Source organism: Dryobates pubescens, chromosome 18 (genome assembly GCF_014839835.1).
Source record: "Dryobates pubescens isolate bDryPub1 chromosome 18, bDryPub1.pri, whole genome shotgun sequence".
In the NCBI taxonomy this organism is placed as follows: domain Eukaryota; kingdom Metazoa; phylum Chordata; class Aves; order Piciformes; family Picidae; genus Dryobates; species Dryobates pubescens.
In genome coordinates, this window is record NC_071629.1 from 14,879,363 (window position 1) to 14,951,181 (window position 71,819).

The 71,819-nt window shown below is 43.7% G+C and overlaps 2 protein-coding genes across 2 annotated transcripts; one reads left to right on the plus strand and one right to left on the minus strand.

The window, feature by feature from the left end:
* Nucleotides 1-785: 785 nt before the first annotated feature.
* On the minus strand, nt 786-34,947 carry LOC104300134 (ubiquitin carboxyl-terminal hydrolase 12). The gene is made up of 9 exons (XM_054169496.1): nt 34,807-34,947; nt 22,665-22,745; nt 15,343-15,556; nt 13,721-13,947; nt 12,393-12,469; nt 11,423-11,506; nt 10,589-10,786; nt 8,737-8,815; nt 786-2,843 (listed from the first exon to the last, which is right to left on the minus strand). The coding sequence occupies exons 1-9, from the start codon at nt 34,852-34,854 to the stop codon at nt 2,742-2,744; spliced, it is 1,110 nt and encodes a 369-aa protein (XP_054025471.1). The 5' UTR covers nt 34,855-34,947; the 3' UTR covers nt 786-2,741.
* A 6,782-nt stretch (nt 34,948-41,729) lies between these two features.
* On the plus strand, nt 41,730-51,561 carry LOC104300133 (ras-like protein family member 11A-like). Its single transcript, XM_009900382.2, has 4 exons — nt 41,730-42,331; nt 43,783-43,839; nt 46,312-46,394; nt 50,701-51,561. Exons 1-4 carry the CDS (start codon nt 42,187-42,189, stop codon nt 51,166-51,168), a joined length of 753 nt encoding a protein of 250 aa, XP_009898684.1. The 5' UTR covers nt 41,730-42,186; the 3' UTR covers nt 51,169-51,561.
* The last annotated feature ends 20,258 nt before the right edge of the window (nt 51,562-71,819 follow it).

The following is a 71,819-nucleotide window of genomic DNA, read 5'->3' on the forward strand; positions in this document are numbered from 1 at the left end:
ACACAGGAGGTTCCACCTAAACATAAGGGAAAAAATTCTTCACTTTGAGGGTAGCAGAGCACTGGAACAGGTTGCACAGAGAGGCTGTGGAGTCTCCATCTCAGGAGGCATTCCAAACCCACTCGGATGTGTTCATGGGTGATTTACTCCAGGTGATGCTGCTCTAGCAGGACTAGATCACAGAATGGTTTAGGTTGGAAGGGACCTTAAAGTTCATCTAATTCCAATCCCCCCTGGCCTTCTCCAGACTCACTCCAACAGCTCAATGTCCTGCTTGTAAACTAGATGTGGTACTCCAGGTGGGGGCCTCACCAAAACAGATTAGATGAGCTTCAGAGGCTACTTCTAACCCCTACCATTCTCTGATTCTATGAAGTGGGGTCAGAATGCCTTCACCAGCCATCATGGAGGGAGAAGCTAAGGAGAATGAGTCACTAGCAGTGCCTTTTAAATTCTGCCTCGGGCTGAAATTCAAGGAGAAGCACTTGGGCCCTGCGCATTTGATCATACATGACCTTTATTGGAGACAGGTGGGGTCATTTATTATACAGAAGCAACATCACACCATTCTCTTCCAATTTAATTCCTTTTAGTCTCCTTATAAATCTGTAGCAAAAGTGCACTTTGAACAGGTTTTTAATCTATAGTATATATCTTTCAATATTCTCTCTCAGTCAGGTATTTCATCTGTAAAAACGTTATCACCAGATATACAAAATACAGGTCTAGTGGACTACATCAATTCTGTACTTACTGTTTAGATTATTCTTAACTCAGTGCTCTTTTTTTTGTTCCTTTTTTTTTTTTTTTCCTCCCAAGATTTAAGTGATGTCAGTCTTCTGATAACGTCACCAGGAGAAGACTCACAGCTTGTTTGTGACCAGGGGGAGAAGACTCTTAAGCCAGGAAGGATTTCCACACGATAGGAAGGAGATGACAAGAGCGCTCGCTGTTATTGAATGTGTCTCTGGAAATGACAGTACTCTGTATAATAAAAAATAATTTAAAAAGCCAAAGTTCATGTTTTATCTCCTGGAAGAGAAGATGGAACCTGCAACCCAGGTGGAACACAGTGGTAATGATTAATTTGTGTTTTGAAGACAGGAGTTAATCGATAACATTACGTTTGTGGTCAAGACAAGAAGAGACAAGATACATACAGCCACCACAAGGAACTGTTTGTGAAATGCTGTTTTCCTGAGGACAATATTTTGGTAAAATATTGGATATCCTGCACAAGCCACAGAATTGCATAAGTTCAATGTCCTGGAGAACAACAATCACTGGTCGATTACCATGAACGGCTGCACTGGGAACAACCACAGAGGGGACAGCTCTTGTGTCACCTAGCAAAATGAGGACAGGGGAATACTCAACTCCACTTGTAGTTTAGAGCCAGCTGTGACAAGCTTTGGCACGGCAACAGGACTTCTCAAAACAAAGCTACAAGATTTTCTGAGATTTCTTCCTTCGTCTTTTCCTTCTGGTTATCCTTGAGATTCTCTTATACACACATGTAACAGAGGATTACTGAATTTCAGCCTTCAAAAGAGTACCAATCTCCCCTGTTAAGCAAGGCCTATAGAGGTAAAATAATCAGAAGCATTTTTAGGGGTGGGATGTGTTATGATTCCCAAATGGATACAACAAGATGAGGAGGAACATTTAGCAAGGCAATGTCAGGGTTGGTTGGTTTTCCTTCTTACATGGTTATCACCTTGAAGACTAAGAACAACTGGGTTAGTTACATAAATAATGCTTCCCTTAGCTAACCCTTCCCAGTTAGTGCTGTTTCTGTGGATTAGCATAGATTCAAAATGCTCATTGCATTGAATGAAATGTTGAACAGATCCTGCTTCAGAATGAGGGCACTTTTGGTTTACACAAAGAGCTCCAAGAAATGCTCTAACTTCACACTCTCTACAGCAACTGGTTACCAGACAAGATTCTTCACAAAGGTAACTGCTTTCCTGCTCCCCTTCAAGCTGCAGCAAATGTGGCTTTGAGGCAAAAGAAAAAAACAAACAACCCTTCTGCTTCAAAAGAAAAATAATATGGATTAAGTTCTTTACCTTCTGAGGAAGAGACAGAACAGAAGTAAAAGCATCAAAAGAAGCAGAGCTGGTAGTGTTATCTAAACCATAACGGGCAAATTTACAATGCTGCAGAGAGGTTTTTTGTCTGTTGTGTTTTTTTCTTTTAATAAAAATTATAGACTTGACATTTCCAATATGTCTTAGCTTTGTACTGCTTCTCAAGTCTGAGTCACCAAAAATATCCAGCAACCAGCTGCTGTTCATATCCTAAAATATGCCTTCAGCTGACACTGAATATTGAAATCATTCTGCTAAAATACAGAAAAACGACGATGGTAGAAACCAAGGTATAGCCTCAGGCCAACAACAAATGGTAAAAATTCTACAATGCTACTTTTAAACCTTTTCTTCAGTCCATGAACAAATAAGCAGCCAGGTTTCAAGTAGAGGTAACACAGATTTTGGAAGATAGCACGTATAAAAAAAAGCCCAGAAAGAAAACTGGAACAAAAGCTCTTCCTGTTTCGGCAGTCAGCACTAATCCTCCACAAAATGGCAGGGAGAAGGCTCGATTCACCCTGCTGGCTCTGTCCTGGTCCTACAGCAACAACGAGGAGCTGCTTCTGCTGTCACAAATATGTTCCATTTGGACATTTCTTGATCCCTTTTTTTACATCTTTTATTTGTATACATGTATCTTTTGTCTCAGTCTCTTGACTGGTAGAAGAGGATATATCCAGATTCTGAGTTTTTGGAAATGTCTGATGTTAACCCATAAAATTCTTCAATGGCCTGGGCATCGATTTTCTGGAAATTAAGGAGAGTTATAATTATTAGTTATAATTAGCCTCAGTCAAAACCACCACCCTAAGAATCCTTTTGCCAGACAAAGCACTATTTGCAGTTCTTGAGGGTGATGCTGGGAAGCCACCCAGGATATTTCAGTATCATTGAATCCAAGCAAATACAACCAAACAATTTCCCCCACTAATTCATGACTGGAATTAAAAAAAAAGAAGGAAAAAAAAAGAGTCAGTCAGGATGAAATAATTAACCTCCGAGAAGTGGGGCAGAAAAGATCCATCTGTATCTGTAAAAAAGTCCAGGACATGTTCCTCCTCAGTTTAGGAAGGATGTTGACTTGCTGGAGCATGTCCAGAGAAGGGCAACAAAGTCGGTGAGGGGCTTGGAACACAAGCCCTATGAGGAGAGGCTGAGGGAGCTGGGGTTGCTTAGCTTGGAGAAGAGGAGACTCAGGGGTGACCTTATTGCTCTCTACAACTACCTTAAGGGAGGCTGTAGACAGGCTGAGGTTGGTCTCTTCTCCCAGGCAAGCAGCACCAGAACAAGAGGACACAGTCTCAGGCTGTGCCAGGGGAGGTTTAGGCTGGCAGTTAGGAGGAAGTTTCACACAGAGAGAGTGATTGCACATTGAAATGGGCTGCCTGAGGAGGTGGTGGAGTCACCACCACTGGAGGTGTTCAGGAGGAGACTTGATAGGGTGCTTGGTTGCATGGTTTAGTTGATTAGGTGGTGTTGGATGATAGGTTGGACGCGATGATCTTGAGGGTCTCTTCCAACCTGGTCTATTCTATATTTGTTTCTTCCTTCAGAACTAGTGCTGCTTTTCCTGACTGTGGCTTTGGAAGATAAATGACAATAAAGCAGCCATTGAGCTGCAGAGAAGTTTTGTGTATGGTTGGGAGGACGTAAGGACCATCTTGAGCAGATTTAACATTCAGCTAAATGTTAATTAGTAGATGTAACATTCAGATATTATGGTTCTCGTCATCTTCATACAGAGATGTGTCCTGCAAATGCTACTGGTAATTATACCATAAACATCTGTGGATCTCATCTGATCGTGATCTTCTGGTCTTACAGAGCTTCCCTTCCTTAGGAGCTGCCAATACAAACCTTACTGGAATACCATCACAAGGTTTGTGTTTGCGGAGATATAAATTCTTTAGCGTAGTAAGAGAATTAAATGCTCTGCTTAGAGTTAAAGATGGGAACCTGCAGAAAAGCAGGTCTCACTTTATACTCCAACTAGCAAAGCCTGTAGGATATTCTAAAGGGCTTTTAAAGATGCAAGTCCTACTTACTGGCAGGAGATTCTGCTCCTGAGAATGACTGGCTTCACACTACGACATCTGAGCCCGCAGTCAGACTCAGAGTACAAACCACTGAAATGAAGTACTCCCAATGACAGGAACTGCTCAGCACTTCACTGTGGTTTGTATTTTAAAGTCCTTTTAGGATTCTGGATTCACAGAGATGAGAGGCTGAAGCAGCCTGAATTTGTCATGGAAGACCAAAGGGAGCCTAGCCTAACGCTTCACTTTATTCCCCATGGAATAAAGCCAAGGAAGCAAAGAAACTTTCAGAATCCAGGAGGATCTGGGCTGGGCACTGGCTTTGAATGTGAGAGGGAGTAGCACAGGCTGTCTTGTGCTTACATCCTAAAAGAAAGGAACCATGCTGACTCCATCAAGAGCCTCCTCAGCTGAAGAATCTGTTAAATCACTGCTGCCTGAGCAGACTTCAGCAAATACAAGCCCTGGCTTCTCTACGGGGCACTGCCAAACCACCTGCAAGTTTAGGCCATCCTTTTCCCAGCCTTTCTGAAGCACAAGGACAGTCACAGGCAGAAAGTTTCCAGAAGACACATCACAGAATGGTAGAGGTTGGAAGGGACCTCTGGGGATCAAGTCCAAGCCCCTTGCCAAGGCAGGTTTGCCTAGAGAAGGTCACACAGGAACACGTCCAGAGAGGATTTGAATGTCTCCAGTGGTGAAGACTCCATCACCTCTCTGGTCAGCCTGCTCTAGGGCTCCAGCAGCCTTAAAGAAGTTCCTCCTCATGTTTAGATGGAACTTCTTATGTTCAAGTTTGTGCCCATGACCCCTTGTCCTGTCACTGAACACCACTGAAAAAAAGCCTGGTCCCATTCTCCTGACACCCAACCTTTAACTATTGATCAGCACTGATGAGACTTCCCCTCAGTCTTCTCTTTTTCAGACTAAAAAGCCTCAATTCTCAGTTTTTCCTCATAAGAGAGATGTTCCAGTCCCCTCATCATCTTTGTTGCCTTCTTCTCTAACCTCTCCAGCAAGTCCCTGGCCTTCTTGAACTGGGGAGCCCCAAACTGGACACGATACTCCAGATGTGGCCTCACTAGGCAGAGTAGAGGAGGAGGAGAATCTCCCTCAACCTGCTGGCTACACTCTTCCTGATGCACTCCAGGATGCCACTGGCCTTCTTGGCCACAAGGACACGTTGCTGGCTCATGATCATCCCAGGACTCCCAGGTCCTTTTCCCCAGAGCTGCAGAAATTTTCCCTTCAATAGTTCTGTTAAACACTTTCTATTTAAAAAACCAACAAAAATGGAGGGGAAAAAAAAAGACCAATAAATCAAACATATTTTGTTTTTCTCTTTTCTCCATTCAAGGACTTCAGAGAAGCTGAAATGCTGTACTGAGGGCTTTTGTGTTTTCACACAATTTATTAACAGAAAGTCTACCACAAACTGCTAGATCCACATTTTAACAGAGAAATAGCAAAAGAACATTCCTCAGCCCTTGGAATATATTTAGCAGACAAACATGATTTATTTTAAGTGCCAACCAACTTGCCATGCAATCAAGTCTATTTCCACTCCTCATTTTGAATGCAGCTCCAGCATTTGATAAGGATTAATTCATCCTACAGATATTTTTAGTTTTATCGTGGCAAAACTGACTTCCTTCTTTAATTTCAGTATCCATAAAACCTAAAATGGAATTGGAACAGGGTTCTATAGACACCCTCCTTCCCATCCTTAGGTGACCACATATATTGTGGACAGTGAAGTTTTATTCAGTTGAGGCTTTAGAGCCACCAGTTGATGGGTTCACAACTGCTTTTAGGATTCTGCAGGATCACCTAGAGTAAATCACACAGGAATGACAGAATCATTCTGGCTGGAAGAGACCTTTAAGATCACCAAGTCCAGCCATCAATCCAGCACTACCAGGTCACTACTAAACCATGTCCCTCAGCACTACATCTCTGCAGCTTTTCAGTCCCTTTAGGACTGGTGATTCTACCACTGCCTGTTCCAGGGCTTGACAACCCTTTTGGGGAAGAAAGTGTTCTTCATGTCCAACCTAAACCTCCCGTGGTGCAGCTTGAGGCCATTTCTTCTTGTCCTATCACTTGTTAATTGAGAGAAGAGACTAAGCCCCACCTGGCTCCAATCTCCTTTCATGGAGTTGTAGAGAGCCAAAAGACCTCTCCTCAACCTTTTTGTCAGGCTGAAAAACTTCAGAACACCTCCATTCAGGTTCTGGATCTCTGCAGAGATGGAGACTTCACAACCTCTCCGGGCAGCCTGTCCCAGTGCTCTGACAGCCTGTGTGGAGTTGAACTTCCTGGGTTGCAGTTTGTGCACAGTGCCCCTTGTCAGATCACTGAACACCACTGATAAGTCTGGCCCCATCCCCCTGACACTCACCCTTTAGATATTTATAACCATTAATGAGATCTCTCCTCAGACTCCTCTTCACCTGTCATTAAAGTTGACTTTTCCTCTTAACTGAGCTTAAATATCTTTGTCTCACTCCCAGACGACTATTCTGGTTCCCCAAACCAAATCCCTTTCTTCACACCATTCACAGCATTCAAATGAATGCTGCAAATCTCTGAGCAAACACTGAAGTGAAGACTTACAAGCACTCTCCTCTTCTCAATGTGGAGAACTCCCTGGGAGGACACTTTTCGCCTCTGTTTCAGATAAACACTGTCACAGTGATGTATCACTTAGCTGCTCTAATGACAACATGTCAAATTAGCCAGAGATCATTTCCTCAGGTTTCTCAATTAATTCTGCTTGGCACAGTATCCCACTTGGACTGATTTGCCTCCTGGATTTGATGCAGTTGCTTTCCACATATGCTGTAGTATGTTTGATTATCATCTATCTTCATTTTAATTGCAAGTTGGTCTTCCAAGCATATCCAAACAGATAAATAAATATGACTTCACCACTTCTGACATTTAGTGGCTAATAAGGATAAACTACTTCCTACTGACAGTTCAGAGCTATTAATTCATATCACTTGCCAGAAGTGCAACAAAGCTTTTTAACTCTGTTTTGAGAGAGAAAAGCTTTCTCCTGCATTCTCTTTCAGCTGAAGTAGCTGTATACAGGACTCATCTTCTGAAGTCTGCAGACTGATGCCTGTTTTGTGATGTAGCCAGCTCACACCTACAATGTTAACTCTAAAGCTTAAAAAAATACAAAAAAAATCAAACTTACAGGTTCTTAAGAGTCTCCAGTGAGTAGAAAGCCCTAAACCCAGAAACTTGTGCAGAATTCCTGTTTTGGAGTGTTTGGGATATTTTAACACTATTTTTGAGGAAAACCTCTGTGATGTCATACACAGCAATGTATTTCCTGTCCTGTTACCTTATAGCCAACCACCAGCAGTTTGACAACAGCCCTTGGTCAAGTTTAGAGTAGGTATTTAAACCTCTTTAGGCAGCAGCTGAGGCTTTACTTCACCTTTTCAGTGAATAGCTGCAGCACTAGTTAAAAACTAACTCTCAAGAGCTGATGAGTAAGCAGGGAGAAAGAACAGATGAGTAAACCTGCAGGTACTTCTTCCAGCACAAGGGGAGGAAGAGCAGTCTCCACTATCTTGTTCTTGATCATGGAATTGACAGAAATTCAGGTGAGTTCTAGAAGGCTGAGGAAAAAGAAAGGGTGGTACTGCCTCGACAGAGAGAGATGATCCCAGGTCTCTCAGCCTCTCCTTGTCAGAGATGCTCCAGCCCCCTCAGCATCTTTGTAGTCTGTCCTGGACTGTCTACAGTAGCTCCCTGTCTCTCTTGAACTGCAAAGCACTCCAAAATTTCCAAAATTAGCTGACATAATTACATACTTTGTCCATGAGAGAAACAGAGGAAGATAATCCTCAAAATACAATAATTAGAGAAAGACAACTGTCTATAGTCATACAATTCATCCAAACAGCCAGGAAGTCATTCCTGATGCTCAAAGCTAAGAAAGATTTTAAAACTATTTGGAGAATGTACAACATTTACACTCTGACTTGATGATATCAGAGGTTTTTTCCAACCTTAATGATTCTATGACATCTTTATTTCAACACAGGCAAGGATTCTGCTGTACCCACCATCAGGTATTAACCTTGACCATGAGACCTCAGAGGCAAACAGTACATTTACATCTCTTAAAAAAAGCAGTTCTACTGTTGTATCTGCTCTACTCTTTGATATTTGCTTAGTAATTACAGTTTTTCTACACTTCAATGTGTTGGGGAAAACTGCCTGGAAAAAATGGTTAGAAGTTCTTGAATGGAGCAACAAAATGTAACTAGCACAAATCAAGTCAGCAATAAAAAGGACACCAAAATGTGTGCTGATATGAGAGCATTTCAGGTCTTGAATAAGACAGATGTGGTATTTCAGGCTGAACAGGTGCACAGCACCTCATGTCTGAGGTGTCAATACAGCCCTCATGTTCATTTGCCCCTCTCCATACTCAAAGACATACAAAAATGCTGAAGTTCACTTTTGAAACATCCAGAATTATTCTGTGCACAGGTTTTGCCGAAATACTTTCATGTGCAAAAGCTAATCTCAGACATAAAACCAGCTGAGGAAGTGATTTCACCACCTAACAGCATACCTACCTCTACAATGTCATCATCAAACAGCAACCAAAAGCCATGGCTCTTCACAATGGTGATATAATGTCCACGATTTGGACCACTGCCAAAAAAATAATGGGTGAAGACACATTATTCTTGTGCCCAAAGGCAGGATCACTGCTCTTCCATATGATTCTTGCTGCTACTGAGATTTCCTGGTCCTTATTGTTGTTTAATACTACTCAGAATTTGATTTTGTCAAATTGTTTGAATTCAAATGTCTCTCAGTTTCTTGCCAAATACAATATATTCAAACTACAGAACTTTGCACATACTTCATGGTCATTCATATATTAAAAAAACCAAATAAAAAGGCAGTTGGCAGTTATTGCCATCACTGGTTTGGTGTTTTCACCGTGGCTGAGAATTCTAACCACCGCTCAAAAATGTTACTGTCTGAACGATGTTATTTCCACAAGAGATATTTTTCCAGTTCTCAGCTTGGTTTAGCCCACGGCTGATTGCAGACAGGCTGTGACCACTGTTCCCACCTTCCCAGTGGCTGTTTCCCAGTCTCATTCAATCACCTATATCCTGAGGGCTTACCTTGAAAGGACCTAGATCAAGGAGAGGTGGATCTGAGGAGGAAAGGCAGGCAGACTGCCCTGAAAAGGTAGTGGTTTGATGGAAAACTACAAGATATCAATCTGCTAACTTCAAATACTGAGACAGTGCAGGGACACAGTGGAAAAAAAAAAACAAACAACACAAAACCCCAACAAAATATTCAAACTAAGGAGGTGGAATTTGGTTTTACTCTGATCTACACGAGGCTTTAAAACAACCTATATTCACATCAGCTTTAGGTAAAAGAAAGTACTTCCCTTGTCCCTCCAGAATTGTTGATATACTTAAATACATTACCTGTCACAGAATGAAATATCTTTACTTAAAGCAACCAAGTGAAAAGTAAAACTACAAGGGCAAAATATTTAAGACAAGTCCCAAGAACTCAAATATTTACACAATATTATTTATCTTAAGTCTTTGTTTATTGTTTACTAGGAACTTAAAAGTTCCTAGTAAAAACTGAAGCCAGAAGAGTCGCAGGGTTGCTAAAAGCTCCACAGAGAGAAGAAAAAGCAAACCCATTTATTACATCTAAATTAATAATCACCATTGAGAAACAGTGTAGTCACAGGTACAGCAAATTAAGAATCTACAAAAAATGTACAAGGTGAGATCTTAAAATGACAAAAATAAGTAAAATTAGCACAAGTGTATCACCAGAAATAATTTAGAGTTACAGGTAGTTTATTTATGCTGAATGTATGTAATATTGGTGTGATTACATTGTCTTGCTCCTTATAGAGATGCTTCCAAACATTTGTGTGCTCTAATAACTTAGTGCTTTAAAAGTCACACCTCCAGAAGGCAGCTATAAATATCTTTTGCCTTCCATGATTGCTTTTGTTCAAGAAGTGCTTCAAAATTTTTCCTTCTTGCTTTTAAAAGCAGAATTAAAGCCACTGCAACCACAAAAAGATTTACTAAACAGATTAAAGCCATTTTGAAAGGTCAGCAGTACAGGGTTTATTCCACATGGTGGCACCAGCTTCTAAAAAACCTTCAATGCTTTAGCAAGTAGCAACATGAAAAGCGTCAATTAATTCTATTTTAGTGTTTCACAAGATCTGCTTTTATTTCATTTAGTTTTCCCGGAAAGCAGGATTGGGAGTGGAGGGGTTTCTTGTTGGTTTGGGGCTTTTCAGAGCTTCCTCCTCTTACTTTGCTATGGCTCAAAGAAACATTTGTCTGATGTGCCAACAGATTTGGAAGCTGATAAAAGAGCAAACCTTAGACTGTGTCATCAGAAAGCACAAATTCAACATACCTGCCACAGTGAACAACTACAGCAACAAGGTCGTACATTCTGTCAGGATTTGTAGCATCTCCTGAAGTGTTGAAGAGCCTGAGCTCCAAGGGAAAGACTACACGGTAGGAGAGTTTGGTGTATCGATGCAACTGGTCCATGTATTTGAACCTTTTTAAGTGCAGAGCTAAAATCATGGGCAACTTTTTCACTCTCATTCTGAATTAAAAACAAAACAAAACCAGAACAAACAACAAACATATTAAACAAAGAACAGATCATCTAAACCGGTGTTTTCCTCAAGAAGAGTTTCATTATGAAGGAGCAGACTTTTCAGAAGGTTGCTTTTCTCATCTACATCCCAGTGAGAATAGGCAATATTTATTCTGAAAGATTAACTACACAACAGACAGCTGCATGCAGGACAACAGCCTCTGCTGAAAACATTAATTTTTCATCACCTCAATGGGAATAAAGAGATGGAATAAATCGGTCTTGCTGCTCTGGCTGTGACCAAGTATGAGGCGAGAAATAAGATTTTTGTATGTGGTATTCAGAGTGAAAGCAGAAGGGATGGTTTGCAGTGGCTTTAAGCTGATTAATGCTAACTGGGGAAAATGGGAACGTCTGGAAGCACCAGATATAAGCTCCTCTGGGAGGAATACAAAACTAAGCTCTTCATTTCTCTCTGATAAGGTTACCACAAAGTTACTTGGGTCTCTCTGCTTTTCCTTACTCCCTTCCCCATCAAACAGACCTAAATGCTTTCTTTTTACTGAATTCACAAGGTGCCTTTTCCCACTAGCTGCCCATTTTAAGAGAAGATTGCTATTAGCTGCAATATTTGAACCTTACCTCTTCTGTGCTTCCTGTTTACTGCGGCACTGCTCACAATAGTATTTATATTCACTGCATAGAGTTTCAGTATTACTAAATCCCCTGTGGAAACAAGAGAAAAGTCAGAGAAGCAGAGAGAGATTCCGTCAAAAGTCACCGCTAATAACGCTGAGAAAACCCAGACAGATGAAATTTGTCTTATTCATATTGCTCCTACCTCCCAAACACATTTTAAGTGTATTTGTCCCAGTCTTGGGATGTAGAATCTATGTTCAGATGGGAAAAAAAGTCTGGAAATTACACCCTCAAGTACTAACTGCAGACTTGCTGGGGAGGAATCAAACATAAGATAGGTAACAAACGGCAATAAGGTGATTATGTTTGTTTCCAGAGGCAGCCACTATGTGTTTTCTTTGGTTGCAGACATTAAATATCAAGAACTACAGCCATCAGCCATTGACTAGCCAAAGTCTGGATTATCTTTCAGCACTGAGTAATTACACATCTATTACCAGCTCTTAAAAAGCCAGATGCAATATGCAACCTGCAGTATCCAGTAGCTGACAAGCCTTGGATTGAGCAGTCAAATACATGGAGCAAACGACAATTTGCCCAGAAACATCAGGACCAGACAACTGAAATGCAATAAGAATACTAAACCAAACAAGAATTTGTTATGAAACCAAACATACCATGTTTAGTTTTGATTAAATGTGACTATAGGATGTAACAAATTAAAATCTCTATAAAGAAGGGGGTGGGGGGGGAATCAATCTCATACGCCCCCAAGAAATCCTCACACTCCTTAACTACTATGAAATGAACAGCTTCAAAACCCTGTGAGAAAGATAAAATGAACCAATATCTGAACAGAACATATTTTACCACAACTCTAAAGCCTACAATTGTTGCACAACTGAGCAACTAAAGCTCTTTCCTTCTGACCATGGATAGGTATCTCTTCCATTCCCAAATTATTTGCATTTACCTTAGACAGTGTGTAATTGATGTATTTTGCTCCACATCAACCGATAGATCCAGAAAGTCCTCATCTTTGCTACTAACCTTGAAAAATAAATTAAAATAAAATATTTCATAACAGTTTAGAACTGGCAGGTTTCTTTTAACCATTTCTGGAATGGTGCAATGTCCTTGTTGCAGGTAGAGAGATCCGGGATGGAAAATAAATATATAACACACCGAGAGGGCCTTTCTTGAGGTAAAGTGAAACTGAAAAAATGATCTGATGTGTTGCTACAATCCAGAAAAGAGTACTTAAAAGAAAGCAAAGCAGAAAACAAAACCCACCAAAGGAAAAAAAAAAACAACCAAACAACCAAAACAAACACACAACAGGAAAAAAACCAAACCCCAAAGCCGTTCTTGCAAAACATCTCTCCCCCTTGAGACTTCAAGCCACATCTGCTTAGTTCACTGGGAAAAATCAAGTTTTGAACCACTAAGGGCTGGGAGAAGCTTTAACCATATTCCACTCTGCTCTGCAGACTGACACAGCTTCCTGCTGCATTTCAGAGTTTAACAGTAAATACTTAGAGGAAAAGCAGAAACAGGCAGATGGGTTTTCAATTAAAGAGATTAGCAGTTAGGAAAACCATCTTGCCATTTGTGGAACAAGTCACATTTCATTTCAAACTTCTTGAGACAGAGTCTTATTAATGTCATTTCTAGCACTTCTGTTCACCACAGAGCCACAACTTTAGATTTAAAATGCCAAGAACAGGCATTTCAGTTGTAATCACCTTTTTTTTTTTCCCTTCTCTTCCCATCTGGGTTTTCATTTTTTTATAGAACCATTAAATCAGACACAGCATATGACTAACTACAAATTCCTGAGCTGAAGGTGGTGTGGTTCTTCTAATTCTAGACTTTGTGGCACTTCTGCTCTCAAACAAAGTAGCTGTGGAGAAGCACAGACTTCCACTTCAAGAAATTCAGTTAATCCAGGAGTTAAATAAATTGTGAGCAACTCTAATGTAGAAACACAACATGAACTATCAATCACTGACACAGGGAATAACATGAAGACAAAAAGGCAGCGTGTATCAGCCAGCTGCAGACTGCCTTGATGGAAACAAGGAGGAGGAACAGAAAAACCACTATGCTTTTTCTGAAACATACCTTCATGAGTATTGAACATAGAGGTGATACAGTCCTAAAATAGGCTATGCTCCATATTTTAATAGAGAGAGTGCAATCTCATCTATCCTAATAAATGAAAAAGTGTGCTTCGTATTAGGGAAAACGATCCGGAACCTGTGAAAAATCTAAGAGGTTTGGTTTTGGTTTTAAACGTACAGCCTCACAGTTAAGACATCTGGTTTCATTGGTTAGTGTTCCTTGGAAGATTTCATGGACCCACGTCAGATCAGTCTTGTCTCCTTCTTCACTCTCAATGCTGCCATTCTGGAGTTTGCCATTCTGCTTCTCCTGCTTTTTCTCTTCTTGCAGTAAGTCTGCAATAGTGTTAAGTAGGTAGTTCAGGAATTCGTGTGCATCCTGCTGCATGTAATTATCAAATAACTCTGGAAAGGAAGAGAATGAGCAGAGTGAAGAAATACAGATACTTCTTAAGACCAAGTTACCATGCTTTTAGCAATCAGTGCCAGCTCTTCCCCTTTGTCTACTCCGTTTTACAACTGTAGGCTGCACTGTTAAGAGCCCCTGAAGAAGTCTACTTTGTTGTTCTCACAGTAGTTGTTAGGTTACCCGCAACTACTCCTCAGGATGCAGAAAACAGGCAGCTGAAAAATAACTGAGTTTGGGCATTTCTTGGAACTGAAGCAAACCATGATTGGTTTTGTGGCTTATTTTTCTGTTGTTGTTTCTGCTTTCCTTTGGGAAGGGAGAGAAATACAGACATGTGGATGCACTGCCTTGGACTATTAAGTCTAGTATCAAAGGGTAAGACTCTAAGTTTGTTATCATTTCAAGTTCAAGCAGAGATGATAAATCAACACAGAACACTTCTCCTCACAAAGCAGCCCTGGGAAATAACCTCTAGTTCTCATCATAAGGAATTTACGCTACCACAAATGTACAAGAGCAGGCTCAGAATGGTTGAGTCTCCCTAGAGAGGTCAACTTTGGCCAACTTGATGAGCCCATGACCATTTCTAGCCATGACCTGAAGTGTGCAGGCCTCTATAGAACATGATGCCAGTGTGGGGTCACTGGAGCACTGAGACTTACATACATGCTCTGTACTTAGAATTTTATGGGCCTGGTTGGAAGGGACCCTCTAAGGTCCCAAGATTCAAGTCCAACTGTCAACCCAACACCACCGTGGTCATTAAATCATATCCCAAAGTGCCATGTCCACTCATTTCTTGGACACCTCCAGGGATGGGGACTCCACCAGTATGTTCTGTTCCTGGGACTGTTTTGGGATCTTTATTTCTTTGAAACTGGGCTTCTGGTTTTCTGTAAACATTCACTGCTTTCTATTTAAACTTTCCATCCCTTCTGCAATCCGTTTGTTTGAGTTATTTCTGCCCATGGTGGGGAGAGGGGCTGCCTCAACCCAGCACATTCTTGGTAGCAGAGGATGGTTGTTGTGGGGAGGGGGTCTGCCTCCAACCCATTACATGTTCCAATGCCTGACCACTCATGCAGTAAAGAAGTTTTTCCTAACAACCAACCTAAACCTCCCCGGCAGAGTTTCAGATCATAACTTGGTCTAAGGAAGTACAGAAACAGAGCGACCCAGATAACCTCTTTAGGCTGCAACTCTGACATAATCTCTGTTCCTATACTACAGAAGTGGCGACATTCACCCCACAAAGGGCTTCAACAATCTTCCTGAAATGTTAAAACTTGACAATTTGGACTCACTTCACAGGGAATTTGTGTTTATGTTTTACACGCTTCCAATCTCCAAGGCTTTTAAGCTTGCATAACAAACACCACTTATTCATTTACCATTTTCTTTCCTCAATCGGGAGATAAATTTCTTGGGTGGGATGACTCCCACCTTCTTCTTTTGTGTAGCAATACTGTTGAAGAGATCAGAGAGGCATGTCAGGAGGCTTTCCTTCTTCCGAGGCTGCACTTTGTATGCCAAAACTTTTTCCCGAAAGGGACGACAGAAATAAAGTGCCTGTAAGACGGAGTTGCAGTAGCAGGTATTGCCGAACTGGGGAAAACACAACAGAGAGGCAAACAAACATCTCTGCGTTAGTGCTGGTGAAAAACAATCACAAACGACAGAAAGAGATTGCTCCTGAAGAATGTCACATGCTTCAAACCAAAATGATGTCTGTCAGAGGTCATTCAGGTCACTGAAGAACCTTGGAGTCCTAGTGGACAATCCATGGGACAGCAATGTGACCTTGCGGCCAAGAAGGGCAGTGGTCTCCTGAGATGCATTAAGAGTGTGGCCAGCAGGTCAAGGGAGGTTCTTCTTCCCCCCCTACTCTGCCCTGGTGAGACTGCTCTAGGGTACCAGGTCCAGTTCTGGGCTCCCCAGTGCAAGAGACGGGTATACTAGAGCATATGAAACAGAGGCAATGAGGATGATGAAGGGACTGGAACATGTGTCTGATGGGGAAAGGCTGGGCTGAGAGACCTGGGGCTGTTTAGTCTGCAAAAGAGAAGACTGAGAGATCTTATTAATGTTTATAAATATCTGAAGGGTGAGCACCAAGAAGATGGGGCTAAGACTCTTTTCATTGGTGTCCTGTGATAGGACAAGGCACAACAAATACAAACTGGCACACAGAAGTTCCACTTCAACACAGGAAAACTTTCCTGTGAAGATGCTGGAGCCCTGTAGCAGGCTGCCCAGACAGGCTGTGGAGTCTCCTTCTCTGGAGACTTTCAAAACCCACCTGGATGTGTTTCTGTGTGGCTTGCTCTGGGTGATCCTGCTTTAGCAGAGGGGTTGGACTCGATCTCCAGAGGTCCCTTTCAAACCCTACCTTTCTATGATTCTGGGGAAACACTAGCAGACATGGTCTAAAAAACTCAAGCCCTGTATCATCACAGCTGGTAACAGCAAGAAAAGGAATAGAAGGCAACAGTCACAGCGGTATGGGCCACAGAAAAGGCAGGAAACCATTGACACAAAAACAATCTAATTGAGGGCTCAGCACAAAATCAAAACTTCTGCAGACACAGCATGCTGCTAATCCCAATAGGTGAGACCCTGCTGATGTGGAGGGGTGCCAAAGATACAGCAGAACAAGGAAACAGAAAAAGGAGGAGATACATCCCTCGGCAGCAGTAGCAAGAGCTCAGCACATAAACTCACATTTTAGAATGTCTTGAGTTTGAAGTACCAACCCCTCTGCCATGGGCAAAGGCACCTCCCACTAGACCAGTTTGCTCAAGGCCTCATCAAGCCTGGTACACTTCGAGGGATGAGGCATCCACAAGCGCCCTGGGCAACCTATTCCTGTGTCTCACTACCCTCCCAGTAATGAACCTCTTCCTAACATCCATTCTAAACCGACCCTCCTCTAGTTTAAAACCATTGTCCCTTGTTCTGCCACCTCAGGCCCTTAACAATAGTCTCTCCAGCTGTAGCAGGTGGAGTCTCACAAGAGCACAGTAGAGTGGCAGAATCACCTCCCTTGACCTGCTGGCCACAAATCTTTTGAAGCATCTAACAATAGATTAGATTTGCCTGTGTCAGATACACAGAGCACTTTTTAGGGATAGTTAACATGGTAAATGGTAAATATTTCCTGTTTATAATGAAATATTATGAGAAGTAGATGATGCAGGCAAATTCAAGGAGCAGCTGGTTTACATCTGCCCTATCTGAAGGCAGTGTCACTTCAGAGAAAGGAGGCCAGTGATAACAACTTCCAGAGGCAGTGTTCCACATTGCTGAACAAGAAGCAACACTCAGACCGCTGGGATATTAACATCTCATCCATAAGAGCATGCATCACGGGGTTTTGAGTTGTTTCTTTGCAATTTATTGTGCAACTGTATTGTACAATAGAAAGTCAAACAAATTCCATGTTTGCCAGTCCCCAGATATTCTGGTAATGAGATTCTGCAGCTCAAGAGCATTGGGAGCAAAATACATGAAATAAGCAAAAGGAGGACACAAATCTGACTACAGAGCACAAAGTCATCCAATTGGTTTTGCTGGAAAAGACCTCTAAGATCAAGTCTAACCCTCAAAGTCAGACCACCGTGGCAATTAAACCATACCTCTAAGTCCACATGTTTCTTGAACACCTCCAGGGATGGTGACTCCACCACCTCCCTGGGCAGCCTGTTCCAGTGCCTGACCACTCTTGCAGGAAATAAACTTTTCCTAATTTTGTTAAGTGGCATTCAGAGGATATGGCTGCTAGCATTCACCAAACTATGGTGTGATTACCATTGTGGAATGATTTAAAAATCAAGTTAATAATTGGTTTGTTGACTGAAACAGAAAATTAACTGTTAGATTCAAACAGCCCCAAAGGTTACAGCATTGTAGTTGCATTATCATGAATTTATACTCTCTGCAAACAACACAGAACAACAGTTAAAGGTTGTTGATGTGAGAAAAACAAATACACAAGCTGAACAAATGTGAATGAGGAGAGAACCTAACTCAGACACTTGGTAGTGACCTTGGAAGATAAATAAGAATCATGCTAACCAATTTTGCTTACAGGACTAAACAGGCAAGAAGACAATGAAAAGTCTGATTAAGTATTGTTTGGTTTAGATATGGTATCAAATGTATTTGTCTGTAATAATCCAAGAAAATGGAGAGATAAAGGAAAACAGAAATTAGTCATCTTTAAGAAAAGAAAAAAAAAGGTCCTACCCAGAGAAGTTGTGGAGGCTCCATCCTAGCCTAGAAATGTTCAAAGCCAGGCTGGATGGTGCCTGGAACAACCTAGTCTAGGGGACTAGTAGGGGTTGGAATTAGATGATCTTCAAGGTCCCTTCCAACCCAAACCATTCTACAATGGTGCATTTCAGGTCCAAAAAGTTTATGCAGCAAGTAGTTAATGAGATTTCAGGACTGTACTCATGGAGAAACTATGTCAGAAAGCATGAAATCAACTGGTTATACGTGTCCTGCTTGATGCAACCCACACAGAGAGATATTATTAGAAACAAACCAATTGGAACAGTGAAAGAACTAACATTCCACCTAGCCTTAAAAATTCTTCACAGTAAGATGCAAGACACTTTACAGAGGCCAAAGTGATATGGTGAAAAATTCCCCTTGTGACATGTTCTAGGTTTTAAACATTTCCTTGTAAACAGTGTTTCCACTCTGTTTGCTACCACCTAATGTGGAAGAACTTTAATCCTGAAATAAACATCATGCATGCTAGCATAATAAAATCCCAGCCTGACAGGGTTTGGAAGGGACCTCTGGAGATCATCCAGCCAAACCCCCTTGCTAAAGCAAGAGCACCTACAGCAGCTTGCCCAGGATCACAATGTCCAGGTGGGTTTGGAATCTCTGCAGAGGAGGAGATTCCACAACCTCTCTGGGCAACCTGTTCCAGGGATCCAGCACCCTCATACCAAAGAATTTTCTCCTCATCCGCAAATGGAAGCTCCTGGGTTCCCATTTGTGCCTGGTGCCCCTTGTCTAGATATTTTACTGCATGGCAAGTACTCTATTTCAGCAATTTTTATTTTTTTTCATGTTGGAATAAAATCCTTACAACTTTTGAGATGTTTAGGGCCTTGGGAGATGTCTGAATATCTTGATTATTGATCCACGCTTTCCCATATTAAAGTTCTCCCCAAATAAGCAGTATCGAACAGCAGTGCCACGCTTCCACATTGCAATCAGTTTGTGTTTAGAAGCACAGTCACCTCTTTCTAATCATGACCTTGACTTTGCCAGAAACTGGCTGGAAGGGAAAAAAAATAATAAAAAAGAAGCAATCAAACCAAACCAAACCGAGATCTAACCAGTTGTCTTTGACTGAACCCCAAAAACCAGACTGGCAGGCTCTCAATGGGCTGGTTATTTCCAAACCTGGAGCTACAGGCACAGATCAAATACACACACAGTGTATAAATCTAATGTGACCTAAACCACTAACAAAACCCAGGTACAAACATGTTGTTCTAAACTCTTACTACCAGGGCTTCTCTGGTATACATAATTATGTAAAATGGATGACAAAACAGAGAGGGTTTTGCTTAATACTGGCTGTATATAAAGTCAGCATTGCCTGACTTCCTAAGAAGTTGTAGAATTTTACATTTCAATGTAAAAATAAAGCTTGAAGGCTTATTTTAAAGATAGAAGCTACTTAAAATGAAAACTGAGATGAAACTGTGGAATGAAAGCGTTGTTCCAAGCCTCCTGCGCTCCAGTTCAACAATACAAGTAATCTATTTTAACAGGCTGTCAGAAGGAGCAGCCAGACCCTTCTCCCATACACTCTGCACTGGCTTTAGCAACAATTTGGCTGCGGGCAAGCTGGCTCAGCTCACTGATCCAAAGAGAAAAGAACTATTTCAAACCAATTTTAAAGCCTCTATTGTGCACAGGTTCAACACCTGATTCTATCATCTGCAGTGCAACCACACATTTACTACTATGGATGCTGAAGCCAGGAAGCTGCCCTCTTTGAAGGGCTCCAATTAACTTCAAACCATAAAAGAACTAAAATAACTTAGGAAAAAGCTTTGCCAAACAACAGCATGAAAATAATCATCCTAAAGAAACTGCTTGCAAGGAATACAGCACAATAGTATTAGTCATATTTGTCTTTCAAAACAGAGATGGAGTGCAGTTATACTAATTCTGGTTATTTTTAGGATGCTGTTTTTCCTCTGCACACTGCTTACTGCACTATTTATGCTACAATGGGAGATGCCTTCCATTTTTCTCTTTATGGTGAAAACCTTGGCAGCTTTGAAATGGCCATTAACACTCTGAGTGAGGAGTCTAACTTGATGTCTTTAGATGGTTTGATGTCTGAGAACACAAACTGCTGGAAACCCACACAGAAGTCAATTACAAAATCCCAGAATCCCAGCATGGTGATGGTTGGAAGGGACATCTGGAGATTATCTAGTCCAACCAATCACAGCAGCTTGCCCAGCATCACAATGTCAAGGCAGGTTTGGAATCTCTCCAGAAAAGCAGACTCCACAATATCTCTGGGCAGCAGCACCCTCACAGCAAAGGTTCTCCTCCTGTTCAGATGGAACCTCCTGGGTTCCAGTTTGTGCCTGTTGCCCCTTGTCCTCTTGCTGGGCACCACTTGAAAGAGTCTAGCTCCATCCTCTTGCCCCTCCAACCTTTAGCTCTTGCTGAGCATTTTCAGATCTGCTCTCAGGCTGCTCTTCTCCAGGCTCAACAGCTGCAGGTCTCTCAGGCTTTCCTCCTCAAAGAGATGCTCCAATCCCCTCAGCATCTTCATAGCCTACCCTGGGCTCTCTCCAGTAGTTTCCTATCTTGTACTGGGGAGCACAGACTGGACATAGCACTCCAGATGTGGCCTCCTTAGAGAAGAGGATGAGAACCTCCCTGACCTGTTGGCCACACTCTTTTTGTACCCCAGGAGACCACTGGCCTCCTTGGCCACAAGAGCACATTGCTGGCTCACAGTGAACTTCTTGTCCACCAGCACTCCCAGGTCTTTCTCCATGGAGCTGCTTTCCAGCAGGTTAACCCCTGAGCTGTACTGGTGCAGGTGCATGACTCTACACTTGCCCTTAGTGAACTTAATGACTTTCCCTCCTAATTAAGAGAGTTTGTAATGAGCTGTGACAAATAAGACTCTGATCATTACTTCAGCATTATTTGGTTTGTCAATAGACAAATTATCTTTCAGTTTTCAACAAAAACTACCTAGATAAGCAGCAAGCAGAGGTGCATTTATGTTTCTAGTGAGTTTTGCTCAAACTGTATTTTCACATCATAAACATGATAAACATAGACAAGAACCAGTGTTTCTATTGACCAACTTCCTCGGTTCATGGGTAAGAGCTGTCACAGGAGCAACAGCTGCCCTTCTGCTCCAGAAGCTCTGGCAAGATCACCATCAGCACTCCATTCTCTGCACAATTAATTTGGGTAGACAACTCTCACTGCCCAACAGATCCCAGTCATGTCAGATCTACACAAACTGACAGACACCACAAAATATTTTTTAGAAGGGCTCACTGTTACACAAGGCTGTCAAAAAATAAAAGTAAAAAAAGGAGTATTGCCACAGGTAAGAAAACTATTGACCAAGTCAATGTCATTCATATCCTGGCTGTATCCTTGCAAAGAAGACTGTCCACTAACCCCATCAGTAACATGTTTTTAGAAATAAACATTTGCAAATGCCAAGGCTCCCATCCACTGCAGCTTCAGTGTAAAATCAGATCTATCTTCTAGAGAAGAGCGTATAAACAATGTCCACATTTCATTACAGAACCCCAGAATGGTAGGGGATGGAAGGGACCTCTGGAAACCATCTAATCCAACACCCCTGCTAAAGCAGAGGCACCCACAACAGCTTGCCCAGAATAACAGTATCAAGGCAGGTTTGGAATCTTTCCAGAGAAGGAGACTTCACAACCTCTCTGGGCAGCCTGCTCCAGGGCTCCAGCACCCTCTTATCAAAGAAGTTTCTCTTGCTGTTCAGATGAAACCTCTGGCTTCCAGGACTGGACTCCTGGATGCCCATTGTCCCTTGTCCTGTTGCTGGGCACCACTCAAAAGAGTCTGGCCCTATCCTCTTGCCTCCCACCCTTTAGCTATTGCTGAGCACTGATCAGATCCCCTCTCAGGCTGCTCTTCTCCAGCCTCAACAGCCCCAGGTCTCTCAGCCTTTCCTCATCACAGAGATGCTTCAGGCCCCTCAACATCTTGGTAGCCTCTGCCGGACCTCCCCTGTAGTTCCCTGTCTCTCTTAAACTGGAGAGCTTAAAACTGGACACAATACTCCAGATTTGGCCTCAGTAGGGCATAGTAGAGAGGGAAGAGAGTCTCCCTCAACCTTCTGGCCAGATTTATTAATACACCCTCTTTATTAGTTCATGGCCTTTCCTGCTGACTATTAAAATCCTGGAACTAGAAATGTACTTGAGTAAGAAATTCTCCCTCAGTGACTTGATTATGAATACACTTATTTTTCTGTATTTAAGACCAAATGTATATTTTGGTTACTAACAAGGCACAGCACCACCACAGTGCAGGATGTCAGGTCTATGCTGATTCCCACTGCTCATAGATAAAATTCTAACAGTGAATCCTCTTAAATTCAAAATTAGGATATGAATTAACCAAACAGCATTTCAAGCATAAAAAATTCACTTACATTGACCAAGCCAAAATAATGCTCATTCACAGGGAACTGTTCAGGACCAATCTCTTTCTCCAAAGCAGAGGCATTGGCGCCCTAGGAGGAAACAGAATATTTGTTACAGAAAATAAAACTTGCTAAAGAAATCCAACAGAATTCACACTGCACCTGGAAAAGCAAAGAAGCTGAATTTACATTAGACATTAGGAAGAAATTCTCCCCCAGGAAGGTGGTGAAGCAAGCAGCTGTGAAGGTTCCAACCCTGGCAGTGCTCAAAGCCAGGCTGGATGGGGCCTTGAGCAATCTGGTCTATTAGGTGTCTCTCCTCATGGCAGGGGATTGGAACTAGATGACCATTAAAGATTCCTTCCAACCCAAACCATTCTATGATTTGATGGTAATGGGGGATGGTGGGGAGCAAGAGGAGGATGGGGAGCAGCAGTAGGGACCTCTGGAGATCATCTAGTCCAATCCCCTTTCAAACGCAGGGTTACCTAGATCACCCCATCTATCACCCTGCGTGAATATGAACAGAAACCTTTCTTCACAGGTGAGACACCTTAAAATACCTCAAAAAAGCACTAAACAGCCCAACGCTGCAGTCCAATAAAACTCAGTCCATCTAATTGCCTGAGGCTAATAATGCTTTTTTAATTGCTAAGCAAGTATTTCCATCATTCCCTTAGCATTCTGCTATTGCTGCAAACCACAGAGAAGCAGAGCCTGTAGACAGTTCCATCTGGATAGTCTTTAACAAAGAAATAACTAAAAATTTCCTGGGAAATGGGAAAGAAATAGTTGAAGAGGAGCAATGGGAACTCTGGAGTTTGATCTCCCACATCAGATTTAAAGTGAATAACATATATCAAAGAAGACAGGAAACAAGGATGGCTCAAAACTAGGGACTATAAAAATCACAAGAAGATTGACTAGTTGCTGACAGATTTACAAGCAAGACTCTGCAAGCAGCAATTACACAGAAATTTTTGAGGCATCGGTGCCAGTTCAGGCAGCTCCTCTCACTTGTTGCCCTACATCCATTCCCTGCTTCCAGGTACCTCTTCTCTTCCCCTTCACTATCTCCCCCTCCAAAACCCCAAACCAGACCTAGACACAGAAGAGCTCTCTGCAAGAAAGAACTGCTGCATGTTTCAAGATTAAGGAAGGAATAGCTGTAAAATCTGCAAGCTTGCAAATTCCATTTAGATTTCTCTGAACAGGAGAAATTTAGAATGAACAGAACAGAGGAGCTCTTGCAATGTGCACCCAACCTCTGAGAGGACATTTTAAGTCACAGTAATTTCTAGAAAATTACAAATCCTGATTAGAAGTCTGCTGAAACTTGAGTTGTCACCTCCCCCACCAGCATGGAAGTGTGAAATCCGCAGCTCTCAGGGAGTCTGATTACGTAAGTAAACCAGTACTGCCGCTTCAGTTAAACTGGGGGCATGTTTCCCTCCCTGGGTAATTATGTGTTGGTTGAATAAATTTGCATTTGCTTCCTGCTCACAGACTTGTGAACAGAAAGTTTGGTCCTATTTCCTGAACTGGAGTAGCACAGTAATTCCTTGAGAGCACTTTCTTGTACCTCCTAGGAGTCTTGAGGAGGTACTTGTGGGGTTTTTATAGGATGGATTCATTTGGCTTGGGCTAGCAATGAGAAGTCAAATCTTATCTTGTGTATTAAGCTTGATATTTATCTGTATTTAGCACCTCAAATACTAGGTTGAGTTTTGGGGTGCTCACTCCAAGAAAAATACTGAATTGCAGGAGCAGGTCCACTGAAGTGCAACCAGGCTGCTGAAGGATCTAGAGCACAAGTCCTGTGAGGAGCAGCTGAGGGAACTAGAGCTGTGCAGTCTGGAGAAAAGAAGGCTGAGGGGAGACCACCTGGCTCTCTACAGCTCCCTGAGAGGAGGCTGGAGCCAGCTCAGCATTGGTCTTTTTGCCCTAGTAACAACTGACAGGACAAAAGAAAATAGCTTCACGTTGCACCATGGGAGGTTTAGCTGGACATTAGAAGAAACTTCTTTGCTGAAAGGATTCTAAAAGGATGATGAAGTGCAAAGGGATATGAAAGACCAGTTTCAACACTCTTACCTGAGGTAGCTGTTTAACCAAGTCACCCCAGATGAGATGATCTCACAGAAGAGCTGAAATTTGACTGAAAAACAACTCCATCACCTAAGGTGTGACCCTTTTGCCCAGTAGAAAAGGCTTAAAGGGCTTATTTCCAGTTCTTCACACCAACCAAATGGGAAAAGTAGTAATAGACTTCTGTCTTAACCATACTATCCTCTTAACTCACTGCACCACCAAAACAAAGTAAGAAGGAAGTATGCTTAGGCATTATGGTCTCTTAGAAGCTCTACAAACCGTTTGTCACTACCGCTGCAATGGCAAAGAAGATTTTGCCTGGCCTAGCACTAATTGATTTCAGAAACTGGAAATCCATCAACAGTTTCTAGGAGCTTAAAATACTTCCATGCCCTTAAACTTGTTTGAATTTGTAATTGCTCGTACAGACAGCGGGCTCATACATTGTATCCACTTATCTGACAAGAATCAGGAAAAGAAATTATTGCTGGAAGATGAGAGAAAGTCATCACTTTTCCAGTCACCACACAGAAATATCATTAGGGTAGAAAGGATAATAAGGCTCAGAGCTGAAGAGTTCTTCTGAAGCTATTGATGAACAGAAGAACAAGGGATTAATAACAACTACACAGCTCAGAACATGAGCTGCAGTCAGCTAATGAGAAATCCATGCCCAGCATCCACACAGCTCTTGCCTCAAGTTAGCACTTTTACCCTTTTCAGAACTATGAATTTTACTGCATTTCAGTGAAATCCTGATCCTCTGCAAAACCTGGCTGAGAATAAGTTGATTGTTCATAGAATCATAAAGGTTAGGAAAAAACCTTTATAGAATCATAAAAGCTGGGAAAAGACCTCCAAGATCATAGAGCCCAACTATTAACCCTGCACTGCCAGGTCACTAAACCACATCCCTCAGCACCACCATCTACACAGCTTTTGAACACCTCCAGGGGTGGGCACTCCACCAGTGTATTGGGCAGACTGGAACAGGGCTTAATCAGTCTTTCAGGGAAGAAATTGTTCCTAATATGCACACTAAACCTCCCCTGGTGCAGCTTGAGGCTGTTTCCCCTTTTTGGTCCCATCAATTGTTACCTGAAAGCAGAGACCAGCCTCACTCTAACCTCCTCTCAGTTGTAGAGAGCCACAAGGTCTCCCATAAGCTTCCTTTACTCCAGCCTAAACAGCACCAGTTCTCTCAGCTGCTCCTCACCAGCCCTGTTCTCTGGACCCCTCACCAACATTGCTGCCCTTCTCTGGACCTGCTCCAGCACCTCAATGTCTTCCTTGGAGTGAGGGGCCCAAAACTGAGCCTACTATTCAATGTGTAGCCTCACCAGTGCCCAGTACAGGGGGCCCTGGCCCATCCTGCTGGCCAAATTATTGCTGATCCAAGCCAGGATGCTGGTGTTCTTCTTGGACACCTGGGCACACACTGGCTCAACTTCAGCTGCTGTGGACCAACACCCTCAAGTCTTTCTCTGCTGGGCAGTCTCCAACCACTCTGCCTCAAGCCTGGAGCATTCATGGGTGGTTGTGACCCTATTATTACAGACTAACCAACATTACCAGTCAACATTTTTTATCCTGAGCTAACACTCTCACACTTGGGAGGAATTCACACTTCCATTTAGAAGTATCTACCTTTTGCTGTTATGAAGGTAGTTTTGTGGACATGGGAACAGTTATAAAAGCAATGTGGAGCTATCTTGATAAGCATGCAAGCAGACCTTATGAGCACGAAGCAGCTGCTGCTTCAGTAAGAAAAGGCTCAAAATTAGCACAACATTGGGTCAGTGTCCTCAATGTTATTCAAAGCTCTTGTCAAAAATAATCAGGTCAATGCCATACTGCTGCTTAAGGAAACAGTGAGTAGGGAGGCAATGAAGCTATAAAATGAAGTTGGTAAAAATGAAATCACAAAGCAGATGATGGGGTTACGAGCAGGAAGATCCCACTGTCCTCTCTGCAACAACCTTGGGATTTGATGAGGGGAAGCAGAGAAGTTTATGACATTTTCTGTTGCTAAGCTCTAATTCTAACAAGGATTAAGCCAGGACATGAGGAGGGCTCAACTCAGGCAGCTGTCCTGCACGTTTCAGAGTGCTGGTTTCACATCTGCTCTGACTGACCACTGCAGTTCTCACATTAGCACAACCCACTAGCTATTAGCAACTGAACTACTGAGGTGGATGTGGGGCACGTTCATGGGACAGGCTGGAAGACAGAAGGAAGTACTGTATGAAATCAAGAACCTTATGATGGAAGAAGAAGAACAGTAAGTGAAGATACAAAAAAATTTTTTAAAAAAGCCATTAAAACAGTCATTGGAGGTGGCTGCAGTGCAAGCAGCAGTTTGCTTGCTCTAATTATACAGGAAAACCCATGCAGCAGCAAACTGTCAACGGATTTATAACCATTCTATAGCCATGTTGACCTGGAATGTGTCCAGAGAAGGGCAACAAAGCTGGGGAGGGGCTTGGAATGCAAGCCCTATGAGGAGAGGCTGAGGGAGCTGGGGTTGCTTAGCCTGGAGAAGAGGAAGCTCAGGGGAGACCTTCTTGCTCTCTACAACTACCTGAAGGGAGGTTGTGGACAGGTGGAGGTTGGTCTCTTCTCACAGGCAACCAGCACCAGAACAAGAGGACACAGTCTCAAGCTGTGCCAGGGGAGGTTTAGGCTGAAGGTTAGGAAGAAATTCTACACAGAGAGTGATTGGCCATTGGAATGTGCTGCCCAGGGAGGTGGTGGAGTCACCATCACTGGAGGTGTTCAGGAGGAGACTTGATAGGGTGCTTGGTGCCATGGTTTAGTTGATTAGGTGGTATTGGATGATAGGTTGGACGTGATGATCTTGAAGGTCTCTTCCAACCTGGCCTGGTCTATTCTATTCTATTCATCACTAGCTCAACATAATGAGACAAAATACTCATGGTTTGTTTCGGTTTTCAGAAGGACATGGACATTTAGGGACCTCAACAGATAGCACACTTGGCAAATCAATGCTATTTGGCTTTTTAAAAGCTAACAAAGATGAAAAGTACAACAAGAAGGATTAGAACTGTGAAGCTTGTCTTAAAAAAACACAACCACAACACCTACAAAACATCTAAGTCACTGCTGTGCTTAATCTTGCGGTGCTCCACCATTTTAGATGTTCCATTTAGAGTTCATTTGTAGACAGCATGAGATTTTTAGAAGAGAACTTTTAAAAAATGTATTTTAACTTCCAAAATTCACCCAATCACAGAAAGATAGGAATTAGAAACTAGTCCAAGCCCCCCTCCAAATCAGGTTCACCCAGAGCAGGTTGCACAGGATGGCATCCAGGTGGTTTTGAATGTCCCTAGAAATGGAGACTCCACCACCTCTCTTGGCAGCCTTTGTCCTGTCATTGGGCACCACTGACAAAGGAGCCCCATCCTCCTGACAGCCACCCTTAAAGCATTTATAAGCACTGATCTGTACTTTGCACGATGTTTAAACTGCAGTTTCTGTGCTCGTCTATAAACTCCGGCTGCTTTAGCCCTGTCTAAAACAAGCTCAAGACTAATCCCATCAGTATATTACTTTTAACAAGCTAGAGAATCAGTTGACTTAGAACACTCTCCATCCAGTCCATACAAATCTGAAGACACACCCTTTCCTCATGGATAAACTCTATTTCTTTAGCCCAGGCAAAAATGTCAATTTTACACATTGTAAGTCTTCTACATAAGCCTTTTATCCTTCTCCCATTGCAATTAATACCATTCAGTTCAAATGAAGTAATTAAAGCATCACATCTCAGGCTATCTGTGAAGTTTTCTTACAGCTGCATGCCTGCTGGGAAGCTGCATAGCATGGTTGGTGGAACAGCCTGTTGAAATAAAACCCCCTCATGATATACTAACTTGGGCTCAAGACCATGCCAACTCAGCTTCTGGATTAGAACCAGCTGGTTCCACTGAGCACACAGCACATACCTGCCTGCGAAAGGAATTCCCCTTAAAAAAGAGCAAAAAAGAAAAAGATATTGAGGAGATATTTCAATGTCCAGAATATAGCTGGCACCCAGGTCTGGCTGAAGTCTGTAATTATTCATCTGACTCTTCTTAATAAATTAGGGTAAGATAATATTTAACCTTTGAAAAAAAGCTGGGAAGCAGCTTTCCAGTTGGGCATAAATGTTCTGAGGCACCATGAGTGAGTCATGGAATCATTTAGATTGTAAAAAGCCTTTAAGATCACTAAGTCCACTACTAAACCACATCCCTCAGCACCATGTCTGCAAATCTTTTAAATCCTTCCAGGGATGTGGACTCTACCACTGCACAGGGCAGTCTGGTCCAGGGCTTGACAAACCTTTCTGGGGAAAAAAAAATTCCAGCCTAAACTGCCCCTGGTGCAACTCAAGGCTGTTTCCTATCATCCTGTCACTTGTTCCTTGGGAGAAGAGATCAACCCCACCTGGCTCCAACCTCCTTTCAGGAAGTTGTAGACAGCTACAAGGTCTTCCCTAAGCTTCCTTTTCTCCAGGCTGAACAACCCCAGTTCCGTCAGCTGCTCCTCACAAGACTTGTGCTCTACACATCCACTGCTGCCCTTCTCTGAACACACTACAGCACCTCAATGTCCTTCTTGGAGTAAGTGGCCCAAAACTGAACCCAGGATTCAAGGTGTGGCCTCATCAGTGCTGAGTACAGGGGAATGATCCCTGCCCTGGTCCTGATGTCCACACTATTGCTAATCCAAGTCAGGATGTTGGTGGCCTTCTTGACCACCTGAGCACACTGCTGGCTTATCTTCAGCTGCTGTCAGCCAGCACCCCCAGGCCCTATTCTGCTGGGCAGTTTACAGCCACTCTGCCCCAAGCTGGAGCATTCATGAGGTTGTTGTGACCTAAGTGCAGGACCCAGTGTATGATGAAACTCATACAACTGACCTTGGCCCATTCATCCACCCTGTCCAGATTCCTCTGTGGAGCCTCCCTACTCCCAAGCAGACCAACACTCACACACAGTTTAGTTTCATTTGCAACTTACTGAGGGTGCCATTGATCCTCTCATCCAGATCTTTGATAAAGATATGAAAAAGAACTGATCCCAGTACTGAGCCCAGGGGACCACCACTGGTGACCAGCCACCAATGGGATCTAGCTCCATTCCCCACCACTCTTTGGGCCTGGCTACCAGTCAGTTTTTACCCCACTGAAGCAGACCCCATGATTAGAGAAGCTGGTTAAATATACTGCATGACTGAAGGGTGATTTTTCACTGACTGAACAAACGAAATACAGCACACCAAGAAAGTGAAAAAGAACAAGCTGGACAGGCCAGAGCTACTTAAAACCTTCCAGGAAAGAAACCAGCAGAGATGATGCACTCCACACAGCCTGCCTGCAGTCACTTCGTTGGACTGGCTGTGGTAATAGTTCCAGCTTCAGGGCTACTGAAACTACCCTGTTGGGAAGCGCAGAAAAGAGAACTGGGGCTGTACTGCTGAGCTTTACAGAACATGCTGTCATGCTTTTTCTAAACAGAGAACTGGATGTTGCTGCCCCATCTTTTAAAACTCCTGGGCTGTGCAGCACTGAAGCCAGATAAAAAGAGTTGTCAGCTCAGCCATCACTCTGTGATTCAGGGCTCGAAATGATCCCTTTTCGCACACCCAGGAAGGCTGCCCTTTGAGGCATAACCAATGATGGCAAATTGAACTTTGGATTCCAGCACTTTGAGTGCTTATGCAGGCAAACCAAACTGATAATCTTGAAAGGAGCAGGTGTAACAGTGGCACAGACACTCCAAGCCTCCATGATTCCAAATACTACAAAATCATCTTCTTAATCACACCAAGGAAAGGCTGGCTCTGCCTGTTCTTCAACAGGCAGTCAAACTTAACTCTGGCTATCAGCAGTATCATAGAGACCACAGTGAGAGTAGAAAATGCTGTTCTTCAAAATCTGTTTGCTACTGTGGAAGTGTTCTAAATCTGAAGTCTTCATTAGAGTGTTTTTAAATAAATTAATACAGAATGCTTTGTAAACTGCTTTGTGTAAATGTTTAGCCAATTAGGAGCTGGTCTTACAAGGTCCACGGGATCTGCACCTCATAAAGGTAAAGCAAGTCACAGGGCACTTGTGAAATTCTGTCATATTATGCTGTTTAAAATTAGATAGTAAAGCTAGGCTTCAGGAAACAATGTATGGAAAGGATGCTGGATTAAGGGGAGGAAATACAGCTCTTTACAACTCCCTCAAAGGAGGCTGCAGTGAGGTGGGTGTTTGTTCTGTTCTCCATAGTAGCAACCAACAGGGTGAGAGGAAACGTCCTCAAGTCGTGCCAGGGGAAGTATTTGTGTCCTTCAGCTTAGGTCAGTCAAGTACTGCTGGAAACAGAAGCCTCCTTAGCTAGCTCTACTTTTCCCCACCTCCTCGGGGATATCTTCCCAGCTACAAGTATTATGTCTCTGATAAAGCTAAAAAAAAGTGCTACAAATACAGGTGAAACAGCAGCAAGGCAAACATTACACATTGGGGACGTGAAATCCCTGCTTGAACTGAGTAGTGTAAATTATTCAGGTGGCAAATGGAAATGTATTAGTTACAAATGACTCAGTCATCTCTTCTCCTGCACTGGAGTTAATAATTATATCCACGCCATGCTGATTCATAGTAGAATAAGGCTACCACCAATTTGTAGACTGGATTTGAGATCTTCAGGCATGTCTTACTGGTTTAGCAAACAATTAGACATGATCTGGGGTAAGTGTCCCTAATTAGCTGACCAAGAAAGACCAATAATTTCTGCTAACAGCTTACTACAGACTTCTCACAAGATCAGTTGCCAGAGAGGAAAAGATCAGATCTCTGCTTTACACCCTGCACCATTCCAGTGTTCTGGTTTGCTTCCCCCACAAAATAAAAAAGTAGTTGTCAATACAACAAAAAAGCCCCTGACTTGCAACTTAAAAACTCAGTTCTACAGCCAAGTGTCTCATCCCCCTGAAGCACAGCAGGCACATCCTGGATAAAATGATTCAGACTCATGGAAATTCGGCTCTCCTTGCTCATGAGAGAGATTGTCAGGAGAAGTTTCACAGCTCTCCCCAGCCACAGAACTACAAAGATAGTACTTCTAAATGTTTTTGAAAAAGGAGCTATGTATTATTCATGAAGGGCTGCAAAACACCTCAGAAGTGTTTTGTTTCAGTCTCCAGGTGGATTTTGAAGTTGCTTGCAAAAAGGAAACAAAAAGTAGAATCTCTGGTAAAGATAAGGGCTGGGAAACAAAATAAAGTCAAGGGGACGCAGCAGAGAACCAGAGCTCTAGTCAGTAGCTCTTGGCTATGGATGTGTCTTGCCATATGGTGTCAGCAGCCTTACCAAGCAATGAATCATAGTCAAATGCACAAGTATTTTCCTCCCAGTTTCTAATCTTCACAATGCCACATGAAAGTTATGCAATCACTGAAAGGGATGGTGCTCACATAAAGAGAATGTGATGATCATGAGGCACAGGATCGGTGATCCACAGAGCAAAAACCTGAAAGTTATTTTAAAGAAGGGAATATGATTAAAGTTATAACTATGTTAGTGCTAACAAGATCAGGTATTGAATTTAACTTGTAAAGAGAAACTGCAGAAGAGTGGAATGTCTGAGGTGGAAAATCAGAAACCAGTCCCAGGGATGGTGACTGACTGTGATGAAGGGACTGGGAATGCCACAAAACTGTTTCAGCTTTCAGCCTGAAGTGACGACTAGAAGTGCTGTAAAATCTGTACATTTCACTAAAAAGATGTAAGGCATCACTATATAGTAGCACAAGCCTGAAGAAAGTCATTTCCCAAAGGGACTTTGTCAACACAATTACATGTTTTTATAAAGAAGGCTGGGGTTTTTCACATTCACATTATGGTAAAGCAAACAGTGTTTGTATTTACCGAACATTAACTGAAGTAGATGCAAATAAACTGATTCAATTGTAAAACACAGCACCCAGACCTTCATTTTCCTGGGCTAACTGAAGAAAAAAAGGAAGTTGTATTAACAGCAAGTTTAGGTAAACTATCTAAAACATTGATGCTGAAAAATTACACAGCATTTGATTCAACAGCTATATAAAAAGGGGGAAGCAAGTTTCACACAATCATTCAGTGCTAGCAGTACTGCTCAACATTTTCTGCAGAGAAACGAAACAGAAGGTTCTCCACTTGAAACAAAAACAGTAAGGAGAACCTGCTTCTCCAAAGCTGCAATAAAGTCTTGGTAAAATAAAAAACAAACCAAAAGAAGCACAGGACTTCAGAAGAGACATTAGGACCTGCATCTGCTCCACTTTCTCCTACCATCTCAACCAAAATCAAGGTAAGCACAGGAACAAAGACGAATCCATGATTGACACAATCAGTATGCATAGCCAAAGTCTCTTAAAACAAATCACAGATGCTGGAATGGCTGTGTGCAGGTCTGGCCACAAACTCCTAGGAAAAAGCACTGCCTTACATTTGCCCTCTTAATCTGAGGCTCAGTCAGCTGATGTCAGGAATGCATCTACAATATTATCTGGGATTGAGTCAATCGCTTGCCTCTGGGGTACAGAGCTCCACAACAAAATCATGATTCAGCCACCTCTCCTGACCTTAATTTCACCTCTGCAATTAAAAATATAAATTGAGATTAGTGAAGAACGGAGTCTGGGGACATCTTCTGTGACACTTCAAAAGTTTTAAGATGAGGGAACCACTGCCACAAACTTAAAAATAAAACCTAATCTCTTGTGTTACAGATATTAGGATGAGATTCCAAACACTCAGCTTTGTGAAGCACCACTGTGGTTCACTTCAATTAAATCTGAAGATAATTAAAACTGGTGGTTAGTACTTACATGCAAAAGAAACAGAAAAACTCTGCACCCTTCACACACCCATAGAATCAGTCTCACCAAGCTGGTACATAAGACCCCTTTTATAAGGCTGCTCCTATTTCAAATGAGACTTAAAACTGAAGTTTGAGCACTTGAAGCAATTACAACATGGGGCTGTAAAAACAAAATACTAACCCTGAATCCCCTCATCTTGATTTGACATTGGATTTTGGCACTCTGAACCCCTGCTATCATTTCTATTGATTAATCTGCTTACAGCAAGCATCTCTGTGAAATGTTCTTGCCGGAATATCGTTAAGATGCAATGTTTTGTTATGAGTCAGCGGTGTTTCAACGCTAGACAAACCACTTGCTGGCCTCTACTTAGGCAGCAATGTAACTTCATTAAAAATTCTGCATAATCATGCAATTACCAGTCTCCCCCTTGCTAGGTTCTCATGGGTGATATACCCTCTTATGTGCATTCATGTGAAATGATTACAGAGCTTTTACAAACTAGTTGAACAACTATTAAATTGAGCTTAGTTGTCACCAAATGACTGTGATCCGAGCTAAAAAGGAAAAAAAAAAAACACATTACTGTTCAATAAAGCCCTTAGTTCCTCCCTCTCTGTGAGGAAGCATCCACCTGCCCCTGACACATTTCTGCGAGCAGCCGGCAGCTGACACACCCACCCGGAGCAGCGAGTCCTGCTTTCTGCGGAAGGCTCTCTGCTCCCCAGACACCTTTCCCCACCCAGGTTAGACCCCAGTTCCTCCGAATCCCTCAAAATATCGGCGCAGAGCAGCCGGGCTGGCCGTCCCCGCTCACCCTCCCTTCAGCTAATACCCCCTCTCTGTGCCCCCTGCCTGGCACAGCCACTCTCACCGCGGCTCCCCGCTGCTACCGCCGCCTCACCCGGTTCCCAGCAGCGGCCCGGCAGTGCCTTCCCGTGGGGGGGTGTGCGGGCAGCGGGGCGTCCCGCCACCTCACACAAACACCCTCCTACGCGGACAAGCGGCAATACCTCCCACAAACCTTGGCTTTTAATTACTTTTACTAATTCTTCTTTCACCCGGCCGCTGCGAGGCCCTCCTCACCCCTCAGCGGGGGGCCGGGGCCGCTCCCGCCACCGGGGCCCCTCACCGGCCAGTCCGTCCCCTCGCCCCCGGGGCTCCGGCACGGCGGCGCCCGGCTGGCGGCTGCTCTCACCATGGTACAGATGGAGGCGAGTCTCCGGACCGTCATCAGTATTTCCATCCGCCCGACGCGGCCCCGCGCCCCGCGGCCGCCCCCGCTGCCGCCGGCGCCATGTTGGGACGCAGCCGCCCAACTGACAGCGGCAGCCGGAGCCGCAGGTGGCGCAGCCGCCAAATGGGGCCGGGCGCCGGCGGTGCAGCGCACAAATGGTGCCGGCTGTGCGCCGGGACGAATGCTGCGGGGTTCCTCCGGCCTTTGGACCCCTTGGTTCTGAGCATTCCTTCCGCGCCGCTGAGCTCTTCTCCACCCCGGGCTGTCGGGGTCTACGAGACTCCATCGCTCCAGGCCTCCCTCAGGGTCACTGCAAGGCTGGGTTGTGCCTTCCCCCTGTGCTGAAATGAAGCTGGGGATGCCTTGGCATGTGTAGCTGTGGGGATGGTGATGGGCAAGAAGTGCTTCAGTCGTAGAATCATTTTGGTTGGAAAAGACCTTTAATATAATCAAGTCGAACCTTTAACCCAGCACTACCAGGTCACTACTAAAACGTGTCTCTCAGCACCACATCTCCATGGCTTTGAGACCCCCGCAGGGATGGGGATTCCAACACTGCCCTGGGAAGCTTGTTCCAGGGCTTGACAGCCCAAAAGGGAGGCAGAAATTGTGCCTTGTGTCCAACTTGAACATCCACTGGTGCAACTTGAAGCTGTTTCCTCTCCATGTGTCACTTGCCATTTGAGACAAGAGACTGATAATCCCCTCATCTGACCAAAGTGACTGGAGGCCCTGGTGAGGCAAGTGTTGCATGTGTCACCAGTGAAACCGGAGGGTTGGAGCTGGGGGATGTCACCAAACCCGCCAGTGAGGGAGACCACAGCCACCTCAGAGCACTAAAACACCTTGAAAGTGCAATGCTCAACTAGGAGTTTCCTGAGACTCTTTTTAGTGGTAGTGAGCATCCATGAATGGGTTTTATGACAGTGCCTGGTGCAATTATGGAGTTGGACAGTGGTTCTGCACCACGTAATCCCTTGCTGTTCTGCACCATGAGTCCCCGTTTCAGCAGAATCACAACAAGTGCTCTTTGAGAGCACAGCACTACAAATGACAACTGTGTCTATTGTAATCCCAAGAGTGAAGAATGTTGCAGATTGCCATATAGCCCTTCACAGAGCACATCCCAAACGCAAATACACATTGGAGAAAACAGAATTGCGGACCTCTGGAGATCCTCGAGTCCAATCCCATTGCCAAGGCAGGTTCACCTAGAAAAAGTCACATAGGAACACCTCCAGGCAGGTTTAGAATGTCTCCAGAAATGGAGATTCCACCACCTCTCTGGGAAGCCTGTTCCAGAGATTCATCACCCTTAAATTAAACAAATTCTTCCTTATGTTTAGGTGGAACTTCTTATGTGAAAGATTGTGCCTGTTTCCCCTTGTCCTGTCACTGGGCACCACTGGAAAATTACCTGCCCCATCCTCCTGACACCCAGCCTCTTGGACCCAGGGATGGGTAAAAATGTTTGCCAACTGGATCACACCTGGAAGGAAACTGGCTCACGTTTGGTATGAACTCCAAGCTGAGCGCTGTGGAGAAGTGCTAATGAAAGTGGCTGGAGGCCTTTGGGTCATGCTGTGCATAAAGCACATCAGCAGCAGCGATGGGACTGATTCCACACACCGTCCTGCGCTCCAGTCCTGACCTTGCAGGAATATCTGCGGGGAAGGGAGGATGGTTCAGTTTCCAAAGCACAGACTTTTTTATGAGGCCAAGATGTTTCCATTCTATTTGAGCTGCTTGCCTGCAGCGATGTTCTCTTACACACATTGTACTTTCCACGTCATCTACTACAGGCTCCCGAGGGAGAGTGTTCGGCAACCTAAAAAAATAATGAAATCCTTTAAAAATACGCTAAAAGTGAAAAAGGACACGTGCTGCTTGCAGGGTTGCCATGAATGGCAATGAAATGAGGGACAGGAAATACAGACCTAGTGGGATGTGTACAGTGTCTGACCAAACTGAACTGCAGGTTTAAACGATCACCTCCCTCACATTCCAAAATAAGCTCAAATATGATTTATCACAGCTGTCGCAATAGCATCTGAGGACACTGCCTTCCCCTTTAGCCTCGGGGTCAGCACAGCTCTGTGCTGTGTACAGTTATGGTGCTGAAATGGCAGTCTTGTCCCCAAACAACATCTTCTGAAGCATGTGCATGTTACCTGTGGTCAGGCTCCGAGCGGGGTGGTATCACCAGCTAGTCCTGGTGCCTGTTACATTTCATTCTATTTCTTTCTTATCTCCTGCAAAGATGTTTTTATTTGCTTTTCCCACCTATGAGGGTGTTTAGTTACTGGCAGCAAAGAGGTGGTTAAAACACTACTTCAGTGTTTTAGAACCGGGCCTTTGGACCCCAAGCTTGCAACAAAACATAAAGATGCTCAGACAAAACTGCAGAGATCAATCTGCAAATGTAATCATTGCAAAGAGACTTCAAGAAGAAAGAGCATTGTGGCCAGTGGAAGGCAGAATGGGAAAGGGTGACAATAACCACCTCTGGGGATCTTATAAAGAAAAACTTCTTGACTTCGAGGATGCAGGAGCATTGAAGCAGGCTGCTCAGAGAGGTTGTGGAGTCTTTTTCTCTGGAGAGCTTCCAAACCCGCCTGGACCTTGTGATCCTGGACAAGCTGCTGTGTGTGACCCTGCTCTAGCAGGGAGGTGCAGGGGGGGGTGTGTGCAGGGGGGGAGGATGTTGGACTGGATGATTTCCAGAGGTCCCTTTGAATCCCCACCATGCTGTGGGGGATTCTGTGATATTAGCAAGGTCACTCTGGCTCTGCTCATCCTTTATTCCTTTTGTAAAATATATGAGGAGTAATTATATCCAGTTTTAAAAGCAATGTGACACTATGGCAATAGCAAATATTTGTATTTTTAGCATGTTTCATCTCTGAAGATGTGCTGGAGTGCCAACAATGATAAAAATAGAAAATCTTACACGAGCCAAAACCAAGAACACAGACCAATAAATAAATCTGTAAAAAAATTGGTGTGGAAATAACATAATCACTGTGCAACATGCAAAGGCACACTTCTTCTTGTGGAGCAACCCAAGGAGTGGTCAGTGAACTCCCCAGAACCGTCCAAATGTTGTCAGAGCTGCTCTGAGTTCTGCAAACATTCTCCCTGTCATTTGAGCCATTGTTTTTCCAAGAGAATTCACATTTAAACAGGGTTTTCTTAGCTAAATATAAGTCCATTGTGCACAAACAATGACAATCTCTTTTAAAAACAATTCTTATTCCACATGCCAAGGGTTATACAACCTCAAATAGTGTGAATCTTTCTGCATGGATTCACTCAGTGAAAAGACTCTTCTGGCAATCTAGAAAATCAGATAAGCATCAGATTTGAAAGCCTCTGGCTTTAATTCCAGATCTTATTCCAATTCTTTCAGAATTAAGAGTCTAAATGTCATGATTTTGAGGGCAGAGGGGAAATAAGCTTGAGAACAGATCTAAAACTTTTGGAGATTATGATGCTGTTATTATTATTATTATTATTATCATCATCATCATCATCATCATTATTATCATTATTACCTTTTCTCTCTGGACAGAGATTTCTGCACACAGTGGAAACAAGCTTTGATTAAAAGCATGAAAGGCTTGGACTTGAAAATGTAGATGGAATCAAAGGAACTAGGAATCAGTTGGTCTATTTCCAAGACACAGCCTAAAACTGCTTTTGCATTTGTTTTATACAACCAGAAGTCATCACAGCTGCCAAAAGCAGCAGTTTAACATTTCCTCCACCACTGGTCTTTCATTCCTGCCCCCACACATCTCCCTTGTGTCAGCACCAGCGTCTGTACAAGCACATGGCAAGCAGCTTTTCCAGCCTCTCCTCACATAGCAGCTGCTCCACACTTGTAATGGATGGGGTTTGGTGCCCTGCTCTGAGCCTTCACAGCTCCCACTATGTTTTTGTGGTGCAGAGAACTGTGTGTTATCTTCAGTGGCAATGGGGATGCTCCAAGGGTTTGTGTAAGCATCAAACTGATACCCTGTGCCTTCAGTAGTAAGACAAGGGACAATGGATACAAACTTGACGGTTTCACCTCAACAGGAGGAGAAACTTCTTTACAGTGAGGGTGACGGAGCACTAGAACAGGCTGCCCAGAGAGGTTGTGGAGTCTCCTTCTCTGGAGACTTTCAAAACCCTCCTGGATGTGTTCCTGTGTGGACTACCCTAAGTGATCCTCCTTTTGGCAGCTGGGTTGGACTCAATGATCTCTGGAGGTCCCTTCCAACCTCTGATGTTCTATGATTCTATGATTCTTCTCCATTCCCCTTCCCAGGATATCCAACCTTTTGTGGGCTATTTGTGCTGCTGTTGCGTACTGAGCTGATGGGTGTGTACTGTCAGTGAGGACTCTAAGGTCTCTTCCCTAATTTATGAATGCTGTGTCCAAGTTCAGCATCATTTAAGCACAGTTTACATTCTTTTTCCTTAGATGACTTATATTTACCTAGATTAAAGCTCACCCACCAACTTTATGTGCACTCACTTGCTTTTGTGAGATCCTTCTGGACTTTTTCAGCACTAGTACAGCATTTGGTTGCCCAGAAGGACTTTAACCTCTGTTTCTGTTGATCATGTTGCCTCTCTTTCAGAGCAAGCCAGCAGATCTGTGTTCTTCTAGGAACATCTTTGTTCATGCAGAATATTCTCTGTGATCTTGCTTAATTCATCTGGCTTTTTATCTTCTCCTGGGATGAAACTCTTCCAGCCATCTAGAAGCTGGTAGATAGATTACTGTTTGCTCTTTTAGGAGAACTATTGTGATGAATACTTTTGTATTACTCACTAACATGTGCTTTTAATAGCAAATGGTAGCAAAGGTTCCAGCATCCTACACTTAGAGAGGCAGACATTTATAATGTGTTCAGCTCAATAACACATTTCAAAGTGCCCTGTTAATTGACCACAAGACTTTGAGTGTTTTTCCTATTCCTCCTCTCTTCTTGCCTGTTCTTACAAAACTTGTCTGAGATTAAAGCACCCTGGTAATGAAATTTCCTGGAAAGGAGTTTTCAGCGCTTGCGTTTCCACAAAAATCTGGAAGCACATTTACACTGGGAGAACGGAAAACCATTCATATAGGGGCTGTGTCCCAAAAGACACAGGATCTGGTGGCTCCTTCCCAGTATCATGAGCTGAGCAGCCCTCCAGACATTTTGTTCCACCTCTTCATCAGCTGATTTTCATGATGATCAAAGTAATAAACACTCAGTGCTTACACAGCAGCTCTGCTTCAGAAGGTGGTTTTTCAAGGGGGAACAGCTTTAGAAAAGTGACATAACCATAAATCATCTGAATCTTGTGCTTATTTTGCTGGCCTGCTGCACACCACAGCTGGATTCTTCTAAAGCCTGTTCACACTCAGCATGTCCTCTGTGATGCTGGTGTGGAAATTTGCATCATTTGACAATGTGTCCCCCAGGGAAGAGGGTATTAATCACAGAATCACCATGGTTGGAAAAGACCTTTAAGATAATCAAGTCCCACCATTATCTAACTCTAGCAGGGCCACTACTACACCATCTCTTTGAGCACCATATCTAAACAGCTTTTCAATACATCCAGGGATGGTGATTCAACCAATTCCCTGGACAGTGTGTTCCAGTCTTTGAAGAATCCTTTTTGGCATAGAAATCTACACTAATCTAGAGACGTGGCCTGACTTCCCATCCTTTTGTGCTAGCACACAACCGTACCCCTGGCCTCTCAAAACCTGCTGGGGAGAACTTGATGTATATGCCATGGAAATGTTCAGGGTTGGGCTTGATGGGGCTCTGAGCTACCTGCTCTAGTTGCACATGTCCCAGGGGGGCTGGACTAGATGGCCTTCAAAGGTGTCTTCCAACCCAATGCATTCTATGATTCTGTGATTCTATGATTCTGTGACTGAAGGCAAAGATGTGAAAGTAGCTGGACTCTCTATGCAATGAGCCATCTCTACTTTCTGCCTTCTAGGAGTGTTCAGAAGACAGGGAAAATCTGCATCCTCTGGGCCCTATTATCTGTGGGTGGATTAGCTTGTGGAGCTTCTCTCTGCTCATATCTGTGTCTCCCACGCAGCGTGACAGAGAACATATCTCAGGGGTACACTGCCTGTCAGGCTCACCTCTTGCCCCTGCTGCTTAAAGCTGCTCCAAGCTGCTCCTGCCCCTCTCTACAGAGGGAGAAGTCTTTCAAAGATAAATGTTCTAGCTGTATTTTCTGCAGTTTATTTTGCATCTGTTTTTTATTATTTACAGTTTTGCTTTATTTGGGTCATTCCCTCCCCACTGTTCTTCCCCTTTTTTCTCTCCCCCCCCCCCCCCCCCCCCATTATCTTTGATAACTGGGAGTTGATTGTAGTGAGTGTATGGTTACATGCTGTCATCCCACCAGACCTTGTAGCCACCAGCTGTCTTAAAACTATGCTGAGTTCTCCTATAGAAGTCTTTCTTTCTTCATTCCCTCTGTCTGGCTTGCTCCACTGAGTCCTTCCTCAGCCTTCCCAAGTCTGTCACCAGCCTTTAAATTCACTTTTTCCATGTTTGGAGAAACTGCAGTGTCCCAACCCAGTGCAAAGCCACATTCCAGCAGGCCATTTAGACTAACAACACGTATAAAGCAGCAGATCAAATGTATCTTGGAGGGTACATATGTGAGCTAGTACTTTGGAACAACCTACAGCTGCCTGAAAACTGAGGGGGGGTTGGGGGTGGAAATATGTTTTCCTCAAGTGTCCCATCAGCTGCAGTGCTCTGAAGGGGCCCAACTGCAGGACACAATAAGACAGGGAGAACAACAGAGCATGAATCCAATTGAAAATGCAAAGGAAGTGGACAGGCAGAACGGGATTATTCCAAGTGGCATGAGAGCAGAGCACGGGCGTGAGCGTATCTGGCTGCAAACACTCCCCTGATGACTGTAAACCAGAAGAATCTCGTTTGAGCAAAGAGCCAAGGGGCAGCACATAAAGCAGGCAGTGGGGAGAGATAAAGCTGCAAGCGAGGGAGCGTGGTTGATGGAGGGACAGGCTGGTGCCCGGCTGGAGGAATGTCATGGTTTCACTTGTGATTGGCTGGGGAATGGAGGAGTCAGTTTTCACGGGGGCTGATCAAAAAGTTTCCTTTTGCTTTCCAAAGTTGCTGTCTGAGCAGAGGCAGCGGGAAGAGGAGGCCAGTCACTCTGACATTCCTCAGGAAAACTACTTAAATGAAATGAGAAGGCTTCTCTATCCAAGGATCTACAGCCAAGAACAGACGCCGAGAAGCTGTTTTCTTTCTTTTCTCCCCCAACTCCTCGTGGAGTTGAAGAGCTCTCATTTCTGGCATGCGTCTCATCTCTCAGGATACTATGTCACAGTATTCTACTAACTTTCTTTTGCTTCCCATACCAGAGTATCCTGTCTTAGACTGTGTGCCCAACAAAATCATCAAGCTGGTGGTGCTGGGTGGCAGTAGCGTTGGCAAGACAGGTAAGTCCACAGGTGTAGCTCTGTGCTTTTCCTTCCCACTGTACTTACGAGTTCCTTTGCAACTCGGGTACACCCAAGGCTGTGAAAACTCTTCTCCGTGGCAGCTGGAACACCTGAAGTTACTTTTTCGATTTGAAAATGCTGAACAATCTGTGAGGTGGGATTTGCTGTAGGTTAGTGTGAACAGCCAACACGAGGGAGTGAAGAGGAAAGGGCACTGCCTTGAGAGCTCTGTGCTTACAAAGGATTCTACTTGGTCTTGTGCAAATTTAACTCTGGCTAAATTTCCACACCCACAAAATAGGACCGGTGGGTTTTATTCACCTGTTGTAAATGTTTTATGCTCTGCAGACAAATAACAGCATGCAAGATGTGTCTTCTTGTATTATTTTTCAAAGGAAAGGAAAAGGAGAGAGGGTAAAGCAAGCAATATTTCTTCTGAATGTATGGTTTGTGATTTTGGAAATTATTAAGGCCAGATCTGAGGTTCCACCAGACATAGTCTTAGACTTGATCTTAGAGGCTTTTTTCAACCAAAACAATTGTATGATTCCCTGATCCTAAAACATTGGTTTGGATTTGAAGCAGCCACATGTTCATATGAAGTAGTTTGTTGAAGGTAGCTGCACAGTCAATTTTATTTAAAGCTACTGAAGAGGTGACCCAGTATCCACTGTGAGAAAAAACATACTGTAAATGAAATCCATGATAGAGTTGTTTGCAGAACAAACCCTTTTGTTTAGCCATTAACCAAGTGGCTTTGCAAATGATTAGGAATCTGCTGAGCTGAAAGCACTGCAGGAATAGAAGCTGCCACAATGGGATTTTAAGTGTTGTAAAGTGACCAGGAAAAAGGGAAATGCTCTAATCCAGCGCTGTAAGAAAGCACCACAGATTAAGGGGAATAAGCAGGGCCGGGATGCTGCAGCATGACCCATGTGTGCAGAGCACATGGGTTTGTTTGCTGGTTGTGATTAGATATCACTAATGGGTTTCATGAGGAGGGCTGAGGATTTGTAATGCTGGGAAGAGCCGTTACATCCATCAGCCTCACTTCTTACATGACACCGAGCTCTTAAACGTGGAATTTGACTTAGTTTCAGTTTACTGGCTTGTTGCTCTTTATCTAAGTGATTTCCAACCAAAGGTGAGGTTGTTATACCTGCAATCCCAACAAACATCTCTCTGTACCCTGCACTGAACAGCCACACTGAATCTGAGCGGTAATTTCCAGCAGGACCTGCAAAAAACTCTCCATTAGCTACCACAGCCTGGCCCCAGATCTTTTCCTGTGAGTGTTGAGAGAAGCATTTGCAGAACAATATGTGAGCAAGTCAAAGATTAACTTGGTTTCATATTATATTAACTCTTCCAGTAAGATACTACATGTGTTCTGCAAAGATTGATTTTGGTTCCCATTACAGCCCCATGTTTTTTTCACTGTTTTACAGCCCTGGTTGTGCGCTTTCTCACCAAGAGATTTATTGGAGACTATGAAGCCAATACTGGTGAGTCTGCTTTCTACTGCAGTGCTGCAGATAGCTTGAAAAGAAATCTGCTGTGCTTTGTGACTGCTGCATATTACAAGAAAGCCAAGCAGTGTTAGATGTCCATAAGGTGCATATTTTCAGTTAATAGCCTCGAGCTATGAAAGCAATAAATCAAAGGCTCATTATTTATGATCCTTTTAGCTATTTTTTCCCCCCAGCTTGATGGAAAAGGATCAGAGTAAAAGGTTTGCTTGGGGACATACCTATACTAATATGCAGGCTCCAGAAACAACTTGCATATCGACCAAGCCACAGAAACCCAATGCTGCTCTCTCTGCAACCTCAGGGAAGCCAGAGGAATTCCAAAGTGCATAAAAGGCAGTTTGGAACTTTTTCTGTGTACTCCCTGTTTTCAGAGCCTTTTAGGACAAGGGAGACTTCCAAATCAAAGTCTTCTCCCCACTAAGCGAAGCAAAGTGACCATGCAAACTGCTTCTGCTGCATTTCTTATTTAATCCTCACATCTGAGAGGACAAGTTCGTGTGAACTGTTTAATGCTCTGTTCCAATAAAGTGCCAACAGTACTGGCCAGAAGGGATCTATGCACACCAGCCTTAAAGGGGGCTGCAGTGAGGTGAGGGTTGGTCTTTTCTCCCTCCTAGCAGGTGACAGAATGCAAGGAAATGGCCTGAAACTGTGCCAGGGCTGGTTTAGGTTGGATATTAGAAACAATTTCTTTTCTGTAAGTGTAGCCAGGCTTTGGAACAGGCTGCCCAGGGAGGTGGTGGAGTCACCATACCTGGAAGTATTCAAGAAATGTGTGGGCATGGTACTTTGGGACATGGTTTAATAGCCATGGTGCTGTCAGGTCAGTGGTTGAACTCAATGGCCTTAGAGGGCTTTTTGAACCAAAACAATTCTATGATTCTATTCTGTGATTCTATACCTGCTAGCACATTCCAAACATAGACCATCTCACAGTTTTGGGGTGAAAGAGGACAAAGAGTCAAAGCAGTGATTGCTTCATTTTGGAGATGCCTAATGAATTGAGAACAATGAGTTAGGAAAGGAGATGGCAGTACAAGACACCTTTGATCTCTGCTTGTCTGATGAAACACAATCTGAAAGCTCCTTCCTACAGCTCCCTCTTGCTGACCCTAGGTAACCTTGATGGTTGGCTGCACTATTTCTCTCTCTTTTCCTCTATCTCTTCTATGGGAGGCTGTACATTAAGTTAGACTTTGGAGCTTTGCAATGGATTGCTGCCAGAAACATTGCTGAGAACCACATGCTTTTCTCATTAAGCCACCAGCCCAACAGCCATGATGCAGAAGAAACAAATATGCCAGAAATAAGAAACAGGTGGCAATGTATTTGTGAGCACTCAACCATGCTTCTCTTTCAAATGGGTGTAAGGCAGAATGCAGGCAGTGGCTGGAAGTACCTGCTCTTTTTTTATGCAGTGCATCACAGAGAGGAATAGAGTAGGTAGTGTTAGATAATGGTTGGACTCAATGATCTTAAAGGTCTTATTCAAATTAAGCAGTTCTGTGTTGTCTGGTCTTGTTTTAGGGGCATAGTGTCTGCCATAAAAGAGTATCCTTTTTCATCTCAAAATATGATTTGTTTTCCAGAACAATAATTTTATATTTATGTATATGTTCCAGAGGGGCTAGATGATCTCACAGGCTCAGAATTAAAACATAGCATGACAACCTCAGAATCCCAGCATGGTGGGGCTTGGAAGGGACCTCTGATGATCATCTAGTCTGTTCCACCCTGCTAAAGCAGGGTCACCCACAGCAGGTTGCCCAGGATCACAATATCCAGGTGGGTTTGGAATCTCTCCAGAAAGGAGACTCCACAACCTCTCTGGGCAGGCTGCTCCAGGGCTCCAGAACCTTCACAGCCAAGAAGTTTTTCCTCATTTTTAAGTGGAAAAATAATGTTGAATTCAGATGCAGTTACTAGGAAGAAAATTAACTCTATCCCAGCTGAGACCAGGACACTTTGCTGTACTAAATCTCCTCGTATTGTACATGTTTCTGTAAGCTCACGCTCTTTTCCACTGGAATGAAACCACCTGTTTCATTGAATCAAAGATGATTTTCAGGAGTGATGGCATTATTGTTACTAGCTGATATGCCTGTTAATCCAAGTTCCTTACTCTCCAGTACATGTGAGGTCAATGCTATGGGTCATTCATAAGATCCAAACTGAAGTTATCACAGACACTTAACGTGCACTCCAATAACACAATAAAGGTTAAGTCCAGGCTAGTAATGGTTTTATTAGAGCTGGATCACTCCTAGATAGCTTGAACTAGTCCTTAGCGCTGAATATGTCATTCAGATTAACCTGAAGTCAGTGTCTAGTCTTTGGGGATTGCAACTGAACTCTGACTGATAAGCTCACACAAATCCCAAAGAGCTTTATGAACTTTTTCTTCTATGTTGCAGTCACTGACTAATGATTTTACTTTTCCACCAGGTGCTTTGTATTCAAGGAAGTTCACCATAGATGGGGAACAGATCTCTCTCCAGGTGCAGGATACTCCCTTTGTTTCACTGGAGGTAAATACCTGCTCAGTGTACTGGTACTTTACCACACTGTTAGTGGCTCTTGTTTGTCACCAGCACTTTCATCTGTAAGTAACTCCACTTTCAGCAGAAAAATACCTGGGCTTAACCAAATGAAGACTAAAGGGGCCACCTTAAGCCCCATCAAAACAAGCCCTTGAAGAGATTAAATCAGGCTCCTTTAAGAGTAAGTTGAAATTAAAGCTGTTTCAAACACATTACTGCATCCCCAGGCTAAACCCCAGCAGTAAAATCATCATCTGGCTCACTCCTGCAAGTTCCTTGATTGTTTTATTCCCACTTGTCAAGTGTTTTCTGTCCCCAAATGGCAGACAACTCACCTGCCTAGAGGTTCATCTTGGACCTTTCTACCCACCCAGAATCAATAAAAGGTGTTTCTTTCCAAGGGGACAGGCCTCACAGCAGTTGTCATTTCCAGCTAGGGTGCTTTTCAGTGGTTTCCTTACCTTTTCTCAGTTTAATATTAAACTAGGAATCTACTTCTAGTAACATTTTTCCAAGCAAGATCTAAGATCTCTTTTTTTTTGCTTTGAGATGTGCTTCACATGCAGAAAAAGGATGAAAATAGTGTCCAAGCAGCAGGAAATGTAATGATATTTATTTGTACTAAATTTGAGAGTAACAATTCATGTAGAATAGCTGAGGTTTCATGATAAAATTAGGTGTCCTCTTGTTATTATCAAACCTAAACTTCTTGATTCAGCCTTAACCTCAGTCTAAGCTCAGACTTGGTCAAATATCTGTCTGGATGGGAACACCACCTTCTCTGATACTCTCTCAGACTAGCCCTGGACAGCTTTATATACCTTGTTTTGTCTGCAGGGACCCATGTGTACCTGGGCTCATTTCTGTGCTGTAGAACTGTCCCTTCCTGAGTTTACAGAAGGAGAGCTCCCACAGCCTCACTTTCCATTTCTGTTTTTTTTTTTTCTGATGACTGGGGGTAGATGTAAGCAGAAAACTTTGACAGAGTTTCACACTGATGCTTTTGGGGCTGCAGAGAGCAGAGGAGAAGACCTCTCATTTACTCTGGGCACTAAAAAGCAAACAAAAGCTGCAATGCAAGTCCTCCAAATACAAAAGCCCTGTGATAGCTTGCTTAGAGGAGACCTGCAAAGAAGAGCTGTGGGTGGTGATTAGGCACAATTGGGACTGCCTGATAAAGACTTAACAAAAGGAATCCCCTCTCTGTTGTATCCCATGGAGAAAGGAGAGAGTGAAAGGATTTAATTCCCTCTTTCAGCCCAGATATATGTTTATTTTCCGGTTTCTTTGTTTTAATTGAGACTGTGCCCTACAGTTTTGTGACAGGAGCTCCACAAAGTTTAGTAATGCCAGCAGCTGAGGTTTCTTAATCAGGAATTATTTTAATGTAGTCAGGATTTCATTTCCTTTGTCCCAAACAAAGGTCTGCACTGTTTCAACACTTCCCACAGACACACTTATCTTAGCCTCCATCTGTTTGCATCAAATGATGAAATAATTTGAAGGGACTATTCCTGAACAGGACTTACTCAGGCTGAGAATCGGTTGGATTTTTCTGTTAAAATCCTTGAGGAAGAGAGCTTCTTGCTCTCAGGAAGGGGAGGAAGTCATGTGGAATCCCTCAGGATTCTAGCCACACCGGAAATGTGAATGTTTAAGGGAGAGACTGAAGCAAACAGAAACTGATTTTGTTAGGCAGTTCATTGCTGCCTGGTCTCTACACAGCAAATAACTGTGTGTGTTTCAGAATTCATCCTGGAGCAGAGATTTCCATTTAAAAAGTAGCCCATTAGCCTTTGATTTTCCTGAATAAAGCATTCCAGGGGGGATTATCCATCCAGCTCACCACTGGGTGGGCCTAGCTGGAGTAACAGGGAATTTCTGCTCATTAGGGCTCTCTGGGTCTACACCTTCTCCAAAACCATTTTCAAACGCTTGCCAGAGCAATTAGTTCTTTTTCCCCGTGAAAGGAGTTTGCTGGTGAAAAGAGGCTAGCAGGACATGAAGGGTGGCTAATTATCTACAGATTGGGTGCAACCCAGGCACCAACAGTGCAAATTGCCCTTCTTCCCACAGTCTGCCCTGTCCTGGCTTCAGTTCCCACTCGCTAACCTTTTATACAAGGCTGCTGGTGAGGCTCTCTTCATTTGTGTGCAAGTCTGCTGGGTTTGGGGGTTGAGGGTTTGGGGAGAGAGAGAGGCATGATAAGAGCATCTGTTAAACCATTTACCTGCTAATAGGAGTTAAGAGTTACTGTGAGCAAAGAACTACTAGGTGTGATGAACCAGTGTCTGTTGGCAATACTGAAACACAGTAAAACTCCTGTTGAAAGTTGTGAGCCTAATTTATAGCCTGAGCCCTCAGAAATTCCTCTTCCTGCTCACAGAAGAGCCTTGTCAGCAGTCCTGTTTTTACTGTCTCATCTACCACTAATGAGATGATCACTTTTGCTTGTTCTTTTCCACCTCTGCTTCCTGAAGTTAGGCTTTGTAATTCATATTTACACATCTTAATATAAGGGATCTGTTTGGGGAGATTGCTGAGAACACACAAATTCTGTTAAAATGGATGTGAATGGCACATATATTTTCTATAGATAATGGAACATATGTTCTGAAGGGCTTGCTGAGGATTTCTTGGCCAGAATTTAGTAGTAACAATAAAAAGACTTTGGGCTCTGTATTCAAGCTGTTGAACTCCCCCTAAATGCACAAAAGCCTCTCATTCCTCTCGGCTTCATCAGGAGCTGAATATTGAATATCCTTGGTGCCTTGTTGGATGTGAAAGGAATTACAAAGTTCCAGAAAACCTGTATTTAGAGGAATTCCATGGTTCTATGAATGTCAGTTTGTACAAACCAAGCATACTGGCAGTAGCTGCAGCACGGATCTCCCTCTCCGACTGGGTTACAGGCCAGCATAGACAACAAAGAGTAGAGGATTAGCTGAAAATAGCTTCATCTTGAAAAGTGAGCTGATGTCTTTTCAAGCCCACAGGACTGTGTTCAGTTTTATATTCGCAGCTCTGAGGATTGTTATGGCTGGCTGAGTGGGAGTGGTGATGGGCTGAGCAAATATGTGAACAACAAAACAATAATATAAACCCATTGCTGCTGCACAAATGAGCAGTGAGACCTTACCACATTTTCAGCTCCAGTAATTGGTTATTTGTTAGAAATTGCTTTTTCAAAGGAGCTTTGCCTTTGAGTATCTGGAGACCTACATGGCAGAAAAACCAGAGTTGCTGAGAACCCTCAATCCATGGAGATACTAAACAGAGAAATAGAAAAAGCCCTGAAAAATCCACCTTGGGGGACAATTGTTCACTTGCAGTAGTGAATTTTATAAAGCTCTTGCCATGACCATCATAATTTTATCCACTATAAAAACACAGGTTGCTGTCACACTGGTTTAGCACAATGGAATACAGAACAAAATTTTCACTGCCACTACTTTGGCTGCTCTCTCATTTTCAACTAATCGGCTCTGGCCCCTGTCCACATTGCTGCTTACCTGTAATATGTTACTGTCACAGGGGAAATTTCATGGAACCATAGAATTGTTTCTGTTGGAAAAGACCTCTAAGATCATTGAGTCCAGTTGACCTAACACCACCATGGCCATTAAACCGTGTCCCAAAGTGCCATGTCCACACATTTCTTGAACACCTCCAGGGATGGTGACTCTACCACCTCCCTCAGTAGCCTGTTCCAACACCTGACCACTCTTGCAGGAAAGAAACTTTTCTTAATATCTAACCTCAACATCCCCTGGCACCACCTGAGGCCATTCCTCTTGTTCTATCATCTGATAATAGGGAGAAGAGCCCAACTCACACCTCACTCCAACCTCCTTTCAAGGAGTTGCAGAGAGCCAGAATGTCTTCCCTCAGCCTCCTTTTCTCCAGGCTGAACAAGCCCAGTTCCCTCAGCTGCTCCTCACCAGCCCTGTTCTCCAGACCCTTCACCAGCTTTGTTGCCCTTCTCTGGACCTGCTCCAGCTCCTCAATGTCCTTCTTGGAGTGAGGAGCCCAAAACAGAACCAAATCTTTGAGGTACGATATCACCAATGCTGAATAGAGGGGCAAAATTTCTCCTTTCTCTGGTACATTCCCCAGCAGTCAGAGGGGTTTGTGCTTGTCCCCTGAGAAACAGCCACAGGTTATAGAATCATAAAATCATAGAATTGTTAGGTTAAAGCAAAGCGCCGAGAAGCTAGCACGTTGCATGACTGTTTGCTCTGTCTGCTCCTCCTTCTCAGCTTTCTAACCTCACACCTCTTGGATTTGCCTGCAGGATGACACTGACAGCATCTGCTGCCAGGAGCAGATAAACCGGTCAATCTACTGGGCAGATGGCTTCGTTTTTGTTTACTCCATCACAGACTATGAGAGCTACCGAGTCATCCGGCCCCTCCACCAGCACATCCGCAAGATTCACCCCAACGCTAACATCCCCCTGCTCCTGATGGCCAACAAAGGCGACCTCCTGCGAGCCAGGCAAGTGTCCTCCAAAGAAGGCCTCCAGCTGGCCAGTGAACTGGGAGGTACTTACTATGAAGTATCAGCCCGGGAGAACTGTGAGGGAGTGCATGAAGCCTTCCAACAGCTTTGCCAGGAGGTTAGCAGGATGATTGGGAGCTGCAATGGAGAGAAACGAAGAGGCCTCCACCTCGTCCGACCCAAGTCTCCAAACATGCAGGACTTAAAGAGACGTTTGAAGCAGGCTCTGACTTCCAAAGGGAAATCTGCTACTACACTTTGATGTAGCCAACAGAAATTGTTTTCCACAGCCCTGAAAAAAAAGCAAGAGAAGCAGCTGGTCATAAGAGGTGCAGCTGAAACTCAGCAGCTGGGATCTGGGGGGACTCTTACATTTTGTCTTTACATCTTCCTTAAAAACCCTGTGCTCATTCAGCAAAGGAACAGACAGAATTTGCTCTTTGGGGCAGGGATTTAGAAAGCGTGGTTTAAAAAATAGATTGTCCCAAATGATTTCCTTTTTCAAAGGGACACAGTCAAATAGTTTAGGCTTAAAAATGTGACTTTTGTTAATAAAAATAATTAAATCCTACTTATAAGAGAAGTGGCTTCTCTTGAGGATGGTTGTAGCCTCAAATATAGGCCACAAGCTACAGCAGGACGGGAGGAGAGGGCTGCGAGCTGTACTGAGCGAGCAAAACTGACCAGATCTGCTCAGTCACAAGACTGGAAAATGAAGGCAAAAAGTAAATGAAGAGCATAAATAGTGAAAAGCAGTCACTGAAAGCTTTGAAATTGCAGATTAGAAAGTGTTCTTAGCAATGTGAGGAGAGATCTGTTCGTATGGAAGCGTTAGTCTTGCAGTGTCTCTTTAAATGGAAATTCTTAAAAAAAACCCACTATTTTGTCAGATGATTTTCCTTTAAACAAATACTGTCTCCTTCTGAAAGTGATGAGAAGGACAAAATACACACCTGTAGCAGCATGGTGTAGTCAGCTTCTCAGTGGTGTACTTCACTTTTCCTATATGGCAATGAGAGGGATAAATAGAGCAGTGAGGTTTAAAACCTGCAAAGAAAAGGACTGCATTAATCAAGAACAAGGAGGTGACCTAAAGCTATTCCCCTTTTTTTCCTCCAAACTAGTTAGTTTTCAAGTTCAAGATGCTGTTTTAAAGACATGAGGCCCTTGCATAAAATATGTTTAATTAATTAGATACTTGGTTTGTTTGTTGGTTGGTTGGTTTAAAGAAGGAAGGGTTTTATGATGCCTGAAATTGCTGTCTTTGGGAATTCGTTGTTTTGCTCTTTGCCTTAAGACCAGACCTGACTCCATGTATGTAACTCACCAGTGAGGATGTAACTCACCAGTCTATCCCAACACCTTTCACTGGCAGCATTTCACTGCCTTGCGTCTCAGCATGTACAACGGATTTGAAGCTGCATCCTGTGAGCTGCCCTGTTTTATGGCAGCACTAACAACAACATCAAGCATCCATCATTCCCTTCTCAATGAGAGTGGAAAGACACTGGGTTGGACCATGTGAAAGTGATGGTGCCACAATCTTTTCTTTGAACAGCCCATATGAGCAATTCACAGGACCATGCAATGAAGTAAAGCTCAATGATTTATACTTGGGAACACAGAAAGGAAAATCCTCATTTGGTGGCTACAGAAAAATAATCCCAGCTGCAGTTTCAGCTGGTGATACTGAGCTAAATCAACCTTTTACTCCTTAGGAGCAGCAAAAATGTAAACTGAGTCTGATGAGTATTTATATAGCTCAGGGCCTGGAAATGTATTTTATATTAAACTACTCTAGTCAAGTATTTCCTTATCACCTGGATGTGCTCTGCCTACAGCTCACTTTCTGTTTTATTGATTGATTTCCACAGCTGCTCATCTCAGAATGTCTTATCTTCTGATTAATTTCAGATTATTTTATTCGCACCAAACAAAGCACTGCACCTTTGTATGAAATTAGTTTCAAGTGGTAGTAGGAGGGGAAAAGGAAAGTTGGATTATCCAAACAGGGACTCACAGAATCACAGAATCATAGAATGGTGGGTGCTGGAATGGACCTCTGGAGATTACCCAGTTCAACCCTCCTGCTAAAGCAGGGTCACCCACAGCAGTTTGCTCAGGGTCACAATATCCAGAGGGGTTTGGAATCTCTCCAGAGACGGAGACTCCACAACCTCTCTGGGCAGTCTGCTCCAGGACTCTGGCACCCTCGCAGCAAAGAATTTTCTCCTCCTGTTCAGATGGAACCTCCTGGGTTCCAGTTTGTGCCTGTTGCACCTTGTCCCATGACAGGGCATCACTGAGAATAGTCTGGCCCCATCCTCTTCACCTCTACCCTTTAGCTATTGATCATCATTGATAAGATCAAACACTAGCAGAGGATTTCATGGCCAACTAACAATGTGCTGTCTGATCAGTGTCATTATTCAGTGCAGGTACTTTGGTGTGGTGTTTATCAGAACAGAATTTCAATATATTAAATTACTAATAGCAGAGCTCAAGTATTGGATCTAAAGATGTAATAACATGAAACAGAGCAAACACACAAACTGCACGTTGTTCCCATTGGAAAAATGATCACCAATTCGGAATAGCAATTAAATATTTTACTGTCCCAGTACTATAGAACCAGGGCTGAATTTGCCAAAGACAATTTGCTGCCAACAAAACAGTTTTTGTCAAAGTCTAAGAGAACTGGGTACTTCAGCTTGTTAACTTCATTTGGCACTTGATCCTTCAGCTCTAATCCTTTCTGACTTGGGAAGAAAGTTCAACAAATTTCAAACCTGTCAATGTTTTATATTCAATAGAGATTAATAAAATCATGCAGGGTCTTTCCTGAGTAGAGTATAAAATGACTCCTTTATGTCTCATGTTCTTGATCCTTGTTTATGCTAAGAGTATAGTCTTTTTCCTTTCTTATAAACTAATACACCCTGCTTTGGAAGTATACACAAGTATTCCTACATTTGTTGTTCTCCATAAGTCAATATTCCTACATTCCTGCGGCAGTGTTGGGGAAAATAAAGTCTACATTTTAGCTAAAGCCAAAAAGCACTGAAACATTTAAGTCTTCTCCTAAACACTAACATGTGGAAAACATTTCTTCTGTTCCAGGGACTTGAGTCTAGTATTTCCTTTGTTCATTGACCAGCAATACAAATCCTGTAATAGCTCTGATACTAGTTTTAAGCCAGGACATACCATCTACAGAGGACAATAGAGCTCAGCAATTTTGTTAGCAGTACAGCACTTAAGCAGCAGAATACAGCCACTGAAGCTAAGCAAGACTAAGGAAGGAGAGTGGTAGCAAGAAAGAGCAGGGAGAAGAGAATGCTACAGAATTAAGTGCCTAAAAATAATCATGTAAAAGATCAAAGATTAGTCATGTAGAACCTGATTCTGAATTAGAATCTTTGGGCTGTCAGGGTAAAAAACATGTATTCTACTGAGGTTTAAAATTAAGCCTCCAGAGGGAATCATAGTATCACAGAATCATTTTGGTTGGAAAAGACCTTTAAGATCATCAAGTTCAACCATTCTCTAACTGCCAAGTCTGGTCATGAACCATGTCCCTCATCACCACATCTCTGCCTATTTTAAACACCTCCATGGGTGGGGATTCAGCCATGTCCCTATTCTAGTGTGCAAAAACTATTTCAGTGAAAAAAAGGGAAGAGAAGGCACTTGAGAGAGGAAAGGAAAGAAATTATTTGAGAGTAGAGGTTTTTTTAAATATCAAGGCAAATCTCTTCTCAGTTTCATTAGTTAAGTCCAGGTGAACTCCATTGGAAGAAACAGCAACAAACTGTAGAATTCACTGTATTTTTTTCCCCCATCCCTCTTCATTCTCCTGAGCAGTTTAATTCCTGCACACCATCTGGTTTTCAAGATGGTTTACAGCTGGGTTTACTTGGGCACACAGCAGTTGAGTGATTTGCCCCAGGGTTACACAGCTGAGCCAGTACTTGAGAGAACCTCAAAAAAACTGTGTCCCTTGTAATTAATTCCCAACCCTTTACAACAACTACCAGACCACAGCACCTCCCTCAAGGTATGCACAAAGCACAGTGAATTGTATTACACAAGAATGTAATTAAAAGTTGGGAAAAGTTACTTAAATTACAGGTTATGGTAGGAACTGACCAAGCACAGCACTACTGATGCAGCATGCACTACTATAGTAATCATATAATCATAGAATGGGTTGGGTTGGAAGACCTTAAAGATCACCTGTCCAGTCCCCCTGCCATGAGCAGGGACACCTTCCACCAGACTAGATTGCTCAAGGCCCCATCCACCCTGGCCTTTAATACCTCCAGGGAGGGAGCATCCACAATTTCCCTGGGCAGCCTGTTCCAGTGTCTCACCACTCTCACTGTAAGGAATTTCTTCCTAATCTCCAGTCTAAATCTGCCCTCCTCAAGCTTCAGTCCATTCCCTCTTGTTCTGTCACTACAACCCCCTGTAAAAAGCCCCTCCCCAGCTTTCTCATAGCCCCCTTCAGGTACTGGAAGGCTGCTCTAAGGTCTCCCTGGAGCTTTCTCTTCTTCAGGCTGAACAGCCCCAACTCTCTCAGCTTGTCCCCACAGGGGAGGTGTTCCAGCCCTCTGATCTAAGCCTGGCTTAGGAGTTACTTAGGATGTTTGTAAATGGCTATTTTCTGCAGTATTCCTGTCACTTACGTTTCTCACACGTTTGCAGTGGTTCCCCATGGAAATACAGTGTGACTTGGGAGATGGGAAAATCAGTTCCATTTTTAGCTTTCTCTGTGACCTGCTTGATGATCTTGGCCAGATTTGTTCATCGAAGCTGCTGTGTCTGTAAAAGTAAGACAGACACACACTTACCATGTGCTTCAGCATCCACAGCAGAGGATCGACATTGAGAAGAAAAGGATTCTGTGTGCAGTCGGACAACTAAAATCTTGTCATCAGAATTCAGACCCTGATTCCTTAAACTCAGAGTTGTTAGGATCCTACCCTTACATTTGAAACGTGGAAACAAACCAGAAAATTCAGAACTTGGTTTCAAGAAATGGCTTAGAAAGAACTATTTGTATCAAGGATACCTGGCTACTCACAGGAGTTATGTTAGGTGTAGAAAAGGAGGAAAGTAACTTTCTGAGACATCAAAACAACCAGCAGAGAGTTGGCTAATTGTTTTACAAGGCAAACTGGAGTGTTGCCAGCTTATTGTTGCTGCTGGTTTTCCCTCTGCCACGCTAGAAGACTTTGGGTCAAAATCCCACTGACTTTGCTTGAGTTGCAGCCCTGTTTGCAAAGCTGGCACAGGGCCCCAGAGCAGCAGAACATAGTGACATATTTGCTAGTATTTAGTTGATGTGTTTTCAGAGTTCTAATGAGCTGTGCTGGCCTCCTTTAGGACTAGCACAGGAAAGCCATGCAATTAGAAGTGGAATTGTTTCCAGTTTCATGCTGAAATCCTCCAAAGTGGGGACAGTGGTGCTAGAAAAGACCCATCTATCACCTCTGGAGACAAAGCAAGGCTGTCCCTGTGATAACTTTTCACCCGTGTTCTCACTGGCTCTGCCCTTCCTTGCCCCTTTCAATTCATGTCTTTGTTCTCCTTTCATTTAGCCAAAAAACCTTCAGGAGTCATTCTTCCTTAGGCTTAGAAATGCCTTTTGCTGTTTAGTTTAAAAAGGGTTTTCAAATATTTTAACTCCAAACATGGTGTTTGGACTCAGTGACCTAAAAGGTCTTCTCTAACTGAAACAGTTATATGATTTACAACAAAATAAGAGTGTAAACATAGCCTTTTTACCTTATTTACCTAAAGCATTTTAAAGCCAATCTAAATAACATCAGGACAGCTCTGTGCTCAGACAGACCTTTGAATTTGTGCCATTTCTCCCCAAATGTTCTCACTGGTTTAGCCCAATCTTTCCTTCCCCTGTTTTATGTTTATGTTTCTGACCTCATTTATGTTGTGTAGTCATTGCTTACTTAAACCTGTTTAGTTCTTGTCAAGTTTTGCTGCTCTTCTCTGAATGCTCTTTGTTTTAATCAGCTCTCCTCTCTAGGAGAGGAAAGTTATCCTCTCTAAGCAGCTGTGCAAGTGGTGGATGAGTTCAGAACAGTGGGTGATTTTCTGCTCTGTCGGGTTTTTGCCCATTATTGAAGACCTTGCAATAAACAGGAGCGGAGAGAGTAATGCAGCAAACCCAGATCTAGTCTCTCCTTTCATCCATCAAGCTCCTTTGGTGACAATAACTCTATCCATCATGAAGTGGACAAAGTTTATCCTAAATGAGAGTGTTTTGGCGCAGATGGAAAGCACCAAATATGAAGCAGAGAGATGAGGCGATAGGCTCTGTAAAGCCCAGGATCCAGTTCCATCAGGAGCTGTCATACAATCCTCTTTTCTTTAGAAGATACATGTTTTACATTTTCCATTTTATCCAAAGGGGTTTCAAGACACAGCCTCTGGATCTCGTCACACAGACACTTACTGTCTCCTCTGTAGCAGGTCAAGGGGAAGCTGCACATTTTCTAGATGTGATGGGTGAAAGTATGCATGCCTTGGGCTGTTTTTATGGATGATTGTGGAGACTGTTCCTAAGGATAATGTTTTCCTTCTCTGTGGGCAATAAGGCAGAACACTAGCAAGCAGTAACTGGTCATTTTGAAAAGATATTAGTTCTGTCTGCTCAATCTGGAGACACACTGTCCCTTCTCTGCTGCTCTGAAAGCTCACCAGATAAACAGGGGATGGGCTTTTTCTGATGCAGCCTTTGAACTCTCACCAAAGAGTTGAATTATGTCACTTGTTGACTGTGTTCCAGGTTTCCAGATGCTTTCAGGAGCCACTACTCTTCGTGGTGTCTTCCACTATGTTGTATTTCTCTTCAAAACTCTCAGTATTTATCAACTTTGGGATATCACACTGAAGTGCAACAGCCTACTTGTTTGTCTCCTTATTTCTGATGAAGATCAAGAGTGTCTGAGCTGGCTTTGTATTTGCTGGGGACCAGAACTGATGCTCCATAAACAAAAGTGTTTATAATTTCAAATGAAGAAGATACTTCATTACTTAGCTGGCAGAATGAGGTCCACTATTGTACCCCTCAGCAGCTCTGTGACTGTCAGTAAAGAGCACTTGGATAGAAGAATGGAAGGGAGACATAAAATCTTTCACTTATCCTCCTATGTACATTTTATTTTCAGTATGAGACACTGACTCCCCCTCAAGCACTAGGCAAGGCCATAGGCTGGTGGCAGAGGACAGAGAAAGCAGTGATGGTAGTTTTGGCTCAATGGTCTGTTCTCCAGTCCTTCCATTTGTGAGCAATTGTGAGAAGAACCTGCCAAGTGCACAAAAAGTGGGTAGTGGAAATTGTGAGTTCTCTGAGGCAGCATCAAAGTGATCTTTCTGTGAACTACACATCTGGAGGTGGTCTGCTGAGATGGAAAGCCAGTATCCAGGCTGTAGAGAGCTGTAAGCACTTTCCACCTACATCCTTTCAGAGCAGTGGTGAAAAAATCCCCTTTTTTGTCACATTCCAGCCCATGTGGTTACATGACAGAATTATAGAAAAGTTCTGATTGGCAAAGACCTCCAAGTTCAAGTCCAACCATTAACCCAGCACTGCCAGGTCACCACTGAGCCATGGCCCTCATCTACATGGCTTTTTAATCCCTCCAGGCATGGTGACTCCTCACTGCCCTGGGCAGCCTGGGCCAGGGCTTAACAACCCTTCTGGGGAAGAAATTATTCCTCATGTCCAACCTAAACCTCCCCTGGCACAGCTTGAGGCCATTTCCTCTTGTCCCATCACTTGTTCCTGGGGAGAAGGGACTGACCCCCACCTCACTCCAACCTCCTCTAAAGGAGTTGTAAAGAGCCAGATGCTCTCCCCTCTGCCTCCTTTTCTCCAGGCTGACCAACCCCAGGACCCTCAGTTGATCCTCACCAGCCCTGTTCTCCAGACCCTTCACCAGCTTTGTTGCCCTTCTCTGGACCTGCTCCAGCCTCTCAATGCCCTTCTTGGGGTGAGGGGTCCAAATCTGAACCCAGTATTTGAGGTGTGGCCTCATCGGTACAGGGAGACAGTCACTGCCCTGGTTCTGCTGGTCACACTGTTTCTAGCAACACCCCTATGTCCAAGTCACTTCTAAGGGACCACAGTAGTGTTGCTGGTCTCAGTACAGACACTGGTACAGCTCCATCGATGAATGAAGAGTTTGAGTCACCATTCTTATCCATCCTTTTAACTGCCAAGACCACCTATGAAGTCCAGAGTCCAACATCTAGCACCAAATATATTTGACTAGGGTTCATCAGTCAGTGCTGGAGAGCAGGAGCTGGCTTGCAGAATAGCCACAATCTGCCAAAAGAGCAGCTTTTAACCCCGGAGTACATACTTGTGTCAGGGTTGTGAAATGTTACATTTTATCCGTGAGTGCCGTTCAGCTAGCATTATCTATTTGGCAGCATAAAGGAAGGCAAGGAGTTTTGTTTCTAAATCCCGAGTGCTAGTCATTGAGATTCCTCATTTTATCTATTTTGGGATTTTTTAATTTTAGCTTTTTGCACTTGTGAACCTTGTGCTGGGGAATGAAGTGAAACGAGTGGAGCCAAAGGTTTGTCTCTTTGTATGTTTGGCATCTTCTCCACACTGCAAATACATCTCAACACTGGGAGAACCAAGAATCATGAACGGGGCTGAGAGAATACTGTTGCCTGCAAAGACCAGATGCCCCTCAGTGCTGTGGCTACTGGTAACAGCCACTGGTGAAACAAAGATGCACATCTAAAAGCTGTGTAGATGTGGTGCTTGGGGATATGGCTTAGTGGTGGATTTGATAGTGTAGGGTTAATGGTTGGACTTGATGATCTTGAAGGTCTTTTCCAATCTAACTTATTCTATCATTCTATGATCTATGTAGCATCAGTGTTCACCACCTATTTGCTCATGGTTTACAAGGAGCTTGGAAACCAAGGCTTCACAGGATGAAGGGAGAAGGCTCTCAAAGGGTTAAACGTTTCCTGCCTGTAATCTAATATCACGTAATGTGAAATGAATGTTTAAGCTCCAACTGTTTCCTAGATCTGACAGTTTCAGGGTGTGAGGTCAAAGTGTGGGAGAGATGGGGAGAAAACAGGGAGAACAGGGAGTGATGAGCTAGTGAACCCAGAGAAACACACAGGCAACCAGAGAAATGGAAAGGATGGTTTCTTAAGCAGCTTCAGCCCAGCTGGAAGGGCTGTGGAGGAGCCACAGGCAAAGTGTGTATAACTTTAAGGACTTCCTGCTCTAGTCTGCTTGTGCTTCTCCCATGTGTGCTGCTTCTGCTCTGGGCACGGTTCCCACGCTACATTGCAACATGCGCCTTGAGTTTCTCACAGTATCTCTGCCCAGACACAAACTGGAGCTTCGGTCCTTCCCTGCACCCTGCAAATCCAGGAGGTGGGTCTCCTCTGGGACTACTGCTTGCTATATTTATTTTTCCTTCCTCTGCAGATCTCCTCCTACACTAACAGATCTGTCTTCTGCACCCAAGGGCTCTACCCAATGTGGCAAACTTCAATTTATAAGCTCATCAGATTTCAAATTACTTTGATTTTTCAGACCAATCTGATCTCATGAAGTCATAGAACATTTTGCTTGGGAAAGACCTTAAGAACATTGAGTCCAACCACTCTCTAACTCAAGTCTGGTGCTAAACCATGTCCATCAGCTCCTCCATCTCTGCATCTTTTAAACACCTCCAGGGATGGAGATTCAACCACCTCCCTGGACAGCCTGGTTTAGTGTTTGAGTACACTCCTTGTAGTGAAGGAGTTTCTTCTAATGTCCAACCCAAACCTCCCCTGGTGCAGCTTGAGGCCATTTCCTCTTGTCCTATCACTTGTTACTAGGGAGAAGAGACCAACCCTCACCTGGCTGCAACCTCCTTTCAGGGAGTTGTTGAGAGTCAAGAAGGTCTTCCCTGAGCTTCATTTTGTCCAGACTAAACAACCTCAGTTCTCTTAGCAGCTCCTCACCAGACTTGTCCTCTAGAGCCTTCACCAGCTTTATTGTCCTTCTCTGGACTCACTCCAGCACATCAATGTCCTCCCTGGACTGAGGGACCCAAAACTAACCCACCACTCAAGGTGTGGGCTCACCAGTGCCCAGTACAGGGAGACAGCACAAAAGTAATCTCAGATCACTTCTTACACAAAGAGAGACTGGCCTGGTCTGATTTCATTTGCAGACCCCCCTACAAAGGACAGTGCAAACACTCATTCACAACTATCAGCATGTCAAAAAATATCCCTACAGATGCACCACATGTTTGTTTCCTTTGTAGTTTTCACCTCCTCTGCTGTGGGCAGAGGCTTCCTCTTAGGGAATTTTTACTTAATTTCTTGCCAATTGATATAAACTTCTAATCACTGACACAGGGATTGAGAAAAAAGAAAACAAAGCACTCGAGTAAACACATTTCATTGCCCCTCCCCTTTTAGTCACTCACACCAGTCTCAACCTCCCTGTTTTCGCCCTGGGTGACACTGAGTCCAGCCCTTTTCCTTGCTTCTCTTTCTTAAACACATCTGAGCATGCTCCTTTGGTGGGCTTATGTTTTGGCATGCAATGGGGTGTTGCATAAGTGTCAGAGCAGCAGGTGACAGGCACGTGGCACTTCATGGTCATCTCCCCCATGGGTCACCTCTGCAGCTCCTGGGGTGCACCAGCTGGGTGCTTATACATCAGTGCAGTAAAGTCAGACCACTCTTCCCTAGTAACAAAGATAGGGACACCTCCTCCCCAAATTACAGCAGTAACACAGAGATTTGGTACCTCAGCTAGATGCTGAGAAGAGTAAATTCTGCATCTTCCCACCAAAAGATAACAAATGTCTGAAGGGAATCAGCTGACAAATCCTCTTGCTCAACACCACTCCTAAGCTGCATGGAAAAAACAAACTCCTTTCATGGCAGGAAATCCTCAGACCAGTTTGTCACCAGGATTTGGGAAGATTTAAAGAGCGGAGCTGCTAACAGCAGATGATAGAGCCAGGAAAGCTGGTCAGTGAAGCTTTCTGTGGGCTGATAGCTACCAAACCTATTTTAAGGCTATCAGGCAAACATGAGATTTAATGCTTTCAGGATAAAGATGCAGAAGGAAGACTCCAGAACTCTTTTAAGGACTTCTACAGGAAAACAATTCCTTGTAATTTAGGAAAAGGTCAAACTGCTGCCCACAGCTCCAAACATTTTATTTCTAAAATGGGCCACATAAAAACTCCCTTAGGTCAGACCTACCAGTTTTCAGCCTTTGAACTGAATGGAAAGATCCTAATTTAAGTCCCTTTTTTAATGCAGCTATGTGTATTTTGGAACATCCTTTGTGGGACACAAGCAGTTCTCCTAGTCCCATATCCAGTACCTGCAAGGGGCTTACAAGAAAGCTGGAAAGAGATTTTTCACAAGGGCTTGTAGTGCTAAGATGAGAGTGAATGGATTGAAGCTGGAGGAGGGGGGACTTAGACTGGATATTAGGAAGAAATTCCTTGCAGTTAGAATGGTGAGACACTGGAACAGGTTGCCCAGGGAGGTTGTGAATGCCCCCTCCCTGGAGGTGTTCAAGGCCAGGTTGGATGAAGCCTTGAGTAACCTGGTCTAGTGGATGGTGTCCCTGCTCATCAGGCTTGAAACCAGATGATATTTAAGGTCCCTTCCAACCCAGACCGTTCTATGAATCCATGAATTTTCACACTCCCTGTTTCGCAAACATGTTTTCCTGCTAGGAAACCAAGGGACCAAGAACACCACAGGGTGTTGCTCAGGTTGTCCCACATCTGTGCTGCAGTTCCAATAAAATGAAAATGCTCCTTTCTTTCTTTGTAAAGTGGTTTGAGACCTACTGATTGAACCTCTGGTGTGTAAGCCAGGTGTCACACAGCTCTCAATATCCTATTGCTGCTCCCTTGTGTGGAGAAGAGCTCATGGTTTGTTATTAAGAGAGCAGGGAGTGGGGATTAAACTTTGCTCTCTAATTACAAACAAAAGCTCCAAGAGCTTGGTAGATTTTGGGTAAACCTGGTAATGAGCAACTGTTTCTAAGGAAAGTGAATCCCAGAAGTAGAAACCCAGATTGATGTCCCGCAGGGAGCTGAATTAAAACAAGGTCAGGCTTGGCAGGCAGACTCCTCTTCACCTTGGGAATATTCTCCAGGGAATGGATCTGGAACATAACTGTTTTGACATGAGGTTTCCTGTTGCAAAGGCTCTGTGCAGACTCTTCATCAGGCAGCTGGGATTTTTTTTTTCTTTAGATGTGCCTAAACCACATTTTCAAGTGGTGTAAAGTGCAGTAGCACCAGGAGACTCCCAGGGATGAAAAGAAATCCAGCTGTCTGGTTTTATTAGCCAAAGATGTAATCCAGCCAAAAAATCACCCACAGCAAACCCCATTTCTGAGGCTAGGAAGGTAGTTTCAGACACACAAAGTAGGGTAGGCATCTTCTGCTAGTGCAGAGAAAACTTGGCAGAGGTACCCTTGCGTCTAATGCTTGTCTTCATTAAGTCACATGGAAAAAGTTTTCAGAGCTGTGTAAACAAAAGCCCTGCATGTTTAGTGGTCCTCTGATTTCCTTTGAACTCCTCATGCATATTTTGCATTCACTTTCCAGGAACAGCCCAGTGAGAGTCATCCTGGCACAAAAGCTCCTAATGATGAGGGCTGGTGTCATGAAGATATCAGTTACCCTGTTGTGCAACATCAGACTCCTGTGATGCATGTGGGAGTCCTGATCCACCTGTGAGCTGCTGGATTATCATAAAACAAATATATTACAGCAACAAGCAAAGAGATTATTTATAGATGAACCAGTAGCTTCTAGTATGGTACAGAAGGTCATGAGCTATACAGATAGCAGAGAAATTGCTTCTTGTGGCCAAGAAGTCAAATAGTCCCCTGGGGCGCATTAAGAAGAGTATGACCAACAGGTCAACTGAGGTTCTCCTCTCCCTCTGCTTTGCCCTAGTGAGGTCACATCTGGAGTACCAGGTCCACTTCTGGTCTCCCCAGTACAAGAGAGGCAGGGAACTACTGGAGAGAGTCCAGTGGAGGATATGAAGATGCTGAGGGGCCTGGAGCATCTCTGTGAGGAGGAAAGGCTGAGAGACCTGGGGTGTTTTAACCCAGAGAAGAGCAGCCTGAGAGAAGATGTTCTCAATGCTCAGCAAGAGCAAAAGGATGAGGGACAAGAGGATGGGGCCAGACACTTTTCATGGTGCCCAGTGATAGGACAAGCGGCAAGAAAAATTAGAAGCCAGAAGTTTCACCTGAATGGGAGGAAAAGCTCCTGTGAGGATGCTGGAGCCCTGGAACAGGCTGCTCAGAGAGGTGGTGGAGTCTCCTTCTCTGGAGAGATTCCAAACCCACTTGGACATTGTGATCTTGTGCAACCTGCTGTGGGTGCCCCTGCTTTAGCAAGGCAGCTGGACTGGATGATTTCCAGAGGTTCCTTCCAACCCCCACCATGCTGAGATTCTGCGATTCAACAGCCAGGCCAGAGGCAGACCTGAAAGCGGCACAGCTCTGCTAGCACAAAGCTCCATTCTAGCTCATAATCCCTGCTTAACTACAAAAATGCAGCACTGTGCTAATGCAGCCCTGCTGTTTCCAGTTTTGGAACTGGTTTGCGAGGACTTGCTGCTCCATACTCCATTGTGTGATGTGCACACGTCCTTAGAGTTGTACAGCTGGGTGTTTGTTCTGGAATCACTCGTGTGCTCACCCACTCAGCACAGAAACAATGCTATGTGATTTTTTTTTCACCCTGAGTGCCAATAATTGACAAAGCCCAACCCATGGAACCACACAGCACTGCTCAGCATCGCTGGAGAAACAGATAGAAGAAGAATGACCTCCCCACTGCTTTGGAATAGCATGAAAGAGTAAATAATGGTACCACAAGAATTGGGAAAGCAAAACAAAGCCTAAACTCATTATCAGTGTCATCTCCCTGCCTTTAGAGTTCAAGCAGTGCTTGATGAAGGCTCTGGGGTATGAGCAGCCTTCACAACTGCTTGAGAGCTGGAGATGTGACAGACACAGTGTCCTGTAAACATCAATGCTCACCTCGTACTGCAGTGGCAGTGGTAGCAGTAGGGATGGCACTGGCCTTAAATTCAGGCCTGAAAAAGCTATCACAGAACCACAGAAGCATCAATCATAGAATGATTTGGGTTGGAAGGGATCTTTAAAATCATCTAGTTCCCGTCCTCAGCCTATCACATCAAAATAGCAGCCTCTAGTCCAGTAATTTATGGTGTCAAAAGAATAGGGACAGACTCTTTCCTGTGGTGCCCAGTGACAGGACAAGGGGCAATGGGCACAAACTGGAACCCAGGAGGCTCCATCTGAAGATGAGGAGAAAACTTGTTTGCTATGAATAGAACAAGGCTTGATAGACTTTCTTCTTGGTAGGAACAAGTTCTAAATTAATCGAGCGAAAGGGATATACTAATCTTTTATGCTGAACTGCTGCCCCACGTTGATCCCCATGGAATTCTTCACTTTAGTATCAGTTTTCCATCCTGGGCAAATTGGCTGCAAGGATTTTAAACACACAGAAAAGGGGCTGGCCATTATGGCTAAAAAGAAATGGTTGTGAGAGAAAAAGTTGAACTCAAAATGATAGATGAGGAATAAACCAGGATTTTAATTTGCACCACCCTGAAGCTGTAGCATGAAGCTGGGAGGATGATATAAAGATTTCCTATAGTGCAGCTATATCCACTGTCCCTGGAGGTGTTCAGGAAACATGTGGACATGGCACTTTGGGAAATGGTTTAATGGCCATGGTGGTGTTAGGTCGATGGTAGGACTTGATGGTCTGAGAGGTGTTTTCCAACCATAACAATTCTATGATTCTGTGATTCAGTTCTAAGAAGGCTGGTCATGCCTGGGTTCATGTCATGAGTCCTGGGGCCCTAGTTCCCACTGTCCACAAACCTGCAATGACACCTACTGGTAACCAACCAAAGGCTTTTTTCCTTATGGACAGTGTGAGCCTGCTTGCTTTGAAGTTCAAAAAGAGATTTGGGGGTTTATTCCAGCTCTCCATCCTCAAGGTTCCTCACCACGGTTCTGTGCTTCCTAAGTGCAGGAAGCTGTGCACTGCAAACCACTCATGTACTGCTTCTCTCTTCTTTTCTGGGCTGAGAAGCCCATGCTGGACTATGTCAGTGCATGTGCCTCGTGTGTGGGCCTGGGGGCCTAACTGCTCCTCTCACTTTGGGCCAGGTCAGTGAGATCCCTATGGATCTGTCACGGACCACTCCTGTATTTCCACACTAACAGTTCTGTTATCCTACAGGGGTAACAGATAATAAAATAACCATCAGCGCTGGTGAGGCCACACCTCAAATACTGGGTTCAGTTTTGGACCCCTCACTCCAAGAAGGACATTGAGGGGCTGGAGAGTGTCCAGAGAATGGCAATGAAGCTGGGGAAGGGTCTACGGCACAAGTCTTGTGAGGAGCAGCTTGTTCTGTCAGGAGAAAAGGATGCCAAAGGGAGATCTTCCGGCTCTCTACAACTCCCTGAAAGGAGGTTGGAGTCAGGTGGGGGTTGGTCTCTTCTCTAAAGGAACAGGCAACAGGACAAGAGGAAACAGCCTCAATGGCGGTATGAGGAAGGTGGGAGATGTGAGACCAAACTGTGAAAAGTCTCAGCCTTCAGCTCAGAGTCAGCATTAGGCTTTTTGGTTCTGCAGAAATAGCACGGAAAGCAAGGGAGGAGTGGGGAGGGAGAAGCTGTATATGTTCTGGAGGCTGGAGGGCTTTCAGTATGTATTCAGTCAGACTGCTGGAACACCTCTGAATGATTAACACTTGCAGAGGGTGCCATAAATTACAGGAGAAATACAAGCAAAGTAATTAGACTCAGGAATCCCACATGAGCTTTTCTTACTGAATTCCTCAGATTTCTCCCAGATTTTCAATTGTCTCCTTTGTCTTTTTTTCTAACATGTTTCTGGCTGGTAATGCAGCCATGCATAAATAATGAAAGCTCCCTAAATTATTTCTAAGACTGTGAGAGTTGATGGCAATGATTCATTTGCATTAAAGGAAATCCACAGCAGGAATGTTCTGTATTTGTAAATAGGTGAAGAGTGGGACAGATGGATTATCTGTTGGCATCCCTGAAGAGTACATGGCCTAGATTAATCTCATTAACTTTGGATATCTACAGAGGAGACATAAATATCTGAGGGATAGTTTTCCATCTTCTCTCTCCGACTAAGAGAAACAAGGACATGAAGGACACATTTTGTCTCATCCTAGACATCTGGAAAGATCTCTGCCAGGGTGAGATGAATTGTGTCTCAGACAGAACCTATTTTTCCCTTATATGGAGACATCATATTTATGAACTTTATACAATACATGAAAAAACCTTGTAGAAAAGATTCTATAAGGAGAGTGTGGACAACTGTCTGGGGTGGCAAATAGCTGGCAAATACCCAATGTGGAGAGATGAACTCTTTCCCTTCACATTTAGAGAGAGCCTTCTTGAAACAGCCTTAGCTGTACATGAAGGACTGGAGAGCAGCTCTGTGGAAAAGGACTTGGGGATGATGGGGGTGAAAAGCTGGACATGAGCCAGTACTGTGTGCTCCCAGCCCACAGCCAGCCATGTTCAGCACAGGAGAGACATGGACCTGTTGCAGCAGGGCCAGAGGAGGCCACAGCAATGATGGGAGGGCTGGAAGTCCTCTGCTGTGAGGCCAGGATGAGAGAGTTGGGGTTGTTCAGCCTGGAGAAGAGAAAGCTCTTGGGACCTTCAAGGGGCTGATCAGAAAGCTGGTGACAGACTTTTGAGCAGGGCCTATTGTGGCAGGACAAGGGGTGATGGTTTGAACTAGAAGAGGGAGATTCAGACTAGAGAGAAAGGAGAAATGTTTGACACTGAGGGTGGTGAGAGCCTGTCCCAGGTTGCCCAGAGAGGTGGGAGATGTCCCATCCCTGGAACCATTGCAGGTCAGGTTGTTTATGGCTTTGAGCAACCTGCTCTAGTTGCAGATGTCCCTGCTGACTGCAGGAAGGTTGGACTACATGAGCTTTAAAAGTCCCTTCCCATCCAAACCATTCTACGAATCTGTGATTCTACTGATCACGTTATCCCATGTATTTTAAGGCTTAACTTTACCTCTGATTAACATAAATGGAACAAATAACACCCATAACAATGGATGGTCCAAGGCCCTCAGTGTCTCTTACAGTGGTTTCAACCAAGGGACTACCCATGAGTTGTTGCAGTGTCTGATGAGGACTACAACTACTGCAGCCCGTTTTGTGTGCATCATACTTTGCCCTATTTTTTTCCTACCCAATCACACCGTTGTTGCAGCTCTCTTTTCTTTAAGCCACCAGGAGTGAAGTCGCCTGAAGGTGTGACTTTCTAGAGAAATTCCTACAAGTTTCCTCTTGCACTGAGCAAAGTGCTTCTGGGAGCTGTCTAACTACAGTCACTGAGGAGCAATTCCTACCCAGAGCAGGAAGCCGTCACAGACCACATAGAATCCTTTGAGCCCTTAATTTGGGCTCCCCCCAAACTTTGTATGGTAAAATAGCATGTAGGACGCACTATCTTTTTATGTGTCTCCAGGACACTATTTAGCTTCCAAATGGACTCATTTATTGGTGGTTACAACAGACAGAGCTAATATAGTATTTACTTAATTTGGCCAATTTGGGAATCTTCTTTAATTAGAGCTAAATAAGGTTTATTCTTGAAATCCATTTATTTATACAACTCATCGTCCCCACTGATGCAATTCAAAGGACAACTCTGCCTGCAAAGATGTTTTTCCTCCTGCATTTGGAGCTGGTGGCATTCCACCACACTTTGAGGCCAAAGTCTGCGACTTCAGAGAACCAGTTCTTTGGCAAGAGTCACTTCTTGTGAAAATATTTCTGGCCTGGAATGACAAAGCTTAATGTAGCTGCCTACAGCTCCCTATCACTAAAATACCACAAGCTATTATGGAATGAAAAGGGAGTCATGAGGCTAAGCCAATGTCCTCTGGATCACTGAAAATCCCAGAAGCTGATCCAATTTAAGAGTCTGATCCAATTTAAGAGTCTGTCCTAAGAAAAGATGGATTTCCTTTTTCCCCCTCAAATCACATTATCACTAAAGCTTGTCTAGCCACATAAGGTGATAGCATCTTGAAGAGGGAAAGGATAACACTACCTGTTACCTCACCTCCATGAACAGCCAGGATTCAAAGGCTTGTTTTCCCAGCACCAGTTAGCTTGCAAATGAGCAGCCACCATCAAAATCCACTCCAGATACACAGCATGATTTGATTAGCTGGACAGAAAAAGCAGATTAGCAGCCCTACTGAATTAGCAGCTGATGAGCTATTAAAGCTTGAGCTGCTGCCTCCCCACTGCGTGCAGTACTCGAGCTTGAATTCCCTTCTTCCACAGCCCAGCGCAAGCTTCAGGGACTGACTAATCTGGGCTACAGCTTAATGTGGGGCCAGGGCATGGGGTAGAATTCCATCCAGCTCAGGTACCTGTACCAGCACTGCTGTCAGCTCAGGGATGGATGGAGAAATGTGAATGAAAACAGAGTCTGACAGGGAGCTAGCATGTCAGGAGGCTGGAAAGACTGAGGGTTCAGTCCTGATGTCACTTCAATGAGAGCTGAAGATCTTGAGAAGGTTTTGTTTGTTTGTTTTGGGTTTTGGTTTGGTTTGGTTTGGTTTGTTGTTTTTTTCCCCAGAGATCTACTAGATGTGAAATTAGTGTTCACAGGGTTTGGGAGACAAATCTGTCCTTCACACAAAGGACAGATGTTGTTGAAGAGGGAAAAACTAGGCTCTTCATAAAACTATTGCAGAGATGCTTCTCTTTGGACCAGTTGCTGAAACATGAAAGCTTCAGGACCTTGAAACATGAAGCATCCTATCGTGACTGGGATAACCAGGAGACACTAACTTCATGAATTCACACATCCACAAAGGCTGCAGGGAAAATGAGGACGCTTTTTATTTCGTAACACCCTGAAATGTGGCAGACACCTTCAAAAAAACTCTGAGAAGTCTTATTAGATGCAACACACGGACAGCATCCTGAGGCACACTGCAAAAACAAACAAGGGAAGGCTGGGAAGGGATGCAGGAGAACCAGAAATTACTTTTCAAAGGGCAGTACTTCAACCCTTTCAAGCTATTTTTTCTCCTCAAGCCCAAACCTGAGCATTACTGCTTTCCCTTATTGTAGACAGAAGGATGGTGTCCCTGAATGCTGCCATATACAAAGATAAGGAGTCTCTGGACTTTCTCAGAGTGTGAGAATTCACACAGGAAAACCTAAGATGCCAAAGTCCCCTTTTATGCACCCTTTGTAATTATTTCTGCTCTACAAATAGAAGTAAAACAAATAAAATTTCACCAATGCAGCATAGTGTCATTTAGACATAGAATGGTTTGGATGAGAAGGTACCTTCAATGGTCATGAAGTCAAACTACCTTGCTGTCAGCAGGGACATCTGCAACTAGAGCAGGTTGCTCAGAGCCACAAACAATCTGACCTGCAATGGTTTCAGGGATGGGGCACCTCCTGCCTCTCTGGGCAACCTGGGACAAGCTCTGACCACCCTCTTTGTCAAATATTCTTCCCTTTTCTCCAGTCTGAATCTCCCTCTTTTAGTTTAAACCATCACCCCTTGTCCTGTTACAACACGATCTGCTCAAATGTCCATCCCCATCTTTCTGATCTGCCCCTTGAAGACCTGAAAGACCACCAGAAGGTCTCCCAGGAGACTTCTCTTCTCCAGGTTGAACAGCCCCAACTCTCTCCTTGTGGCCTCACAGCAGAGGGCTTCCAGCTCTCCCATCATTGCTGTGGTCTCCTCTGGACCCACCATTTAACAATGTAAGGAGTAAGAGAAAGTTTTAGAAGACAGCAGATCAAAGCTGCTGGATGCCAACATGCAATTCATCTCTTTTCATTTGCTACTTCAGGTTCTATGAATTCAAAAACAGAAGCATCAGGGGATCAGAGCTGAATCAAACACCTCACACCAAGAAGATTCAGAATTTTTTCCCCAAATCAGGTTATTTTTCAGCATACAATAGAAACCAAATGTCTCCAGGAGGATTAGGCTATAAGCCACCCACAAAACCCCAAACATTGCCAAATATAAACTGTCCTCATCCTCTTTTTTGTTTTTCCCTGCCACCAACCAAGACAGCATCAGCTTGTTTACACAGAACAGGGACCAGCTTTTCAATTATGTTAGGCAAGAACTCACCAACTGATTTGCATGGTTCTCCATGCAAATGGTTCTCCATGCAAATGGTTCTCCATGCAAATGGAGCATTTATTATTCCAGCAAAAAGTGAGTTCTGTCCAAAGAACTAGGCAAGGCAGTTTAAATTGCATTGTTTAGAATACAGAATTAACCAGGTTGGAAAAGACCTTCGAGATCACCAAGTCCAAGCTATCACCCAACACCATCTAATCAACTGGTATATTAAGAGGAGCCACAGTAAAAGAGCATCATAGCATGAAGGGCTGGGCATTTCCATTTTCCTCCTATATGCTATTAGTGTGCACTAGAAGTTGTCAGTCACTGCAGTGTGTGGGTGCAGGGGACACAGAATAACCACCATCACTTTCAGTGAGGACTTTTCTAAGCCCATCAACACATTAAGACATTATCTCCTTACCCAACACCAGACCTGCACAGAGAACTGCTTTGCATGTAATTAAGGACAGGGCCAGACTCTTGTCAGTGGTGCCCAGAGACAGGACATGGGACACTGGGCACAAACTGAAGCCCAGGAGGTTCCACCTAAACATGAGGAGAACTTCCTTTGGTGTGAGGGTGCTGGAGCCCTGGAGCAGGCTGCCCTGAGAGGTTGTGGAGTC

Coding starts and splice junctions, on each gene's coding strand:
- LOC104300133 (XM_009900382.2), top strand. CDS start 42,187: ATGCGTCTCATCTCTCAGGATACTATGTCACAGTATTCTACTAACTTT. Junction 42,332..43,782: donor CAGTAGCGTTGGCAAGACAG/GTAAGTCCACAG, acceptor ACTGTTTTACAG/CCCTGGTTGTGCGCTTTCTC. Junction 46,395..50,700: donor CTCCCTTTGTTTCACTGGAG/GTAAATACCTGC, acceptor ATTTGCCTGCAG/GATGACACTGACAGCATCTG.
- LOC104300134 (XM_054169496.1), bottom strand. CDS start 34,854: ATGGAAATACTGATGACGGTCCGGAGACTCGCCTCCATCTGTACCATG. Junction 13,948..15,342: donor CCGATTGAGGAAAGAAAATG/GTAAATGAATAA, acceptor CTTCCTTTCCAG/AGTTATTTGATAATTACATG. Junction 8,816..10,588: donor GTAGTTGTTCACTGTGGCAG/GTATGTTGAATT, acceptor TTTTTTTGGCAG/TGGTCCAAATCGTGGACATT.